Below are 54370 nucleotides of genomic sequence, written 5' to 3' on the forward strand. Positions count from 1 at the left end.
TATTCGTATGTCTTCTTTGGACGAATGTTCTGCTTAGGGCCTTTGCCCATTTTTAACTGGGTTATTTATTTTTTGCTATTGAGTTTTATGAGTTCCTTGTGTCTTTTGGTTATTAACCCCTTATCGGATATGTAGTTTGCAAATATTTCCTTCTATTCTGTAAGTTTCCTTTTCATTTTGTTGATGGTTTCCTTTGCTGTGCAAAAGTTCTTTATTTTGATGCGGTCCCACTTGTTTATTTTTGATTTTGTTGCCAAATCCAAAACTCATTGCCAAAACTGATGTCAAGCGGTAATCCCCGTGTTTTTTTCTGAGAGTTTTATACTTTCGGGTCTTAGGTTCAAGCTTTTAATCCATTTTGGGTTGATTTTTGGTTTTGGTATAAATAAGGGTCCAGTTTCACTCTTTTGCATGTGGTTGTTTAGTTTTCTCATCACTTATTAGGATATATCCTTTTCCTATGGTATGTTCTTAGCTCCTTAGCTGGAAATTAATTGGCCACATATGTGTGAGTTTATGTCTGAGCCTTCAATTCCATCCCATTGATCTATGTGTTTGTTTTATACCAATACTATACCGTTTTGATTACTATGACTTTACAGTGTAGTTTGAAATTATCTCGTGTGATACCTCCTGCTTTGTTCTTCTTTCTTAAGATTGCTTTGGCTATTCAGGGCCTTTTGTGGCTCCATTAAAAATCTTAGGTTTATTTGTTCTAATTCTGTGAAAAATGCCATTGGAATTTTGATAGGGATCTCACTGAATCTGTAGATCACTTTGTGTAGTTTGGACATTTTTTTTAATTTTTAATTTTTTATTTATTTGAGAGAGACAATGAGAGAGAGAGAGCGAGAGAGCACATGAGAGGGGGGAGGGTCAGAGGGAGAAGCAGACTCCCAGCTGAGCAGGGAGCCCGATGCGGGACTCGATCCTGGGACTCCAGGATCATGACCTGAGCCAAAGGCAGTTGCTTAACCAACTGAGCCACCCAGGCGCCCTGTAGTTTGGGCATTTTAACAATATTAATTCTTTTAATCCATGAACACAGAATAGTTGTCCATTTATTTATATCTTCTTTAATTTCTTTAATCAATTTCTTCTGGTTTTCAGTGTACAGATCTTTCTTTTTTGGTTAAATTTATTGCTTTTTAAAAATTATTTATTTATTTTGAGAGAGAGAGTATGAGCGGGCTTGGGGGTGGTCAGAGGGAGAGGAAGAAGCAGCTGTCCACTGAGCAGGGAGCCTGTTGCAGGGCTCGATCCCAGGACCCCAGGATCATGATCTGAGCCAAAGGCAGATACTTAACCAACTGATCCACCCGGGCACCTTGGTTAAATTTATTTCTAAGTATTCAATCTTTTTGATACTGTTGTAAATGGTACTGTTTTCTTGATTTGTCTTTCTGATAGTTCATTGTTGGTGTATGAAAACGCAAATGATTTTTGTATATTGATTTTGTATTCTGCAGCTTTACCGAAACTATTAGCTGTAATGGGATTTTGTTGGAGTCTTTAAAGTTTTCTGTATAGTCCTGTCATTTGCAAATAGTGACAGCTTTATTTCTTCCTTTCCCCTTTGGATGCCCTTCTTTCTTTTTCTTGCTTACTTTGGCTAGGACTTCTGGTATCATGTTGAATAAAAATGGTGAGAGTGGGCATCCTTGTCTTGTGCCTGATCTTGGAGGAAGATCTCTCAGTGTTTCAGTTCTGAGTATGATGTTAGCTGTGGCCTTGCCATATATGGTATTATGTTGAGATATGTTCCTTCTCTACCCAGTTTCTTGAGAGTTGAAATATTCTGTATCTTAATTAATACATCCAGAAAAGATGGACCATGTGAACTCAGATTCTGTTTCTGTAGCAGACATCAGAATGCAAGTGGGCTCAGTTTTATATATTCCAAAGAGGCCATTAATTGGGATCTTTAGGATGTTACTTCTAATTAAGTGAAACTGAGGATTTGAAAGCATTTCTTACTGTTGTAAGATGTCTTACAGTAATGTGATGTAATGTCTAACGATAGCTGGACGTAGAAAGACAGTCATAGTTTTGAACAGCAGGAAAAATTTATGTGATTCATACCAGGGTCCCTCCCTCTCCTTCTGGTATGTGACTGTTTTCATTTACAGAAGATAAATCCATGCCAAGAATTCAACTGGACATGACCTAAAATTACTTTAATCTTAGTGTATACCTTGGAGGTGTGAAGCCCGCTTTCCTTGGCAGCCTTGCATAGCTAATCCACACAGATTTCTCACATTTTTGAACATGGGTCTTTCCCTAGAAGTAGCAATGGGGTTTATTAGAATATGGGGGCAGGTATAGCTTAAGAAACATATTGTAAACTTATTAGTTAATACAAAGTATCAAACTTAAAGTTGGCCAAATTATTTCTAGAATTATGCTGAAGACGGAGTAAAACATAACCACTGTAGGGGGCAAGAAAACTTGTTTCAGGAAATCGGAATCTATCACCAAGATAACCAAGATGAGCATTTGGACTATGTTTGAGGCTGAGTAGAGGATATCATAAATAATACTCTGGAGGAAACCCCCAAATGTGAATATGAAATTGTGCTGTGCATATGATAATATTTGTCATGTACTGAGTGCTTTGCCTGTGGGCCCAGGTGCTAGAGGTTAGATATCACCATTTTACAGGGAAGAAAAGTGAGGCTAGTGTCAACAAATAAGTCTGTAGCCAGAGTTTGGATACATTTTTTTTTTTTTTTTTTAGATTTTATTTATGTATTTGACAGAGAGAGACACAGCGAGAGCAGGAACACAAGCCTGGGGAGTGGGAGAAGGGGAAGCAGGCTTCCCACGGAGCAGGGAGCCCGATGCGGGGCTCGATCCCATGACCCTGGGACCATGACCTGAGCCGAAGGCAGACGCTTAACGACTGAGCCACCCAGGCACCCCCGAGTTTGGATACATTTTAAAAATTCTGATTAAAAAAAAAAAATCTCAGGGTCTCTTTTACATACCTGAGTGCTTCTCTGTATCCTCAGAGAAAGGTAAATAAGTCCTTTTGGGTAGTTATATTTTCTTTTTTTTAATAAAGATTTTTATTTGAGAGAGAGAGCGAGAGAGCGAGCATGAGAGGGAGAAGCAGGCTCCCCCGGCAGGGTTCCTGCTGTGGGACTCGATCCCAGGATCCCAGGATCCTGACCTGAGCCAAAGGCAGACATTTAACTGACTGAGCCACCCAGGTGCCCTGGGTAGTTATATTTTCAAGTGGCCGGGGTTCTATCCACTCAGGAAGCTAAACATCATAAAAAGCTTTCTGAAATTAAATCACTTATTTTCTTGCCTCCTTTAACATGTAATACTGAACATTTTCAACGTTTTCCTGAAAACTCATCCTTAATGTGGGTGACACCATAAATGTGCTCCCAGGGTCTGAGTTGTGGGAGGATCCTGGCCCCACACTGTGGTGCTTTTCCAGTTTGCTAGTCAGAGAATGATATTTTTTTTTAAAGATTTTATCTTTCCATCTGTCAGAGAGAGAGAGAGAGAGAGCACAAACAGGGGGAGCGGCAGGCAAAGGGAGAAGAAGAGCCCGATGTAGGACTTGATCCCAGGCCCTGAGGCAAAGGCAGATGCTCAACTGACTGAGCCACCCGTGAGTCCCCAGAGAATGATTTTTATTCCTCCCTGGGTGTGTGTTCTCGTGATTCAAATGGGAATCTCCCAGGGCCTTAGAAAGGAAATAATTAAACTAGTTAGCATTGTATGTAAAGTAAAAGTAAATAGGCCTGAAAAGCTAGACCACAAGGGAAGCGTTGAGAGCACAGATCTCCTAACTTACATTCTCCTGTTACAGCAGCCTGATTAAATCTTTTGTGTTATGTCCCAGATAGGTGAGTGCATCACTTAACTGAGTTCCAAGTAAGTAAGATAGTGAAACTTTCATCACAAGAGATAGACGTGCGTACACACACACACACACACACACACACACACACAGGTTTTATTTTCTCACTGATACTGACCTACCTTAAAGATTTCCACCCACACTAACAAATAATTTTACTTTTGAAGAAAGTAATTTTTTTATTTTATTTTTTTAAGATTATTTATTTGAGCGAGCGAGAATGAGAGAGCGAGCACATGAGAGGGGGTAGGTCAGAAGGAGAAGCAGACTCCCCGCTGAGCAGGGAGCCCGATGCAGGACTCGATCCCGGGACTCCAGGATCATGACCTGAGCCGAAGGCAGTCGCTTAACCAACTGAGCCACCCAGGTGCCCCTTGGAATTTTTTTATTTTTTTTAAGAAAGGAAATATTTTATATTACCATTTAGCGTTTGCTTACATTTTTCTTTTAAGAGGTTTTTTTTCCCCATAATGGAATGTGGTTTTTGTTCACCCATGGCAAAAGCCTTTGCTACACATTTGCATAGACTTGTCACTAATAAATCTTTCTTTAGTAAGAACATAACAGAACATGAGCATAACTCTGGAGGAGTTTTAATGTTCCTGAGCCTTGGTTTCTTCATGTGTAAGATGCAGATCAGTAAAGATTAAAATGAGGTCCAATGGGGGAACCTGGGTGGCTTAGTTGTTTAAGTGTCAGCCTTCAGCTCAGGTCATGAGCCCAGAGTCCCGAGGAGGGCTCTGTGCTCGGCAGGGAGTCTGCTGGGGAGTCTCTCTCTCCCTCTCCAGCTGCCTCTGCCCACCGCCCTTCCCCTGCTATGCTCTCTCTCTCTCTCTCTCACTCACTCTCTCTCAAATAAATAAAAAATCTTAAAAGATAAAATAAGCTGAGGTCCTATGGTGTGGCAGCCTGTCTTAGTCCGTTTGGGCTGCTATAACAGAATACCATAGACTGGATAGCTTATAAACAGCAAAAATTTATTTCCCACAGTTCTGGGGCTGGGAAGCCCAAGGTCAAGTCCTCAGCACATTCAGGGTCTGGCGATGTTCTGCTTCCTGGTTCACAGACAGCTGTCTTCACTGTGTCCTCACATGGTGGGAGGGGCGAGGAGCTCTCTAGGGCCTCTTTTATAAGGGCACTAATTCCAGTCATGAGGCTCTGTCCTGACCCAACCCAGAGGCCCCACTTCCTAGCTCCATCACACAGGGGTTAGGATTCGCCGTAGGACTTTGGGGGGGACATAGACATTCAGTCCACAGCACAAGCTCAGCACAGTAAAGACGTAAGATGGGTACTATTTGAACATGAATTCGATTGAAATTCAAGTGGAATGATACTAATAACCATGTGTTTATGCTATAGCTTAAGAAAACTGTTCTTGGTCATCCCCTCATCTACCAGAAGGAATTAAAACCAGCCTGTTAAGTTGGCCTGACAGGACCACTGAATGTCTGGACTGGGAATCCACTATAGTTCCTCATTTCTACCCTCTCGGTTAACACGTGGGGAAACAGGTCCAGGGAGTTCGTGAAACTCGCCCAGAGACAGAGAACGGAGATGCTGCCTATGTGCATAGACTTGTCACTAAGAAGTCTTTCTTTGGTAAGAAAAGGTTGCACTGAGCCAAGTGAAGGACCAGGGTTCTTTTCATTAACATGAACATCTTTTCATTTATGTGGTCGTTCACAATTTGCAAAGCACCCCCTCAGCCCTGTGACCTAGTTTATTATACTATATCCGCGAACTTATGAAGATGGCCCTTTTTCCCTTCTCTTCTTTGGGAGAGGTTTTGCATTCTCAGACTTGTGCTACAGCAGCTGAATCTATGCGGACGCTTCACTTAAAAAAAAAAAAATACACACACACACACACAATGAAATGAAATGTGTGCGTATGTCCCTATATACGTCTCTCTGGAAGAAACATCACGTCTCGAGTCTTGTGCAGTTCGCAGCCTGGCAGATGCGAATGCAGAGAATGATCTTTGGTTTGAGAATTCCTGAATGTCACTGACTTTAATAATAAAGGGCTTAGGAATGTTGACATTTTCAAGAGGCGTGGCAACATTTATAGGCAACTCTTTAATGAGTCTTATTTGGGGACAGAAAGGGGAGGTCGGCCAGCCCTCTTCATGTGGTTTTAGGCAGTTAAGTCCTTCAAAGGACGAAGAGTGAAATCAAGTCATTTTTCCTCCTGAATTTTTCCTTCTTATTTTTCTTTGTTGTAAGGTTATATATAAATGTACAAGGATAGGGACATTATAAAACAGAAGGGATATCCTGTGAGGGAGGAAATCAGACAATAAATCCAAAAACACTACGGAAATTACAAATCCGAACTTGGGGGAGGGTGGGAGGCAACACGCTTTTTCACATAGCTCTTCCTTACACACCATGCAACTGTCCTCCAAAGCGGGAATGGAACAGACCAGACACTCAGCTGCAGGACGGAGCTGGGGTCTGGGCTTTAGAGCTGTTCATGTCTTTGGGACTGGGCTGGGCATCAAGCGCCTTTTCCGGAATAGGCCAGAGAAGATAAGTCCAGTTTGGTTTTTAAGGCTTTAGTCAGCTCCGTGGCCAGCAGCTCGTGGAGGGACATGCCGTCATGCGCGTACACCCAGTTCTTCCCTGTCCAGTCATAGCGCTTGGGCCCGCTGCAAGACAAAATAAATAGGCAGGAAGTCCACGAGGACAGCCCTTGAGGACAGATAGTAAATGCTGACTCCACAATGCTGCCACCAAGAAACTGACCGGAAGAAAGGTCCTTTCAAAGTCAATTTAACAAGGCATACATTTGACTTCTTGTCCCGGGGTCTTTCTATGTAAGAATAAGTACCCAGTTTATCCCCTGCAACAATTTGACAGAACAGTTCTCAAGACCTGAAAACATCTGAGCCCTCTCGATGAGTCTCTGTAAAGCACATTCTGAGCTTTCACTTTCCTGAACTCACAGAGGGTACCTGCTATGTCCGAGCAGGGTTGTTAAAATGATGGCCATTAGTGTACCACTCACATATTTGTCCCTTACCTATATTATTATTATTTTAGTACATTCATAACAAGTGCAACTATTACCTCTCCCTACCAAAAGTCTTCATCGCCCCAAAAGGGAACTCTGTGCCCATTGAGCAGTTACTCCCCACCCTCTCCTCTCCCCAGCCCCTGGCAATCACCTATACTTTTTTTTTTTAATATATTTTTTCTTGGGACGTCTGGCTGGCTCAGTTGGTTAAGCGTCTGCCTTTGGCTCAGGTCATGATCTCAGGGTCATGGGATTGAATCCCACATCGGGCTCCTTGCTCAGCAGGAAGCCTGCTTCTCCCTCCACCTGCCACTTCCCCTGCTTGTGCTGTCTGACAGATAAATAAATAAAATCTTTAAAAAGAAAAAGCAATGCAGTCCTATGAAAGATTATTTTGGATGTGAGAAGTTGAGTGGAAAATAAATTTTTTTCTTGAGGAACACAGTATTTGTGATAGTAAATGGCTGCTTAGCAGATTTTCTTTCCAGATTCCCATCATGAATTACACATTAAACAAGCCTGGGGTAGGATCATATTGCTGGTAGGTGTGTCCAAACACAATATGGACTTTTTTGGTCTCCAGATACGACAGGGAATTCCTTCAGTGGAACCATGATAGATGGTTCCGGTGCCCTGCCTGGTATTTATACAGCCACCAATCCCCAAAGGTGATGGCTGGGTTTGAACTGATCCACCCAGTTTCTCATATGGTTCCTCCAGAGGTAAAGGGTAAGAACGTACAGTCCTCCCTCATGCATGGCTCTGGTTAGGGTTGGGACAACTGAGGCCAAAGAGAACAGGCTAATTGGCCCGCATAGGATAAAACACCCAAGATTAAATTAATTGGGTCTAAAAAAGCAATGCAATCTATTAAGGGTCTTGCTAGAAATGGGTGATTTCTGGAGTTTGTTGAATTATAACATACTTCCTAGAAGAAGTTGGGGCAAAGGAGGAATAGCGCTTTACTTATTTTGAACAAATAATTACACACCATGGCATGATAAACAGTATAATATTAACTGCCTAAAAATGATGTGAACATTGGGGCAGAAGAAGAGTTACAATTTATTTTTTTTTAGATTTATTTATTTATTTGAGAGAGAGAGAGAGCGTGCACATCAGGGGTGGGGCAGAGGGAGGAGAGAAAAAAAATCTCAAGCAGACTCCCTGCTGAGTGCAGGGACGACTTGGGGCTCGATCTCACTATGGAGATCATGACCTGAGCCCAAATCAAGAGTTGGATGCTTAACTGACTGAGCCACCCAGGCGCCCCTATAATTTTTTTTTTTTAATGTAAATACCATGGGCTTTCAAAGAACTGCATGCTGATTATATTTGGGCCTTTCCTAATGCGCAGTCAGTATGTTGTCTTTGGAAGTAATGAGTGACCCAGGAAGGCTGGTCTGAGAGCTTTTTTTTTTTTTTTAAAGATTTTATTTATTTATTTGAGAGCGAGAGAATGAGAGATAGAGAGCACGAGAGGGAAGAGGGTCAGAGGGAGAAGCAGACTCCCTGCCGAGCAGGGAGCCCGATGTGGGACTCGATCCCGGGACTCCAGGATCACGACCTGAGCCGAAGGCAGTCGCTTAACCAACTGAGCCACCCAGGCGCCCTGGTCTGAGAGCTTTTTGTGAGTGTCTCTCTATAACTCCCTTATAACGACCCCGACAGATGCAGGCCGATGAGGGGTTCTCTCTTTCTGCACGTTCTCAGGCCTTGAGATGCAGTGCAGGCGGCCTCCAATAAATCATTTATTCCATGAGATTGAAAGCACATCAGTGATAAACACAGGAAGGATTCAATGCCCTGGAGTCCCAGCTTAAGAGGCTCTCCCCCACCCTCCACAGGGCAGGCAACCAATTTCGCAGAGGGAATTCAACCAACCTTTAGCGAGATGCTCAAAACAAACCAGAGGTCAAACTTCAACCTGCTTTGAAGACAAAGTGCAACTCGTTCCGAGGCTGCAGCATCAAAAGTGGCTTTTTAAAAGGCAGGGCAATGCCAGGCCAGGTTCTGAAAAGTTATAAACTTTTTGCTTCAGATCTACATCCCAGTATCTGCTTACAGCAGCCGGATTACTGGTAGACCGAAGTTACTGAAGCCCGGTTAACTGTCCTATGAGGATGGGGTGAGTGTGAAGCATCAGGTGGGCTCACAGACACCCACCCACGAGGTGACCTTCCTTTTAAAGGGTCCACAGCGCCACACCTCCCACAAGCTGAACAAGGACAGATGGGGACTTCTGGACATACCTGGAGGGTGAAGATAACCAGATCTGCTTGTTTGGGGTCTGCTTGTTGATCACGTAGGTTCCTAGATCTCCACCCAGTTTAACTGTTAAAACACCACTCTGGCGGATTAGGTGGCAAAAGCACGAGGAAAAGAGAATAAGACAAAGTTACCACTTGGTCACAATTGCTAAATTGCTTCCTATCTCGACGTTGATACACAAGACACACCGTGAAGGAGCGCCTTTCGTGTTAGACACGGCAGATCACGCAGAAAGCACACTGCTCTGCGTCAGACTATGATTAATTACATAATACTTAGACCTCGTAGCGCTCTCCCTCATTCCCTGGGAGGCTGGCGAGGGGCGAATTCTCATTATTCCCGTCTCGAGGTGAAAAGACAGCAGTGGCTTGTCTGAGGAGTGAAAGCCGGCCAACAGGAGGCTTCGCATCCTGCCCGCTGCCTCCGTTCCCTCAAAACCCAGCCAGAACGCACAAGAGGATGTTAAAAAACGCAGACCCCCAACTCTATGGGAGTCCCACGTCAGCCCAAACATCAGACAGGGCACGTTCATTACCAAAACAACGAAAAAAGGCAAAAGAGAAGGAAGTGGTCAAACCACTGGCTTTGCTGGTCTTAGAAGAGCCATAAAGCCAGCTCTGCTGGTAGAAGGCCAGCACGCCAGACAGTTTTTATCCTCAGACCCTTCCCACGCATCTCACAAGCTGCTCTCAAGGGCTTTATCTTTCCCTAAAGAGCCCTGAATTCTCTAAAAGACCGGTTGGTCCATCTTTGCTCAATAAATGCTCATTTAAATTTGAAAACACTCTTTCAACAAAGGAGCCCTTTACTCCCAAGGTCTGAGGTTTCTTTAGAATGCGCAGAATATTATAGAAGCAGCCACACAGCTCAGTCCCTTTATTGGAGTTGGTGTGCAGGAGGCAGCCCCTCGCTGTTCCCCACCCCTGGCATAAGCCACGGGAGACACACCACTGCCTTTCTCTGGGCTTCTAGAGCCCCTGTACGTTCAGGAGGCCCCGGATGTTTCTTAGAACACTTTGTGTTTGCAAACACAAAGAGCTATTGAAAAGGTAAATGCAGTGATAATAATAATGTATAATAATGGTAATATAACTGACAGGCAAGAGAGGACTCTATTGGGTTATACTTTCTTTTTTTAAATTTTATTTATTTATTTGAGAGACAGAGAAAAAGATCTTATCCATTCTTGAGTGAGTGAGAGCGAGCACAAGCAGGGGGAGGAGCAGAGGGAAAGGAAAGGGAGAAGCAGGCTCCCCTGCTGAGTAAGGAGCCCAATACGGGGTTCAATCCCAGGACCCCGGGATCATGACCTGAGCTGAAGGCAGACGCTTAACTGACTGAGCCACCCAGGAGCCCCAGCAACATTTTTTCTGATTAAAAAGAAAACAAAGAGGGGCGCCTGGGTGGCTCAGTCGTTGGGCGTCTGCCTTCAGCTCAGGTCATGGTCCCGGGGTCCTGGGATCGAGCCCCGCATCGGGCTCCCTGCTCAGTGCAGAGTCTGCTTCTCCTTCTCCCACTCCCTCTGCTTGTGTTCCCTCTCTCGCTGTGTCTCCCTCTGTCAAAGAAATGAACAACAACAACAAAAATCTTTAAAAAGAAACAAAGAGAAATTATATGGACATCAGGAGTACAGAGTGTAAATAAAATGAAAACATCAATAAAAATATTAACGACTACTGCCCAGTACCTACTCTGTGCCAGGCACTGTATTTGGCACTTTGTGTAAAACTGTTTCCACTGTGACCATAACCATCAGAGGTAGGTATCATTATCCCAGTTTTATAGATGAGGGAAACAGGGACAGAGTAATAAAGAATACCTAGTGACTGGCAGAGCTGATCTTAAATCCAGGTCTGTCTGGGTCCAAAAGAAGCTGTTCTTGCTATGACCCAAGTGCTCTCTCAATCCCATTAACCAGCGATACAAGCTGTCCACCCTCAGGTACTGGCTGCCAGTCTTTAAATGCATTTCTGAAAAGGGCTGGGATCACAGTGTACCTAAGTTTGTTTGTTTTTCTTTTTAAAGTTTATTGTTATTTTTTTAGTAATCTCTGCATCCGATGTGGGGCTCAAACTCACAACCCTGAGATCAAGAATCACATGCTCCACTTACTGAGCCAGCCAGGCGCCCCATAAGTTTGTATTTTAAAAAATTTTTCTTGAGGGCGCCTGGGTGGCTCAGTCAGTTAAGCGTCTGCCTTTGGCTCAGGTCATGATCCCAGGGTCCTGGGATCGAGTCCCAAGTTGGGCTCCCTGCTCAACGGGGAGCCAGCTTCTCCCTCTCCCTCTGCCCCTCCCCCTGCTTGTGCTCTCTCTCTCTCCCCTTCTCAAGTAAATAAATAAACAAAATCCTTAAAAGAAATTAATTTTTTTCCTTGAAACCCACCTTTACTATTTTGGTAAGACTACCACCTTTCATTGTCTTGAGGTACCCGGTAGCATAGCAGGTTAAGCGTCCGACTCTTGATTTCAGCTCAGGTCATGATCTCAGGGTCGTGAGATCGAGCCACCGTGTCATCGCGCTCTGTGCTGGGCATAGAGCCTGCTTAGGATTCTCTCTCTGCCTCCTTCCCTCTGCCCCTCCCCTTTCTTTTAATTAAAATTTTTTTTCCCTCCACTCCTTAAAAAAAGATCTTAAAACTGCACAATTCAATAGTTTTAATATTTCACAAAGTGTTTTCATAAAATGTGCAAACATCACTAATTCTCGGCTATTTCCACCACCCCAAAGAGAAACCCCACACCCATCAGCAATCCTTCCCCATTTCTTCCTGCCCCCATACAAACTTCCATGGCTTCTTTTTCCATGAGATAGCAGGCTCAGGGGATCGAGACATAATCATTTCCAGTTTAACCTATTTGTGGTCCTTCAGTGCCCCATTGTGCCTTCCCCTGCTCACGTGGCGAGGTGCAGGCGCAGTGGAGAGGGCAGAGGGCAGGGTCTGAGTCATATCAACCCTGCCACCTTCCTCAGGACAACACGGGTGCTGCCTCCTTCAGAGACAAAGTACAAGGATTAAGGGGCATGGGTGCTCAAGGGTTGTGTACTCTGCTGATCACAGTCACGCCCTAGAACAGGACGCCAAATCAGGGATGGCACATCCAATCACTGAAAGCCAAAATCCACTCTTTCCAACTCAGAATCTTCTGGAATTATTCCAGGAAACCAGCCACTCGTTCACAAAGAGCCTATTAAAAAAGCAACCATGAGATTTCCTCTAGATGTGCAAACCTCAAGCTGTCTCCTCCACCTGGCTCCTTCCCTGCAGCACCCCTCCCCGCACAAGACCGAGACCCCAGCCGAGGCACCCCTGATGAGGTTACTCTGACCCCCCCCCATGGCCCCTGTGCCTTCCTCCCTGCATCTGAGCTGCCCGCTTGTTCGCCGGACACCTGCCCCCTCCCCTCCACTACTCTAAGCGCCTTGAGAGCAGATCTGTCTTTTCATCCAAGCACTTCAGTGTCCAGCACATCCGTTCTTAGTGTGAGATACTGGATGGACACAAATGACATCTGTGGAGGAACGAAGGGAGCTGACAGCGACCAGGGCTGGTGATAACTCGTGCAAATTTAAGGGCAAGGTTACACAAGGCAGTCTCAATACTTAGCCAACCCCCCTCCTGTTCATTGTGTGTCATTATTTTTTCCCATGGAGCCAGAGGCTGTTTCCAGAGGAAACCGGGCCAGAGGAGGAAGGAATGGAAGGAAATGAGCTGCTTACTGGTTCACCAGGAGTTCTCAATGCTCTTAGAACTATCCACGAGTAGCCTAGATGAGGAGGGCTTTTTGTTCATTAGTATTATTCCTTAAGGGCCACCCTGAGGCTATTTTGGGAGTGTGGGCAGACTTAAGTGCAGGGGAGGGGAAGGGAGGGGAGAGAGTCAAAATCATCAACAGCTGCGGGCGGGCACTAACCAGTCAGAACAGCCCCTGTCCACAGCTTGGTGGAGGCTTATTCCCGCCAGTCCGTATCAGCCGTACACACTCGGGAGCAAAAGGAGCAATTTCTGTTGTCACTAGCTCGTTTTGTAGAAATAGACACCTATGGGATGGCATGTTGAGTCAGGCGAGTTCAGGTATATGTGGCTTCCCACACTCCAAAAAGAGATACCCCTCTTAAGGAGTAAGAATAATGAATGTGAAGCCCTTTTCCAATTTAATCCTAATGGAAATTCGGAGAAGTAGAGGGATGTCACCCACTTCCCAGCTGAAGAACCTGGCACTCACAGAAGTTAAGATAATTCACTTACAGACTCTTGGACAGAAAATACAAATCCAGGATGATAGGCTAGATGCTTTGTCTCCATATCCAATAAAATGCTGCCTCTGAGCAAGTGTCGATAACCTGGGACCCAGAGGTGGTCTTCAGGGGTCTGCAGATTGTCCCGGCCTGAAGCTGAAATTGTACACACAGGTGTATGGGGAAGGTTTTCTTGGGAGAAGGTCCAGGAAAGGTTAAGGAACCTCTGCTATATGGCACTGATAGGCCGACAGCTTAGTGAGTAAAGAACATGACAGCAGATTCTCATTAAAACGTCAAAGAGGCCAGGGCTCCACCGGGGAAAAACGAAGGTGGCTTGGAAGTAACCCTCAGACAGCACAGTCCTTCTCACTGTCCTGGTCAGATTTTGCCGGTAAAGTGCAGCTGACTCCATGGATCCTAGTGATGGGACGTGCTTTCTGCTCTGGTGGGCAGTCCTCTCTAATGGCAGGGCCAGTGCCCCCCAAGTTACCCACCCCACACGACAGCCAAGGAGTGCTCACATTTCCCACTCCACAGGGAGCAAACAGAACAAACATGTTCTTGGGTCTATCTGGAATACTGCTGTCAGTTGTCTACTTGGCCAGGACCAAGCTGGTAAAATGCCTGTGATGCTGAGTGGCATCAGTGAGAGTGTGTATGGGCCCCATTTCATTTATGTACTGAATCAACATTTATTAAGTCCCTATCATGTACTTGGCAATGTTTCAGGCACTGGGATACCAAGAGTGGACAGTGTCCTAGCTGCCAAGGAACTCAGTCTCACCATGGGAGCTGATGTGTAAATCGACAGCTAGTACACGGGGTGATCAGTGCTCTACAGACTCATCCTTGGAGTGCTGGGCAAGGAAGTAAGCATGCTATCTGCCTGGGGCATCTAGGACTTCCCAGAGGAGGCAATGCCCAACAGGACCCTGGGGGCAGGGAAAGACTGCACCCCAACAAAGCTCAAGTAACAGTGTTACGGGTATTCTCTTGCCTATAATGTAGTTTCAATAGATTTGTGAAATGTAAGTTAGCTAGCACCTGAGAGACTCTAATCAGGAATTCACACCCCAGGGTAGATAGCATTTCAAAGTTCTTAATCAGAAATCCCAACAACAGAGTCAGCTACTGTATGCCTTTAGTTTCTACATCTATCCTAGAGAATTTCCTAAGTAGTAAATGATTTGTTAGAAATAATTTTTCCCTGGTGAGGAGAATGACACTTAAGGTATATGGACTGGCTAGAAAAACACAGGTGCCTCTTCCCTTTGCAGGAATGGGTTACAGAATCTGGAAACCCCAGCAGCTGGGTCAGAGAGAAACACTCTGCAGGGAGGATTCAGGTAAGATCCTGTGACCCACCACTGAGCAGGAGCATTTTTTCTTTTAAAGATTTATTTATTTATTAGAGAGAAAGAAAGAGAAGGAGAGAGAACGGATGGAAGGGGCATAAGGAGAGAGAATCCTCAAGCTGACTCTTCGCTGAGTGCGGAGCCCGATGCAGGGCTCGATCCCAGGACCCTGAGATCGTGACCTGAGCCGAAACCAAGAGTCAGCTACTCAACCAAGTGAACCACCCAGGCGCCCCTGAGCAGGAGCATTTGCTGCTAGATTCCAGGGGGTAAACAGAATCCAGCTGCTAGAACACTGGCACATTTGCTTCTAATGAAACACTCATGCAAAAATACTTGAGTCACTAAGTATTCTCACTAATGTTACAAGAATGAGTGGTGTGACTGTTTTGTGGCATGTTAATGAATGTTTGTATGCATGGCCGAGTTTAGCCGGAGACTTGGTTTCCCTGTAAGTACAGCTAGCCCCTGGTGGGGAGGCTGGGGGAGAGGAGACCTGTAACTCCCCCGGCTCCACCATTCCACAGACAGTCAAGCTGGGGGAGCCAGTTAGTAAGGGTTCCCCAGCAGCTTGCAACACTTCGAATGCCCTGCCCTGAACGATGATGCTCACAGCAGTCCCCGAATCCACCTGGAAGGCATCCAACCCTTTCTTGCCCCGTTGCCTTAAATTTGACCTCCAAGTCCCTCACTCTCCTTCCAACCAGGCTTGAAATCTTCCAGACTCTGCTACCTGCTCCATCTGATGGAGTCCCTTCTCTGTCCACAGTAATATCCAACAGCATTTCTATCACGTTAGCCTGGCAGCTGGTTGTCCTAATAATTCCACTTCATAACATTTCTGACTATTAATTAATTGCCGTCAAGAGGACTAATTTCCATGGGGGATTTTCTGGCAAAAAAGCAGCAGCTCCCTAAGGCGTAAACAGCATTCTAAAGGCAAAGGTGGAACCCTACTCAAGTCTGCCACTTGGTGGCCAGTCGATGTAGAGCAGCACTCCCTGGGCTTCAGGGCTCCGCGGCTCCCCCCAGGAGCATTTAGGACCATCTGAGGAGTGATTACGAAAACTTAAAAAATTAACTCCCCTGTCCTGCTTGGGACATGCTCCCAGACCAACTAAAGAAAAATCTCTAGCGGTGGGCCTCAGGGTGCACATTAGAATCCCAGGTGAGGTTTTCAAAAATATGCTTCCTGAGAGTACACCCTGACCTGCCGATCAGAATCTCCCAGAAGTGGGGCCCACGTCTGTGTGCTCTGAACACACCCTGCTTAAGGAGGAGTGGTTCAGGCCTCCCCATGCCCCCAGGAGAGTCATCCCGCTAGACAAACACAGGCCTGGGTCCCTCCCTGATTTACCTTCACGAGTACTGAGTGGTGCTTGAGAACCTGTATTTTTAAGCAGAAATGGGGCTCACAAAGGCCGTGACTTGCCCACGGTCACAAGCCTGGTGGGGCAGGGCTGGAACACCAACATGCCAGTCTTTGGGTCCCACCCGTAACCGCATGCTGCTGGATGCTTAACTCCACTGGAGGGGAATTCTTTGCCTTAGTGAGATAGAATTCTTAGGGAGGAAACAGAAAAAAAATGAAAATAAGCAAAAAGGTACCCCGAACGAGACATCATAGTCTTCGAATGTGTAAGGTTTGTCTGCGAGGTCTTCGAAAAACTCTGCTAAGGAGTCCAGTGTCTTCTCCGCCAGTCTTTCATAGGTCGTCTCATCCAGAAAGCTGCAGGGGAAACATAAAAACCCCCAAAACACACGTTTACCAAACTGCTCCATTTCATTAATGTCAAACCCACACATCTATTTATTTACTTACTTAATTTATTTTTAGTAAATACGCCCAATGTGGGGCTTGAACTCACGACCCGGAGATCAAGAGTCGAATGCTCCACAGGCTGAGCCAACCAGGCCCCTGACACATTGGGTTTTTACTTAAAAAATTCATGGGAAATAGCTACCATGTACAGAGAAAATATTTAATCAGCATGAGAGTTTATATAGGGGCACGTAGGTGGCTCAGTCGGTTGAGCCTCTGCCTTCAGCTCAGGTCATGATCCCGAGGTCCTGGGATGGTCTGTTGGGCTCCCTGCTTAGCGGGGAGTCTGCTTCTCCCTCTCCCCCTGCTTATGCGCACTCTCTGTCAAAAATCAATCCCTCTCCCCCTGCTTATGTGCACTCTCTGTCAAAAATCAATCTTAAAAAAAAAGTTTATAAAGAAACCTTTCTTCCCAAATAAGCAGCCCCCATCCGCAGAGTCAACTACAAAGAAGTCTCTTCTGTATCCATCCAGAATTTTATATTATTTTTAATATAGAAATTGAAGTACCTTGCAGGTTTTATTTAACATATCCTGGAAATTGTTCCATATTAGCACATACGGATTTTCCTGGTATTTTATTTTATATTATTTATTCAATTATTGAATAATATTTGAATAAATATTATTCAATAATATTTAAAATTGACAAAAACTGACCCCTTCAGCTGGACATTATGCTTATTAAAATTGCGTGTATTATGATTAAAATTATGTTGGGCAAACCACAAAGTGGGAGAAAATATTTGCATTACATGTATCTGAAAAAGGGCTTATTTCCAGAATATATGAAGAACAACAACAACAAAAAAGAACTACAAGTCAAAAGAAAAAGAAAACCCAATAGAAAAAAATGGGTAAAATACTTGAACAGATATCATTTTAAAAAACATATCCAAATGGCCAATGGACACATAACAAGGGGTATAACTTTATTAATCTTCAGGAAAGTACACATTAAAAAATCACAATGAGATACCACCAGAATGGCTAAAATGAAAGAGACAGATGACATCAAGAGTTGGCCCAGAAGTGAAGCAATCCCTCTCCACTGGGGGAGTGTGTGTGTGTGTGTGTGTGTGTGTGTGTGTGTGTGTGTGTGTGTGCACGCACGCGCATATGTACACGTGTGTATCACGGTCAGAGAAGCCAATCCTAGACCTTGAGAGAGGATGGCGTGTCACCTGGAAATCTTTGCCTTTGGGGTGGATGACAGACTGTATGGGCCTGTGGCGGCAGCCTTGGGGTTAGGGGCTAATGTGCTGTGTGTGCGTGTGGAAGGAAGGTCCATGGAGACATCAGACTAGCAATGCCGGGGAGCTCTGCACCAGAACCCACTGCTTCTTCCCAGGGCGCCCACTAGGCTCTATTTCCCAGCATCCCCTGGGGTCAGCTGGGGTCATGTGACCCAGTCCCTCCCACTAAAATCCGAGTGAGGGACAAGTGCCTCTTCCAAGACGTCCATGCTCTTGCATCTTTCTGTGGAATGGAACCCGGGCGGGGTGACCTGGCTTCTACCGTGTAGAGGACAGTAAGGTACGGACAAGTGACAGGAAGGTGGAAGGACTCTGGGTGCGTGAATCCCTGCCCAGAGGCACACCCACCCTGGACTGTTGGAACACAGGGATGCAAACCACTGCTGGCTTGAGCCATCACAGTTGTGGGCCTCTCTGTCACAGAGGCTTGGCCAACCCGAACTGCTAGGTCATCAGAGTAACAACAGAACTCTGGAAACAACCCAAATGTCCAGCAATAGGGGATGGGTTAAATGAACTATGGTACATCCATCAAGTTTAATATTATTTTATTTAAAATAATGTGGCAGAGGGGCGCCTGGGTGGCTCAGTTGGTGAAGCGTCCGACTCTTGATTTCAGCCCATGGCTTGATCTCAGGGTCGTGAGTTCAAGCCCCGTGTTGGGCTCCACACTGGGGCAGGAGCCTACTTAAAAATAAATAAATAAATAAAATAATGTGGTAGATAGTTATTGATACGGAAAGATGCTTATGAGTGCTGCTGCTGAGGGAGAAGACAGCTTTTGGATGGGATGGGCTTTTTTTTCTTTCTTTTTTTAAACCAGTAAGAGAAAAGGAAAAAAAATTTTGAAAAGCTAATAGAAGTGGCGCCTGGGTAGCTCAGTCGTTACGTGTCTGCCTTCGGCTCAGGACATGATCCCTGGGTCCTGGGATCGAGCCCCGCATCGGGCTCCCTGCTCGGCAGGAGGACTGCTTCTCCCTCTCCCACTCCCCCTGCTTGTGTTCCCTCTCTCACTGTGTCTCTCTCTGTGAAATAAATAAATAAAATCTTTAAAAAATAAAAGCTAATAGAAGTATGAGCAGGTATGCACATGTTGTGTCTTGAGAGAGAGAAGGAGGGAGGAGGGAGAAGGGCTCTCTGACGTGGAAGGGGCTTTATCTTACCCAGGGTCGCCCAAAGTTCCCACTGTCCTCATATTCATCAAACAGACGCTCTGCTTTTTGACATTCACGATCTGATCAAGGCGGTGGAGGCTCAGACTCTAAAAGCCAAAGTGAAGAAGAACATGACCATTTTTCAGTGCATTACGGTCCCTGAACGCACGGTTTAAATAGCACCACTTCTGCATTCGGGAATAAACCATGTTAAATTTTTCCAGGAGTGTTTCTGGGATGTTTTCACCTTATTTTAATGCATTACCTTGCGTTCATTCTCTTGGGCTCTCTCTAAGCCTGTGCTGTCCAATATAATAGCCCCGAGCCACAGGCAGCTCTTTACATTTAAATTTATTGTCACTTCCCATCACTTCCCACTAAAATTTGAGTGAGGGACAAGCACCACTTCCAGGACTGCCATGTTCTGGAAGGCCACGTTTCAAGTGTCCTGTGGCCTCATGTAGCCAGTGGCACATAGAATGGAGTCACCATCATGGGAAGCTCTATGGGCAGCACTGCTCCAGGCTATTCTGGGGTGTTTAGCATAGGCCAGGGGCGCGGAAGCATCAGCAAAGCTCCTGGAATTTGACTTAATGCAAGCAACAATGAACAACAAGAGGCAGATGTAAGCTGATGTCCAGAACAGAGGATCGGACTGCAGACGGACAGGTTTCATTAACATGACCTGTGGGAGATAATGTGACCTGTTGATTTCTTCCAACACATAATTGGAAGAGGGTCCAGGCACTCGTCTCTGGGGCTGCCAGCTCTACTGACCAGCTGGAGAGACAGATGACATAACCAGAGGACAGTGACAAACACCGAGGGGACGCTGGCTGAGGGACCTGCCCCAGTGAGGGAGGGGACGGAGCCTGTAAAAGGAGAGAAAAGTGGTACATCAGAGTGGAGATGTCAGGGGACAGGATGGAGAGGTGGCCACGGGGCCTTGTGAAGGCTCTCAGCTGGACTTCACCCTGGGAAGGCACCCAAGGGCTGGAAGGGGTTGGTAGTAAGATTCACTTCTCCAAAGGTCACTCTGGAGCAGGGCTCAGAGGCCGCTGTTCTCTTGAGCCATCAGTGCCCTTGGCAGGCTCAGAAAGGAGGAGGCAGAGGGCACGGGGCTGAGAAGTGAGCAGAAAAGGGGGAAACGGGTGCAGAGCACAGAGGGTGTGATTTTAAAAGGTTGGCTCCGAAGGAGGAGAGAGCCAGCATGATAACCAGTTATTGCTATTGCACATTCTAGAGTGTTCCCTATCTGCTGGATGTTGCTGCCCTCAATCTTGATAGAAATGGATGTGGTTAGTCCTCATTACAAGCCTGTGAAGCAGGTACTATTATTATAGTGGTTCCTTATGACAGTTTGGTCTATAAAGTCACCATGAACAGGAGGTTAGTGAAATGCTCCTACGGGAAATACAGGTTTAGGTTCCTGCAGGTTTCAGGTCACATGTGACCAGCTGATCCCTACATAACTTCGTTTACATGCGTTTCTGCTTAAAGACATCTTGTTTAATATACATTGTTGATACATGAACACTGGGCTCGGGGTCAACAGCGCCATAACTGAGGCTGGAATGAGGCTGATCTAACACACGTGTTTTGTCCGTAAGGCCCGCCACAGCCTTCTCACACCTAGAACGCTAGACAGCACTCCAGCCCTATGCTCCAAGGCCATTTTAAATAGTAAAATCACCAACCAAAAACACAAAATTGCAAACAACGTGCCACTAACTAGGTGGTAGAAAGGACACTTGACCCCGTGGGAGCCGAGAGAAGACAGAGTGTCACCTTGTTTGACCTTGGTGGGAACACGCAAGCATGGGGTGACTCTAAGTTTTTGCTGCTCTGTGTGTGTCCCAGAGTGACCGCGAAATCCACCCTGGGTATTGATTTTGGGGTTACAGATAAATTTTACTGAGTAGGTGAATTCACAAGTCCAGGATCCATGAAACAGGAGAATGGGCTGTATTTGTATTCTATGGATGAGGAACCGGAGCAAATCACTCGACACGTGGAGGAGTGGAGATCTGAACCCACCCCCTCTGGCCCCAGCGTCTGGGCCACAAAGGAAAAGAATCACACACCTGGGAACTGTACAGGGTTTCAGACATGGAAGCGAAGTTCGAGAATTAGGGGCTCAGAGTTTCCCTCCCCTCCAGGACCCTGGCCTCTCAAATCCTAGTTGTCAGAGTCTGACACCTTCGCAGAGCCTTTTTCCTGTTTCCTTTTTGGTTTTGACTTCTGTATCTTGGATGGCTGTTCTTGGTGGGAGGTTTGTGCTAATGCAAGTTACTCATAGTCAGAAGTAGAAGTCTACATCCGGCTGTTTTTAATCATCAAAGGAACTGCTGCCAAAGTTGCTGGTCTCTTCCCTGTTCTCCCCTAAGCTAACATTCCCTGGGTACCTGCTGACCCTTTCCGAGGCCCCGAAGGCAGGGGTCACGGTACCCACCACGCAGACTGGTGATGAGCATTAGGAGGACACAAATACCCCCAACACAGGGCTGGAGGGTGTGTCCAGTCAATTTCGGTTTTGGAGCATGTCAACAATAGTGTGGAGAGGCAGAGGGTGAGGCCCGGCCTGGGTGGCTAGCAGGGAGGCCAGGCCTCATTTTAGGGGTCCCCTCTACAAAGCACAAAGGGGCAAAGCCTGGAAGAGTGAGTCAGTTCTCACCCACCGTTGGGGGGTGATGGACTGGTACAACCATTCTTGGCATCAAATGAGTTGAATATTTGCTGGCCCCTCGCCTAGCACTGCCATTCTGAGGAATTGGGCCACAAAGAGCCTCTGTCCATGCACAGGAATGCCTACAGCGGCACCATCGTGCCACCAGCACCATGGTGGTCACGTGGATGTCACCAGGAGACTGGATAGAGTGTGATGGGCTCACCCAATGGGATACTACCCAGCAGAGAAAACGAATAAATGACAACTGTGTGCATCAGTGTCGATGAGCCTCAAAAACAACACTGAACACAAGGAACAAGTCATAGCCCAATAAATGCAGCAAAATTTTTTTTCTATCAACAGCACATGCTTTAGGGAGACAAACATAGGGGGTGACACTCTAGGAAAAGGAGGGGATGCCCGACAGAATTCAGGAGAGCAGATTCCCCTCAGGGAGGCCCAGCGGTAATCGGGAGAGCACCAGAGCCCTCCGGGGGACAGGTCATATTCAGTCTCTTACTCTGGTGGTGAGGATGTGGCAGTGTGTCATTAGTCTTTAAACAGTACAGATTTTTTTTTTTTTTTTTAAGATTTATTTGTCAGAGAGAAAGCACAAGCAGGGGGAGCGGCAGGCAGAGGGAGAAGCAGACTTCCTGCTGAGCAGGGAGCCCGATGCGGGACTTGATCCCAGGACCCTGGGATCACGACCTGAGCCGAAGGCAGACGCCTAATGACTGAGCCACCCAGGCGCCCAACAGTACAGATAACTTATGTACACTTTTCTATGTATAAATTCATGCACATTGTCTGCGGAAGACAATAAACTCTAATTTAAAGTGAATTAGAGCAAAACCTGCTTGCCAGGCCTGAGGCCAGAAGACCATGGGGTCCTAAGTGACGATCGTGTCCCCGCACGAAAATTCATGGGTGTCTGCGAGCCTTTCGAGGTGTTCAGATGTGGCTGCAGCAGGGGCTTATGAAGTTAAGTACGAGGTGGCGACACATCTCTCCTTGGAGCTGCCTGTGTGACAGGCCAAGGGTTCGAGGACCAGCCACCTTCAACACTCTCATTGGGGCGAGAGGCTTCCTGATGGAACCAGAGGCCTCCCTGGGCCACGGAGCCACACACTTGGAAGGAAGACATTTCTGTGGATTCTGGGTTCTGGAGAGCAGCCAGACCCCAGAATGGACAATCAGAAGCTAAATATGCTCTACTCCGCAGCTATGTGCAGTACGTGCAACGTGTGGCCCTGAAATGTGGCTCCTGTGAGCGAGGAACTGGACTGTAAACCTTACTTAACTGTAATTTTAAAATGATACTAAATAAAGTTTCTGGAAAACTTAAAATGTTTGGAACAGCTTGAGGGTGTGAATTTTTTTCTTTTTTTTAACTTTTTTTTTTTTTTTAAGATTCTATGTATTTATTTGTTAGAGAGACAGAGCACAAGCAGGGGGAGCAGCAGAGGGAGAAGCGGGCTCCCTGCTGAGCAAGGAGCCCGATGCGGGACTCGATCCCAGGACCCTGAAATCATGACCTGAGCCAAAGGCAGATGCTTAACTGACTGAGACACCCAGGCGTCCCGTGAGTTTGTTTTTTCAATCGTGAATTTTATAAAATAGAAATCAAGCATTTCCACAACAAGTTCAGTTTAATATCTGAGCTGACATGTGCTGACGGGGGAAATACACACTGGATTTGGAAGACTGTTAGATATCTCAATGATTTTTCAGTACTGATTACATGTTGAGATGATAATATTTTGAAAAACTAGATTACTGGGATGCCTGAGTGGTTCAGTTGGTTAAGCGTCTGCCTTCGGCTCAGGTCATGATCCCAGGGTCCTGGGATCGAGTCCCGCATCAGGCTCCCTGCTCAGCGGGGAGCCTGCTTCTCCCTCTCCCACTCCCCTGCCTGTGTTCCCTTTCTCTCTGTGTCTCTCTCTGTCAAATAAATAAATAAAATCTTTAAAAAAAAAGAAAAGAAAAACTAGATTACCTAAATGTACTGTTGAATTTTTTTTTAAACTAAGCTCTAGGCCCAACATGGGGCTTAAACTCATGACCCTGAGATCGCAAGTCACATGCTCTACCAACTGAGCCAGCCAGGCGCCCTCTGTGGTGTTGAAATTAATTTTACCTGTTTTTATTTTTTCAATGTAGCTACTAGAAAATTTAGAATTACACATGTGGCTCCCATTCTATTTCTTACAGTGCTGTAGAAGTAGGAATACAGGGTAGGGAAAATAAGGGTGGGGAAGAAGCCCCCACAATGAACTCAGGTCCTGACTGAGTTCTGGAGTGCAGGGTCTTTGGGGGTCAACCTGAGGACAGGTAAGGCCTTGAAAAAATTAAACACGGTGGTCCCAGTTGCCATTGTCCTCCACCCAGTTCCGCAAATACTGGAGATGTGTGAGGGAACTGTGTTACAAAGTTCAACAAACCTGACTAATTTGCTACGGTAGAGGAGGCCCAATGGGTGACCCAGTTTGTTAACTACCTCCCAACCTCCCAAGACCCCTAATCCCAGTGTGTGTCCAGTGCCCACCTCCTGGGTGGCAGCCCTAAGTTGGGCATGCTTCTGAGTCAACAGTCCTTAACAGCCAGTAGGTACCATCCCAAAGACCATGCCGTACCTTGTCACTATCCTAAATTACAAACTGCGGGCAACCCATGGCCCACACCAGCAGGGGTCAGAGTGCAAGCCAGGGGAGCTCCAGGTGGGAGAAGCACAGGAGAGGGGTACTAAGTGTCTCTGTCTCTGTTCTGCACTGGGACATCATGGCGCCAGGACGGCCATAGCTGCCTATATTTCCCAAGAAGGGGGGGGCAGCGGTCAGTATCAAGGCCCCAACTTTGAGTGTTGGCAATCAATCCTAACTTCTCTTCAAACACAGGCAAATAACAGGGCGGTGGGAAATTCAAGTCTAAAGTCCAACTTCCAGAGCTCCACAGGCAATTTGGGTTGGATTTCATCTGCCTTGTTCATCACACACAGTCTGTCCAGCAGACCAGCCACTCAGAGTCCATATCCATCTGCCTTCCCGGCCCAGGCCTGTCTCTCCTTCGGGAATGCCCTCCCCTGCTCCCTTGCCACCTTCAAGACCCTGGGAGTCTGGGTGGCTCAGTCGGTTAACCCTTTGCCTTCAGTTCAAGTCATGATCCCAGGGTCCTGGGATGGAGCCCCACTACCGGCTCCCTGCTCAGCGGGGAGTCTGCTTCTCCCTCTGCTCCCCCACTTGTGCTCTCTTTTCTCAAATAAATAAATAAAATCGTAAAAAAAAAAAAGACCCCGATTAAACATCGCGTCCACCCCCGCTGTGAGTCTTCCTCAACCCCCACAGCCATTCTTTGGGCTTCCTCCTTTCAGGTCTCGGAGCGAGTGGGTCAGACGCTTCTTTGCAGTCCCCAAGGGAAGAAAAAGGAATTAACTTCCAGGGCTCAAGACTTTGTGTTACGTTAATCCAATGTAATCCTTACAACAGCTCGGCAAAATGGGCGGTACCCTTTCATCTCTTTACCGAAAAGGAAGCCAGGCCTCGGAGAGGTTCCAGATCCCCCGAGGTCACACAGCTCTGCTGAATCGAGCCGGAACTTGGGAGCGCAGGCCGGGTCATTTTCCAAAAGCTTCGCTGCTCTAGCTCTTGTGCTCCACAGCCTGGACATTTCCATCTCGCTCGACGGGAGCGTTTCGTTCATAAAAGCCCATGCTTGGAAACATCGGTCTAGTATTATATATACACACTATGCTAGACTATTACGTTGGTCTGTGTACTGCTTTGTTCTATTTATATATATATATATATATATATATATATATGTACCACACTAATATTATATGTCATGGACATATATATGTACGTTACAGTACCTTGTACAGTACATAGTATCGCTTAGGTTGAAGTTCTGGCAAAGGGAAGTGGCGAGCTCGGCGCCATCCACCGACCCCCGAGAGCGGGTCCCCGGCCACTACCCCTGCGTTGGTGAGTGCCAACCCCCTGCGTTGCGTTCCCCCCGCAGTTGCACTGCATTGCCCTTTTCACCGGAAAGCGGAGGCCGGTGCAAACGTAACCCCGGGAGACAGAAGGCGGACTGCGCGGCCGCGCGCCCGGCAGGGGAGCAGCGCGCACCACCGCCGCACTCCACCGCCGTGCGGCCACCAACAGAGCGCGGCCACCAGGAGAGCGCGGCCCCGCCGGAGCGCAGTGGGCGCGCGTGCCCGGAGCGGAGTGGGCGCGCGTACCCGCAACGTCCCCAGCGTGCGCGGCCTCCCTCCGCTCCGGCCACTAGCAGAGCGCGGCCCCGCCGGAGGGCAGTGGGCGCGCGTGCCCGGAGCGGAGTGGGCGCGCGTACCCGCAACGTCCCCAGCGTGCGCGGCCTCCCTCCGCCGGCGTGCGGCCCGGAAGGCTGAGCGGCGCGGGTACTCACGGCGTGGCTGGGTACGCGGGTCGCTCCGGTCCCGACGCGCAGGCCCCGGCAGCTGTAGAGCGGGGCGTTCCTCGTCTGGCCCTGGGCTCCGGCGCCTGCCGGAGCTGAGCCCGGGGGCACCGAGCGGGGCAGGAGGCCGGCAGCCGCGCGGCGCCCAAGCGTCCACATGCTGCTCCCAGTGTGCGGCCGCTCCGCCCTCCCGCTCCGGGGACGCCGCGGCGACACCTGGTGGCCACGGGTGGCAGGCGTCGCGGTTCGGCTCCGCGCTCAGGTCCCCTCTTTTGTCGACTGTGGGAAATGGCCCGAGGCTAGACCTCAGGGAGAACTTCCCAGCATTCCGCTATGTCTGTTTTTAACACAAATGGAGAGTGCGCTTTGTGCAAAGCACAGGGCTTGCCCCTTGGGCAACTTGTGAATGCGTAACCAAGGTCCCTGACCTCGGGGACTTCGGCCTAGTGACGCACTGCTGCAGAATTCTGTCTAGGAAGGATTTGCGAGCTGCAGGCTTGCAGTGAACTGGATGGGGTGCAGATCTTGAAGCTGCTTGTCTGTAGTAGGTTATAGCAGTTAGGAGCGTGCGGAAGGGACTTGGATTGCCTGGTTTACATCCAAACTCTACTTCCTAGCCGTGTGACCAGTGGGCAAGTTAATTCCCTTCTCTGTGCCGCATCTGTAAAATGGAGTTTATAAAAATTTCTTCTTAGGGTTGTTTTAAGGCAATTTAGTAGGTGTACTTATTTTGTCTTGAATAAGCTGGTTTCATACAAGGCAAAATCAGTCTTTTTTTTTTTTAATTCAATTAGCCAGCATATAATGCATCATTAGTTTTTGATGTAATGTTCAATGATTCATTAGTTGCATATTACACCCAGTGCTTATCACATCACGTGCCCTCCTTAATGCCAATCACCCAGTTACCCCATCCTCCCACCAACCTCCCCAAATCAGTCTTTTTTAAAGATTTTCTTTTTTTAAAGATTTTATTTGACAGAGAGAGACACAGCAAGAGAGGGAACACAAGCAGGGGTAAAGACTTTTTTTAAAAAGTAGTCTGTGTACCCAATGTGGGGCTTGAACCTACACCCCTGAGATCAAGAGTGGCATGCTCCACCAACTGAACTGGCCAGGCACCCCCGAAATCAATCTTTTATTTTTTTTTTTAATTTTATTTATTTGCAAACGCGGAAGTGGGGGGGGTCAGAGGGAGAGGAAGAAGCGGACTTTCCGCTGAACAAGGAGCGCGATGTGGGACTGGATCCCAGGACCCTGAGATCATGACCTGAGGCAAAGGCAGAGGCTTAACTGACTGAGCCACCCACACGCCCCCAAATTGATCTTTCTTATATATGTATTATATTACAGTATGTAGTAGAAATATAAATTATAATTATATAATCAATATAAAAACGATTATTATATAATATATAAACCGTTATAAAATTGGTATATAATTATTAGCATTAACTATATAATCAATATGATATAATTATATATAAACATATGTATTTCTTGGAGAAAGAGATCTGACCTGACTCATCCTGTACCCTCTCCATGTTCCCCGTACTTTTGTCACACTTCCTAGTCCTTCACCTTGCTGTGCCCTGCTGTGTCTTAGGCCTTTGCTCTTGCTGTTCTTCTGAAACACTCTTCCTCCAGCTGATCACAGGGGGGCCCTTTTCATCCGCAGGCCTCAGTCTGCATGTGCCCTCCCTAAAGAGCCCTTCTTTGACCACTGTACCTAAAGGAGACTTTTCCCTCCATCTGGTTTCCCTCCGGCACTTCCGTCCATTGATTTCCTCCACAGTGATGAAGGATCTGGAAGGCAGGCAGGCCAGCAGGCCAAAGGCGCCCCCCACCCCCCAAGTGGAAACCATCCTTAAAAGGATTTTACCCTACAATGGAAGGAGCCCTCCACCCTTTCCCATGTGATAGGTGACAAAAACCTGATTGGATGATAGGCACAGAGAGGGTTAATCAGATTAAAACAGCCCATAAAACCCCCTAGACTTAGAAACTCTGGTGGCAACCGTTGCAGATCCCCTCCCTCCTGGCTACCTTGTACTATCACTTTGCTAGCACTCCGTAAGCCTCGTTTTGCTGCCCACCGCTCTGTCTGGTCTACCTCTTCATTCTTCGACCAAGGAACGGGGTGGGGAAGCACCAACAAAGGAAAAAATCCTGTAACAATAGTATGTTTCCCAAATGGCAAATACATTGTTTGCGTTTTACCTGCTAAACTGAACGTCTGCCTCACTAGACTATAGGCTCCCATAGGCCCCGTGTCTGTTCTCTTCACCACTGTGTCCCCAGTACTGGGCATGGAGCTGGGCATGGTGCAGGGTAAGTAAGGTGCTCAGAAACTGTTGGCCAGATGAATAACCCTGACCTGCCAGATAAGCTTTACCTGTAGAATAGGGATAATAGGGGTACTCACTCCGTAGTGTGGCATGAATTAAATGAAAGTGTACAAACTTTTTGGTAATGGTACCTGGCTCATAGTAAGATCTCAACAGTTACTCCTTTCTCTGTCATTGAGTCTCAGGCTCAACTCTGACCCACTGGAGGCTACCTTGGGCTAGTGATTGAACCTCTTGGGCCGACAGAGTGTATTACATCAAGTTATCTGTTGAGTGCCTGCACACGGTTCTAATGCTGGAGATACGGCTATGAATAAACAAAACTCCTCGCTCTCTTGGAACTTACATCCTAAAATCTCCAATGGCCCAGATATTTTCTCTTAGATTCTGCATCACGCAGCAGCTGGAATGATCTGTCGCTGAGTTTTGAGCAGATGAAGAACGAGAATGGCCTAGCCTAATGACTTAGGAGGGGAGGGGGCTGTCCTCGGCTTAATTTCATCCAGTTCCAGCAGGTTTCTAAAATAATTTGGCGGATCTCCTTGACCTGTGCATGTTGGAGAGTTTGCTTGATAAGGCACAACAAGTGATGGTGTGACTGCAGCTCTTCAGTCTGAGAGCACGTCAGAATCTGAGGAGGTAGAGGACTGCCAAGGGAACCCAGGCCTCCTGCCTTCCCGGGAGGTCCTCTTGATATACAGGCGCCAAAACCGGCCGTTTCCCTTCTTTCGGGAACCTCAGTCCCAGGAAGGGCTCTGATTGGCTCTGCTGGGATCATAGGCCCGCCCCTTGGAGCAATCGGATGGGGTAAGCTGATTGGTCAGGCCAGGGGGCCAGGGCATATTAGCCGACCAAGCGGGTGGGAGAGTTTGCCCGGGAGTTAAGAAACGAGTGTTACCCCGGTAATTCCACAGTAGATGCTAAAAACTTAGGTCTCCAACTTCTCACGCATCCTTGCCTGGCCTTGGGCTTCAGCTCCGTGCTCTGACTCAGAGCCTAACAATTTACCGCCTGGAGGTGACTTCAGCTCTGGGGAAATGCAAGTCCATTGCATGTGCTTGGATTAATTGATAAGAGAGATTTCTCAGGCTGTTCCTCTCTGACAGTTGCCAAGGGCAAATTTTTCTCTGATGAGGCATGAGAAATAGCAGTATGTCCCAGGAGACTGATTATGGAACCAGAATCTGAATCCAAGCTCTGGCATGCCATTTGATACACGACTTTTGAGTTTAATTCATAAGGTAGTTAACAAATGAATTGATCAATTATTCCAAAATGTTTTTGACAATAAATGTGAAACCTGTAAATTATTTAAATAATGTGCTAATTATTGAAACTTTCAGTAGCCAGAAAAAAAGGTTTGGATTTATATGCTAAGAAAGGCTCCCTGCAGGGTCCCTTGGGGCCAAGTGTGATTCTGTTTGATCCCTGAGCTGACAGATGAAGAAAGCCTCTGGCAGGGGCTTCTCACTGTACAAAACTCTTTTTTTTTTTTTTAAGATTTTATTTATTTATTTGAGAGAGAGAGAATGAGAGATAGAGAGCACGAGAGGGAAGAGGGTCAGAGGGAGAAGCAGACTCCCCGCCGAGCAGGGAGCACGATGCAGGACTCGATCCCAGGACTCCGGGATCATGACCTGAGCTGAAAGCAGTCGCTCAACCAACTGAGCCACCCAGGCGCCCTGTACCAAAAAACTCTTAATGGAGACTGAGAGGAGAAGAGGAGAGAAGCATGTGATAAATCTGAAGTATCACTTTAGAGGGTCATTCTTGTTGAATTAGTGTTAATATACCAATAGCCTTAAGAAGCAGCCTGATGCAGTAGGAACCTGTAGATTTTGGGGACTGAGATGTATTGCAAGGCAAAAACATTAACATAATTAAACATAATTCTCCTATAATATGTATACTGAGCATGTGTCAAAAGATTAATTAATTAGAGAGGCGTTGTGGATGGAATTGTGTTCTTGCAAAATTCATATGCTGCCGTTCTAACTTCTAGTACTTCAGAATGTGGCTGTATTTGGAGAAAGAGCTTTTCAAGGCGCCCCTGGTGTGGCATTTTTTAATGGTCACCGTAGAGAATTAGGCAGCCAGCAGGAAGGCACAGCTGGTTTTAAGAGGGTGGAAGACTGATCTGGAGTAAGAGTACTAAGTCAGACACACAATTAGTGTCCTCCTGGTACGTACAACGCCAGCCTCTGGATTACCTTCCTACACAAGAATCATTTGCATCTTATGAGTTTTCTACAAGGTTACATTTTTGAGATCTAATTTAATAGCAGATAACAAGTCAAATGTAGTCGCTGTCCTGGAGCAGGTTTCTCAACAGCGACACTACTGACATTTCGGACGGGACAGTTCTTTGTCCTAGGGGCTGTCCTGCGCATTCGGTGTTCCGCGGCATCCCTTGCCTCTGCCCACTAGATGGCAGTAGCATCTGCTCCCCCATCCAGTTGTGACAAAAACGTTTCCAGACTTTACCAAAGTCCCTAGAGGGAGGCAAAATTATCCCTCATTGAGAACCACTGTTCTAGTATTACTTTGAATTCAAGACCCAAAGCCTTATTTTTGCCTTACTTGCACGTGTTAGATAAATGTTGTTAGCAGTGTTCAGATCCCTGCTCTGGCCCTGGCTGGGTGTCTTTGGTCTAGTTTTTAACCTCTCTGAGTTTGTTTCTTCTATGAAACCTAGTGAATACACCTTTAGCTTGGAGGTTTGTGTGAGGATTAAGTGAAACTGTATGTGCCAAACATAGACATTAGCAAACTCTAGTCACACACTTGGCCTCACAGTTGGCCATGCGGCTTTAAGAAGCATGTTCATGGGGCTCTTGGGTGGCTCATTCAGTTAAGTGTCTGCCTGTGGCTCAGGTTGTGATCTCCTGGGATTGAACCCTGTGTCAGGCTCCGTGCTTAGTGGGCAGTCTGCTTCTCCTTCTCCTTCTGCCCCTCTCCGCCCCTGTTCGTGCTCTCTCTCTCTCAAATAAATAAATAAAATCTTTAAAAAAAAGGAAGCATGTTCCTATACCTGTGGCCCCCGAGAGCAGAAAGCACTCCTAGGACACTTTGGCTGGCATTGTTCTGTGCCTGAGGGGTTGCAGGATCACGGAGAAGCTGGGTCCCTGCGGCTGAACTGGGCGCCTCCCATCACCACTCGGGCAGGACAGAGGACTGGGTGGTCTTGACAAGAGTTAGGGGAAAAAGAAGGGGTTACCCTTTCTTCACCCTTGGCCATCAGGGCGTGCCAACTCCTCTCCCCCAGGCTGATGCAGTTGTCACCCCCTCTGTGGCTTTCTGCAGGACCCGGGGCCCTCCTTGCTCTCTCAGCCTTAGGCAACCAAGAGAGCCTGAGTGTATATATAGGATCAGGACTTCCAGATGAAAGTAACTGGCATCTTTGTTGCTCTCCTTCTACTTCTGTTTCTCAGAAGCGAGCTTGTTGATGAATTGAATTGAATTTTTATGTGTATTGTGAAAATATTTTATGCTGACGTAGAAGTGGAGGGGAAAGGAGCTTTTATGGTCCCAGCCCGCCTCCCTGAAGGAGACAACGGGATTACTTAGGAAACTAGCCCAGATCCCTCCATGGGACACCATTGTCCAGCAGGCGGCACCCCTGCCTAGGGCCCTGGGACTCCCGGAAGGGGTTATACTGGGGTTTCTTCTTCTTTTTTTTTCCAGCTGCTAAATTTGTGGTAATATTTATTTATTTATTTATCTATTTATTTATGTATTATTTATTTATGAGAGAGAGAGAGAGAGAGTGCATGAGTGGGGAGGAGGGGCAGAGGGAGAGGGAGAGAGCATCTTAAGCAGACCCCACACTCACTGCAGAGCTGGACCCGGGCTCGATCTCACAACCCTGACATCATGACCTGAGCGGAAACCAACAGTTGGTCCCTCAACGGACTGAGCCATCCAAGCACCCCTGTGGTAATTCACTTTTAACGGGCAGGTGGTGGGGGCGGGGGGAGATGGTTCAGCTCAGAGCTGGTTCAGCCTAAGGTGGGGACAACTGCTCCTCATTCCCTGCTTGTTAAATACCAACTGAGACACAGCCTGGCCTTGAGGCTCTGGCCAGGACCTTGCCAGGGAAAGAGTGAAAGGAAACTGCCTGCAGACAATGAAGAATTGCATCAGAGCTTTCGCTGCTACTTTCCCTGCAGCCTCCTCAGCTCCACATTCATTCCAGCAATGCTTGGCTTGCCTTCGTGAAAGCCATGTGAACTACTATGAACTATTACTTACATGAAGCTCCATGAAGTGTTAGTGAGCTAATCTGTGTGGACTGTGACTTGCCAGTAATGCTCAGGGCTGCACCGTGCAGCAGGGAGGCCCTGGGTTGGGGGAGGTAATTGCAGGGGCAGGGCCACTGCTCCAGCCCCACCTGGCCTATCTGAGCAACAAGACCCTTCATCTCCCTGGATTTCAGTTTCCTCATAAACAAAATGGGGGATAAACATGCTGCCCTGTTTCCTCAGAGACTGTGAGAGTCAGGTGCAAGAATTTTTAAAGAGTAGCAGCTGTACTTATGAGCTATGCTCTTCTGGGTGGGAACTCTGGAGTGTTTCTTATAGACATGGTGCAACTGAGTGGTTCATTATTCTCCATTTAACAAATATTTCATGAAGCCCTACTGGGTGCCAGGTACAGCTCTATGTGCTGATGATACAACAGTGAACACAACAGGCAAAAATCCCCCCCTTCTTACATTCTATGGTGGGGAGACTGAGGGTCAGCAAAAAAGGCAAGGGAAACAATATGTTAGCTGGTGATAGGTGGTATGAGAAAAACTAGAGTGAGAAAGAGGGAGGGGAAATGTAGTAGCCAGCCCCAGATGGCCCCCACCCCTGGCATTTCCACCCTCGTCTAGTCTCCTCCCACCCTGTCCCAGGCTTGGTCTGTGTGACCAGTAGAAGGTGGCAGAAGTGATGGTATGTCACATCTGACATTAGGTCTTAGGAGACCAGCTTCCTTCTTGGGCTCTCAGAGCACTCTGGGGGGATGCTGGTTACCAAGCTGTGAGGACCCTTGGGCAGCCTGTGGAGAGGCCCACATGTATAGGATCTGAGGCATCCATCCAAAGCCAGTGAGGAAATGAAGCTTGCCAACAGACTACAACCTCACAAGAGACTCCGAGCCAGAACCTTGGAGAAAGCATTCTCTTCATGCTGTAGAGAATGTGGGCGTAATTTGCAACGACGTGGATGGAACTGGAGGCTGTTATGCTGAGCGAAATAAGTCCATCAGAGAAAGACATGTATCCTATGACCTCACTGATATGAGGAATTCTTAATCTCAGGAAACACACTGAGGGTTGCTGGAGTGGTGGGGGTGGGAGGGATGGGGTGGCTGGGTGATAGACATTGGGGAGGGTATGTGCTACGGTGAGCGCTGTGAATTGTGCAAGACTGTTGAATCACAGATCAGTACTTCTGAAACAAATAATGCAATATATGTTAAGAAAAAAAAAGAATGTGGGCGGAATGTGCTCTCTGCTGTGACTGCCATTGCTAGGCAGTGGGCTAAGTGCTTTGTGTATGCTATCTCACTTAGTCCTCCTCTTTTTTTTTTCTTAATCTTTGAATTTTTTATTGTTATGTTAACCACCATACATTACATCATTAGTTTTGGATGTAGTGTTCCACGATTCATTGTTTGTGCATAACACCCAGTGCTCCACGCAGAACGTGCCCTCTTAATACCCATCCCCAGGCTAACCCATCCCCCCACCCCCTCCCCTCTAGAACCCTCAGTTTGTTTTTCAGAGTCCATCGTCTCTCATGGTTCATCTCCCCCTCTGACTTACTCCCCTTCATTCTTCCCCTCCTGCTATCTTCTTCTTTCTTTTTTTTCCTAACATATCTTGCATTATTTGTTTCAGAGGTACAGATCCGTGATTCAGCGGTCTTGCACAATTCACAGCGCTCACCATGGCACATCCCCTCCCCAATGTCCATCACCCAGCTACATCAGCCCTCCAAATCCTCCTCTTAACAGCCATACTGAGGGTACCATTTTGTCTCCACTAGTAAGTGCCTGAGCTGGGACTCACACTTGAGTCTTCAAACTGTTCTGCTATTCTACCTTTCCTTTGCTCTTTCCAAACCAGGCTTTGGACTTAACACTAATATCCTTTTCCCGTCCTCAAGTTATCTCTTGCCCCCTAGTCATTCCTAAGTGCTGACATTCATTGAGCTCTTTGGCCCCAGGCCACGGTCCTCCCCTCTATTTCAGTGTCAAATGGTGGCTCCAGGGTTCATGGGGAGGGTTTGTCTATCACATGCCCCAGCTTCATAGTTCCTGGAATCTTATGTCTTCTGATCTTCTCACACAACTGCCGCAAGCCATTCCCGTGTTGGGTTGTTTATTTGGCGATTTGCTGTTAGAACCATTCTCCGTTCCTGCCTCTTTTTCTCTGGAGCTGATGCCTGCAAAGCACATTTCCCAAACTCCCTTGTCAGTTAGCTTTGTAGTAAGTTCAGCCAATGAGAGGCACTTGGTGGTAGATTAGAAGGTGGACGGGAGAGAGAAGCCAGAAGTCCCTACCCTCCTTCGCTGCTTCCTCACCTCATCCCTGCAGGCAGCCCCTCTAGTAGTGATTGTGTTCCCTCTGTGGTCCCACCTCTTGCTGTGCAGACCACCGTGGCTTCAGCCTCTGCTCCTGGGCTCCTGTAACACACCTTTTCCGTTGGTTCCTCTGCTGGTACTTGTGGCCACACAGCTTCCTGTATTTCCTTATCTTGAGCTTGTCTCATTTCTCCCTAGCTCTTCTAGCTCACCTTTGATGTGAGCCCCCTGGATTAAACTTTCTCTATGAATTGTTTGAGCTAGGATTTAGTTTTCAGGTGGGATCCTAACTGATATCTAAGTTTATACCCTGGACTTCACTGTCCAATGGTTCTTCCTCAAATCTCTTTAACTACAGGATCCCACTTTCTGATGAGAATCTCCAATTCTTCTATGACACTCACCTTCTCTCTTCCAGTTCCATGTTTGCCTCATGTATCCCTGCAACCATCCATCCATCCATCCATCCATCCATCCATCCATCCATCCATCCCTTTATCCATCCATCCATTCCATCCATCCATCCATCCATCCATCCATCCATCCATCCATCCATCCCTTTATCCATCCATCCATCCATCCATCCCTTTATCCATCCATCCATCCATCCATCCATCATTATTTATTGCACTGTGGTTGCTGATGATATAGTGATGACCAAGATTGATAACGAGCACATTCTCATGCAGCTCATGCAGAAGAGAGAATGTTTTTTATGGTGAGAACATTTAACATGAGATCGATCCTCCTGACAAATTTTAAGTGCATAGTAGTGCAGTATTGTTAACTATAGGCACCATCTTGTACAGCAGGTTGCTAGAACTTATTAATCTTGCATATTTGAAACCGTATCCCCATTGAACAGCGTTCCCTTTTCTCCCTCTCCCAGCTCCTGGCAGCCACCATTCTATTCTCTATGTCCACGAATTTGAGTATTTTAGATACCTCACATAAGTGGGATCTTGCACTGTGACTGATTTGCTTCACTTAGAATAATGCCCATCCGTGTTGTCACATATAGTGGGATTTCCTTCTTTCTAAAGGCTTAATAGTATTCCACTGTTTGCATATACTATGACCTTATCTTTGCCCACTTATCTGTCAATGGATATTTAGGTTGTTTCCATATCTTGGCTATCGTGAAATACAGATATCTCTTCAAGATCCCGATTTCAATGTTTTTTTAAAGATTTTTTTTTTTTTAAGTAATCTTTACACCCAACGTGGGGCTCAAATCCACAACCCCAAGAACAAGAGTTACATGCTCTACCGACTGAGCCAGCCAGGCACCTCTCAATTTTTTTTGATATGTATCCAGGAGTGGAATTGCTGGATCATGTGGAAATTCTATTTTTAATTTTTTGAGGAATTTCTGTACTGTTTTCCATAGAGACTGAATCAGTTTTATATTCTCACCAACAGTGCACCAAGGGCTCCCTTTTCTCTATATTTTCACCAACACTTACCTTTCAATTTTTGATAATAGCCCTCCTAACAGGTGTGAGGTGATATTTCATAGTGGTTTTGATTTGCATTTTTCTTTTTTTCTTTTTTTTTTTTTTAGATTTTTTATTTATTTATTTATTTATTTGAGAGAGCGACAATGAGAAATGGAAAGAGAGCACATGAGAGCAGGGAGGGTCAGAGGGAGAAGCAGACTCCCTGCCGAGCAGGGAGCCTGATGCGGGACTCGATCCCGGGACTCCAGGATCATGACCTGAGCCGAAGGCAGTCGCTTAACCGACTGAGCCACCCAGGCGCCCTTGATTTGCATTTTTCTGATTAGTGATGTTGAGCATCTTTTCTTTCATCTGTTAGCCATTTGTATATCTTCTTTGGAGAAATTCCTATTCACATCCTTTGTCTATTTCTTAATTGGGTTACTTGTGTTTTCTTTCTTTTTTTTTTTTAAAGATTTAATTTTTAAGTAATCTCTACACCCAACGTGGGGCTCAAAATCACAACCCAGAGATCAAGAGTCACACGTTCTTCCAACTGAGCCAGCCAGGCACCCTGTTTGTTTTTGTTTTTCCTTTTTTGCTATTGAGTTGTAGGAGTTTCTTAAATAGTTTAGGTATTAACCCCTTGGCAAGACATACGGTTTGCAAATATCTTCCCCCATTCCATGGGTTGCCTTTTCACTCTGTCGAGGGTTTCCTTCGCTGTGCAGAAGCTTTTTAGTCAGATGTAGTCCCACGTAACTATTTTTGCTTTTGTTGCTAATTCTTTTTGGTGTCATATTCAAGAAACCATTGTCCAGACAATGTCATAAAGCTTTCCTCCTATGTTTCTTAGAGTTTTAGTTTTGGTCTCAACATTTGTCTTTAATCCATTTTGAGTCGATTTTTGGGAGGAGAGAGGTAATACAAAAGTATCTACAAAAGCCACATAAGTGCTCTAATAGGGTGATTAAAGGGTGTTGTAGGAGCACATGGGAGTGTCCCAGGCCCCCCAGAGGGTTTGATGAGGGCATGACCCATGAGGAGTTGGCCAGACAGAGGAGGGCAGAGAGAGAAGAACATAGCAGGCTGAGAGGAGAGTATGCACAGACCCGGGGGCCAAATGAGTAAAGTACCAATGCTGGGCCGGCTTGAAAAGGGGGATTCTCAAAACGAATCAAACTTGGCTCCGTTGGACCCCACCTTCCTGTGGGGCAAGGCTTGCAGTCCACCTCTTCAGCCACAACCTTTCCTTTCCCGTCCTCCTCTCCCAGTTTCCAATTAGGTAGTCACAGGACAGGTTTAATTCCAGCTCCCGAATAATTTGTACCCCCTTAGAATGGATACAGATCTCCTCAAATGCCCCGTGCTTCCTTACTTCCGGAGTTCCTTCTCTGCAGCCATGGTGAGCCCTATTTTTCTTACTTTTTTAATGTAGCTTCCTTTTGTTTTGGAGAGCTATCTAATTATTCAGATAATTAGAGTTGGGATCTCTCACTTAGCTCTTTGCTCCACAGGCTCTGAAGTGTCTTGGTGCTCCTGTTGGGAAAACATAGACGCTGGAGGGGCCAGGAAGGTGCCAGAATGCATGGCCCTCCTGGACTGCCTTTCCCCCCTGCTTTTGCCGGAGACACAGGATAAGCATTGTTTGGCCTCTGTTGACACTGATATAGGAAGACCCAGAGCACAAGCAGGACGACAAGCAGCACCAGTCATTGGGCCTGTGCTGTGGTCACAGCGCGGAGGGCGGGGAGGACTGCAGAATGCCGAGAAAATGCTTATAATAAGGTGTGGCCGCAACTCAGCACCGTTGAGTAGAGTCCTGTGGGAATGCAGGCCTACTGTGGATGGATATTCCAACAGAAGCCTGAAATCTGGATGGTTTGGGGTACATGCAATCGACTAATTTTCAATTATGAGAAAAAAATTTGAATTTAAATATACGGTACAGGCATAGTAATACAGATCAAACGAGATATTGATGGGCTTATTCAGGGGGTTCTTCACCTCGGCTGCTCATTACAATCACCTGGGGAGCTTTTTTTTTTTAAGATTTTATTTATTTGTTTGAGAGAGCAAGTGCGAGAGAGAGCATGAGGGGGGCGGGAAGGACAGAGGGAGAGGGAGAAGCTGAGCATGATCTCCATTTCAGGACCCCAGGATCATTGTCTGAGCCAAGGGCAGCCGCTTAACTGACTGAGCCACCCAGCTGCCTCCCCCCCCGCCGCCCTCTGCCAATTAAATCAGAATCTTGGGGACACAGGATGAGTCATCAAGTTTGTCTATTGTCCCAGGTGATTCCAATGTACAATTAAGGCTGAGAGCCACTGGGTTTGATGTGTTTATGGGGCTTCATCACACGGGCCCTCTGATTTATATGGCATAGTTTGGCAGAGGATAGGGTGAATGCTCTGTACCACCTGGGGCCTTTTCTAGCGTTCATTGGCAGGTGCGCTACATCACTGGATATGAAGTGCCCGGGATGGGACCTCTGTAGGAAAACACGAACTGCTCCTCTGTTCTTTTTCTCTTGAGGGCCCAACCCTTTGCCAAGAAATATGTACTGTTCATGGTGATGGCAGAAGAGGTCACTGAGAAACTCATATGTTGTTTTACCTTAAATCGTTGCAAAGCTTCTTTCATCGCTCACACGTCTGGATCTAGCATCTTGTCCTGGGTACAGTTTCTTACTTGGTACCTCGCTCCACTGTCTATATGTTATAATGACCAGGCATCATACGCATGCAGTCACTTTGCAGCCATGCAAACAATGCCCAGTCAGTAGGCACGCGTGAGGAATTCCCTTCCAGGTCTCTTAAGGACTGGGTATGGCATGCCTCATCAGACTCAAACACGCTGAGCAAATGGCAGTGTCTCATATGCCTTCCCCCTTCCTCCCCGAATGGTGGTGTCTCCCACAGTCCCATCCTTGACTCGGTTGTCTCTCTTGGATCACATGCTTGGGTTATACTCATACCTCTGAAACCTGTGCCACCAATTCTTATTCTCTGCTGAGTTCCAATACATATTTCCAACAGTCTATTAGACATTTCCTCCTGAATGTCCTATAGGAAACATGGACTTAATGTGATCAATCCTGAATTCATTATTTCAATAAATTTGTTACTCTCTACCTCCATGTGCTTTTTTTTTTTAAGGGATTTATTGGAACGACACATAAAGGAAGATTGAAAAACCCGTGTAAAGGAGGACAGGTGCCGAAGAAGCTTGGTTAACAGCCCCAGAGGCACGTGGGCAGTCTTTTAAGATGCTGTCTTTGGCTGACTCATTTGCAAATGCCTCTAGCCCCCATGTGTTTCTGCTCTAAATTCAAACTTCTGAGACAGATAAACTGATTGCTTGTCTTGGGTCATGGGCCCACCCATGACTTGACTCAGGGGGGGTGGATCCTGTGTTTGGAGAGCCCATCAGAATCAGATAATGAGATAGGATCGGTCTTACCAAGGGTTCTTACCAGGAGAAAGCAGAGAGCTTCTAAAATAGGGGGAAAAGTTTTATAAAAATTGTCCCCATTTTGTTATTTTAAACATTATACAAGTTACACATAAGTAAATGCACTTGTAAAAGCCAAATAAGGAAGAATACAGAATAACTTGTTCTTCATACTGCTCTCATTCTCAGAGGTAAGTTCTACCAAGTTATGGTCTATTTTTACAGGTCTTTTTTTCTGCTTTTAGATATGTATGTAAATATGTTTGCAAAATATGTATATATACATTAATATAACTGTTCCTTTTCATATTAATATGACTTACTGCCTTCATGTAAATTACAGGTTTTCCCATTTTATTTATTTAAAGATTTTATTTATTTGACAGAGAGAGACACAGCGAGAGAGGGAACAGAAGCAGGGGGAGCAGGAGAGGGAGAAGCGGGCTTCCCACTGAGCAGGGAGCCCGATGTGGGGCTCGATCCCAGGACCCTGGGATCATGACCTGAACTAAAGGCAGACGCTTAATGACTGAGCCACCCAGGTGCCCAGGTTTTCCCATTTTAAAACTCCTAGCTGCACCTCGTTTTTATTTTAGTAAAGTAATTCATGGTCAACACTAAGGAGTCAGAAGTTTGTAAAATGAAAAGTAAAAATTTCCCTTCCTCCAATCCACATTTCCCTACATTTCTAGTGCTGTTCCCTAGAGGTAACTACTGTTAACATTTTCTTATTTATCAGAAGGTATACTTTGAGGTTAACAAGGAAGTGGGGCTCTTTCCAGGACTGTTTACTTTCCGTATCCTGACAACATTACAATGCTGATTATCATGTGTGTCAACCCATTTTTATAAATGTAACAAAACCATTGGTACCAATGGAGGGATGATCACCAAGATTTTTAAGAATTGTAGTACTTTATTTTTAATTTTTTTTTTAGAGAGCGAGCACATGGCTGTGGGGGTTGGGGGTGGTAGTGCAGGGAGGGCAAGGAGAGGGGGAGAGAATCCCAAGCAGACTCCCCCCTCAGCACAGAGATTGACGTGGGGCTCAATTTCACGACCCTGAGATCATGACCTGAGCCGAAATCTAGAGTCGGATGCTTAACTGACTGAGCCACCCAGGCGCCCCGAGAAATGTAGTACTTTATAAGTGTCTGTCCATAAACTCTCCACCTTCTAAACCTCCTGACTCCCCTAATAGAATTTTTTTGTCTTTCATTTAAGAGGCCATGCCAGGAGGGCGGAGCAAGATGGCGGAGGAGTAGGAGACCTGGATTTCGTCTGGTCTCAGGAATTCAGCTGAATAGGGATCAAACCATTCTGAACACCTATGAACTCAACAGGAGATCGAAGAGAAGAATAGCAACAACTCTGAACAGAGAAGCAACCACTTACTGGAAGGTAGGACGTGCGGAGAAGTGAATCCGAGGCGATATTCGGGAGGATAGACGGAGGGGGAAGGGGGCCTCCGTCGGCCGCTTCTGGCAAGTGCTAGAGCCGCGGAGCACAAAATCGGACCTTTTAGAAGTGGCTCCGCGGAGGGACGTCGCTCCAGTGGCTAAGCGGGGGGTGGAACCCTCGCGGGACAGTGTGGTCTCAGGACCCTCGGGGTCACAGAAAGACCGGGGGTGCCTGAGTGCAGCAGAGCTCCCAGGGATCGGAGCGGGGAAGCCGGCTGCAGAGACGGAGCCGAGGCGCGGGCTCTCAGCTCGGGGTGGCCATAAACTGTGATCCGTGGCCCAGTCGGGCCACGGCTCCTCCAGCAGGGACCCAACAAGCGGCAGAGCCGGGGAGACTCCCCTTCCTCCCCCGGGAGGAGCGGCGCGGGAGCGCACCGCAGGGATCTGCTGGGTTTGGAGACTCCACACGGGGTCGGGTGTCAGAGATAGAAACGCTCGGTCACAGGCCGGGTGAGCACGGAGTGTGGCCGGAGACCGGGGACACGGGAGTGACTGCTTTTCTCTGGGGGCGCACTGAGGAGCGGGGCCCCGAGTTCTCGGCTCCTCCAGGTGGAGATTGGGAGGCCACCATTTTCACCCTGGTCCTCCAAAGCTGTAGGGAAAGCTTGCAGGGAACAAAAGCTCCTGAGAGCAAACCCGAGCAGCTTGCTTAGCCCGGACCAACAAGGGCGGGGCAATTCCGCCTCCAGCAAAGACATTTGGGAACCACGGCAGCAGGCCCCTCCCCCAGAAGATCAGCACGAACAGCCAGCAAGCCAAGACCAAGTTTACCGATCAAGGAGAACGGGAGAACTCCAGCGCTAGGGGAATACTGCACACAGAATTCATGGCTTCTTTTACCATGATTCATTAATTTTTCAAAGTTAATTTTTTTAACTGTTTGTTTTTTTAATTTCTCTTTTTCCCCTTTTTCAACCAACATCTTATCAACCCTTTTAAAAAAAAAAACATTATTTTTCATTTTTAGAGTCATATTTTATCCCTTCATAGTAGTTACCCTTATTTTTGGCATATATATATATATATATATATATATATATAAGTTCTCTCTTTAAAATTTTGAGATACAGTTTCTTCTAACAGATCAAAATATACCCTAAATCACTAGTGTATGGCTTTGTTCTAGTCTCCTGTCTGATCACATTCTCTCCCTTTTTTTTTTTAAATCTTCTTTCTTTTTTCAAACTTCTTATCGTATCAATTCCTTTTATAAAATCTTTTATAGTGTTCATCTTTACAGTCATCTTCCATCCCTTCATTGTATCAACCCTTATTTTGTACATATATAAGTCTTTCTTCTTTTAAAATTTTAGGAGGCACTTTTTTCTAACAGACCAAAATATGCCCAAAATCTAGTGTGTGGCACTGATCTATGCACTAGCCTGATCATATTTGATCATATTCGTTTTTTTTGTATTGTTCTGTTTTTGTTTTTAATCTTTTTCTTTTTGTTTTTTTTTTTCTTTCTTTCTTTTCTCTTTCTTTTTTCTTTCTTTCCCTTTCTTTTCCCCTGGTTTCAGGTCTTTTCTGATTTGTATAGAGTCTATTTGCTGGGGACGTTCTTAACCTGTTGGCATTTTGTTCTCTCATTCATCTCTTCTCCTCTGGACAAAATGACAAGACGAAAAAAATCACCTTAGCAAAAAGAACAAGAGATAGTACCGTCAGCCAGGGACCTACTCAATACGGACATTAGTACGATGTCGGACCTAGAGTGCAGAATCATGACTTTAAAGATACTAGCTGGGCTTGAAAAAAGCGTGGAAGTTATTAGAGAAACCTTTCTGGAGAAATAAAAGAACTAAAATCTAACCAAGTCTAAATCAAAAAGGCTATTAATGAGGTGCAATAAAAAATGGGGGCACTAACTGCTAGGATAAATGAGGCAGAAGAGAGAATCAGCGATATAGAAGACCAAATGATGGAAAATAGAGGCTGAGAAAGAGAGAGAGAAACAACTACAGGATCACGAGGGCAGAATTCGAGAGATAAGTGATGCGATAAGACGAAACAACATTAGAATAATTGGGATCCCAGAAGAAGAAGAAAGAGAGAGAGGGGCAGAAGGTATATTGGAGCAAATAATAGCAGAGAACTTCCCTAATGTGAGGAAGGAAACAGGCATCAAAATCCAGGAGGCACAGAGAACCCCTCTTAAAATCAATAAAAATAGGTCAACACCCCGACATCTAATAGTAAAACTTACGAGTCTCAGAGACAAAGAGAAAAATCCTGAAAGCAGCTCGGGAGAAGAGATACGTAACCTACAATGGTAGAAACATTAGATTGGCAACACACCTATCCACAGAGACCTGGCAGGCCAGAAAGGACTGGCATGATATCTTCAGAGCACTAACGAGAAAAATATGCAGCCAAGAATACTATATCCAGCTAGGCTCTCACTGAAAATTGAAGGAGAGATAAAAAACTTCCAGGACAAACAAAAACTAAAGGAATTTGCAAACACGAAACCAGCCCTACAAGAAATATTGAACGGGGTCCTCCAAGCAAAGAGAGAGCCTAAAAGCAGCACAGATCAGAAAGGAACAGAGACAATATACAGTAACAGTCACCTTACAGGCAATACAATGGCACTAAATTCATACCTTTCAATAGTTACCCTGAAAGTAAATGGGCTAAATGCCCCAATCAAAGACACAGGCTATCAGATTGGATTAAAAAACAAGACCCATCCATATGCTGTCTGCAAGAGACTCATTTTAGACCCAAAGACACACCCACATTGAAAGTGAGGGGGTGGAAAACAATTTACCATGCTAATGGACACCAAAAGAAAGCTGGGGTGGCAATCCTTATATCAGACAAATTAGATTTTAAACCAAAGACTGTAATAAGAGATGAGGAAGGACACTATATCCTACTTAAAGGTTCTATCCACCAAGAAGATCTAACAATTGTAAATATCTATGCCCCGAACATGGGAGTAGCCAATTATATAAGGCAATTAATAACAAAAGCGAAGAAACACATTGACAGCAATACAATAATAGTGGGGGACTTTAACACCCCCCTGACTGAAATGGACAGATCATCTAAGCAAAAGATCAACAAGGAAATAAAGACTTTAAATGACACACTGGACCAAATGGACTTCGCAGACATATTCAGAACATTCCATCCCAAAGCAACGGAATACACATTCTTCTCTAGTGCCCATGGAACATTCTCCAGAATTGATCACATCCTAGGTCACAAATCAGGTCTCAACTGGTACCAAAAGACTGGGATTATTCCCTGCATATTTTCAGACCACAATGCTTTGAAACTAGAACTCAATCACAAGAGGAAAGTTGGAAAGAACTCAAATGCATGGAGGCTAAAGAGCATCCTACTAAGGAATGAATGGGTCAACCAGGAAATTAAAGAAGAGTTAAAAAAATTCATGGAAACCAATGAAAATGAAAACACAACTGTTCAAAATCTTTGGGATACAGCAAAGGCAGTCCTGAGAGGAAAGTATATAGCAATACAAGCCTTTCTCGAGAAACAAGAAAGGTCTCAAATACACAACCTAACCCTACACCTAAAGGAGCTGGAGAAAGAACAGCAAAGAAAGCCTAAACCCAGCAGAAGAAGAGAAATAATAAAGATCAGAGCAGAAATCAATGAAGTAGAAACCAAAAGAACAGTAGAACAGATCAACGAAACTAGGAGCTGGTTCTTTGAAAGAATTAACAAGATTGATAAACCCCTGGCCAGACTGATCAAAAAGAAAAGAGAAATGACCCAAATCAACAAAATCATGAATGAAACAGGAGAGATCACAACCAACACCAAAGAAATACAAACAATTATAAGAACATATTATGAGCAACTCTATGCCAGCAAATTAGATAACCTGGAAGAGATGGGTGCATTCCTAGAGATGTATCAACTACCAAAATTGAACCAGGAAGAAATAGAAAACCTGAATAGACCTATAACCACTAAGGAAATTGAAGCAGTCATCAAAAATCTCCCAACAAACAAAAGCCTGGGGCCAGATGGCTTCCCAGGGGAATTCTATCAGACATTTAAAGAAGAATTAATACCTATTCTCCTGAAACTGTTCAAAAAAATAGAAATAGAAGGAAAACTTCCAAACTCATTTTATGAGGCCACCATTACCTTGATCCCAAAACCAGACAAAGACCCCATCAAAAAGGAGAATTACAGACCAATATCCTTGATGAACATGGATGCAAAAATTCTCACCAAAATACTAGCCAATAGGATCCAACAGTACATTAAAAGGATTATTCACCACGACCAAGTGGGATTTATCCCTGGGCTGCAAGGCTGGTTCAACATCCACAAATCAATCAACGTGATACAATACATTAACAAAAGAAAGAACAAGAATCATGTGATCCTCTCAATAGATGCAGAAAAAGCATTTGACAAAGTACAGCATCCTTTCTTGATCAAAACTCTTCAGAATATAGGGATAGAGGGTACATACCTCAATATCATAAAAGCCATCTACGAAAAACCTACAGCGAATATCATTTTCAATGGGGAAAAGCTGAGAGCTTTTCCCCTAAGGTCAGGGACGCGGCAGGGATGTCCACTCTCACCACTGCTATTCAACATAGTATTAGAAGTCCTAGCCACAGCAATCAGACAACAAAAAGAAATCAAAGGCATCCAAATCGGCAAAGAGGAAGTCAAACTCTCACTCTTTGCAGATGATATGATACTGTATGTGGAAAACCCAAAAGACTCCACCCCAAAACTGCTAGAACTCATACAGGAATTCAGTAAAGTAGCAGGATATAAAATCAATGCACAGAAATCAGTGGCATTCCTATACACCAACAAGACAGAAGAGAGACAAATCAAGGAGTCGATCCCATTTATAATTGCACCCAAAACCATAAGATACCTAGGAATAAATTTAACCAAAGAGGCAAAGGATCTGTACTCAGAAAACTATAAAATACTCATGAAAGAAATTGAAGAAGACACAAAGAAATGGAAAAACGTTCCATGTTTATGGATTGGAAGAAGAAACATTGTGAAGATGTCAATGCTACCTAGAGCAATCTACACATTCAATGCAATCCCCATCAAAATACCATCCGCTTCTTTCAAGGCAGCAACCTCTTCGACCTCAGCCGCAGCAACTTCTTCCTAGAATACATCGCCAAAGGCAAGGGAAGCAAGGGCAAAAAGGAACTATTGGGATTTCATCAAGATAAAAAGCTTTTGCACAGCAAAAGAAACAGTCCACAAAACCAAAAGACAACCGACAGAATGGGAGAAAATATTTGCAAAAGACATATCAGATAAAGGGCTAGTATCCAAAATCTATAAAGAACTTATCAAACTCAATACCCAAAGAACAAATAATCCAATCAAGAAATGGGCAGAAGACATGAACAGACATTTTTCCAAAGAAGACATCCAAATGGCCAACAGACACATGAAAAAGTGCTCAACATTGCTCGGCATCAGGGAAATCCAAATCAAAACCTCCATGAGATACCACCTCACACCAGTCAGAATGGCTAAAATTAACAAGTCAGGAAACGACAGATGCTGGCCGGGATGCGGACAAAGGGGAACCCTCCTACACTGTTGGTGGGAATGCAAGCTGTGCAACCACTCTGGAAAACGGTATGGAGGTTCCTCAAACAGGTGAAAATAGAGCTACCATCCGATCCAGCAATTGCACTACTGGGTATTTACCAGAAAGATACAAATGTAGGGATCCGAAGGGGTACGTGCACCCCAATGTTTATAGCAGCAATGTCCACAATAGCCAAACTGTGGAAAGAGCCAAGATGTCCATCGACAGATGAATGGATAAAGAAGAAGTGGTATATATACACAATGGAATATTACGCAGCCATCAAAAGGAATAAGATCTTGCCATTTGCAGCGACGTCGATGGAACTGGAGGGTGTTATGCTGAGTGAAATAAGTCAATCAGAGAAAGACATGTATCATATGAGCTCACTGATATGAGGAATTCTTAATCTCTGGAAACAAACTGAGTGTTGCTGAGCGATGGGGGGTGGGAGGGATGGGGTGGCTGGTTGATAGACATTGGGTAGGGTATGTGCTATGGTGAGCGCTGTGAATTGTGCAAGACTGTTGAATCACAGATCTGTACTTCTGAAACAAATAATGCAAGATATGTTAGGAAAAAAGAAAAAGAAGAAGATAGCAGGAGGGGAAGAATGAAGGGGAGTAAGTCGGAGGGGGAGACGAACCATGAGAAACGATGGACTCTGAAAAACTGAGGGTTCTAGAGGGAGGGGGGTGGGGGGATGGGTTAGCCTGGTGATGGGTATTAAGGAGGGCACGTTCTGCATGGAACACTGGGTGTTACGCACAAACAACGAATCATGGAACACTACATCAAGAACTAATGATGTAATGTATGGTGATTAACATAACAATAAAAAATTTAAAAAAAAAGAGGCCATGCCAGTCTTTAGGTCAACATTTTATAGATAGCCTTATTGCTTACACATCTGACATAGAAATCCAGTGTTCAAAGCTGTTCTACACTATCCTGCTACTAGGAGGAAAATAAACTGGAAGCTGGCTTGTCAAAATTCAGTTATGATAAGCAACTCTTTCTGGACCAGAACGTGCAGTATTACATCAATAATTCCTATGGAGATAGACATTTGCAGTTCTTGTTTGAATTCTGGCGAAGTTCTTTCCATTGTTCTCACAAAATATTTTACAGATAGAGATGAAGTTAGAATTGAATGGTACGAGCCTTCTTGTACTGTTAGCCATTTGGAAACAGCTATGTAAATGGTCAAAAGGGGAATGAGCTGGTGTGACTGCCAGTGAATTTTCAGGCAGAGGGATTATCTTGGTGGCCTTCTAATGGGCACAGAGGAAGCGGGGCTGGCTGCTTGTTGGGTTCCATAGCCGAGCTCCCAGCAGGATGTGGTGGACACACTGTGTCCTGCTGCACTCATTTTTTCCAGTCAGAAGCAAGGGCTTATGCAGATGCAAAGGGATCTTCATGCCCTTGGTCATGCTAAGGATGCCCCTGCTTCCCCAGAAGAAGAAGCAAAGCACAATAAAATGTAGAGAGAAGTAGAGTGTAATTATTCTGTGCTAGTTCTGGGACAGCTAAATACTGATGTTCTGACCCCTTCTTCTGGAGATGTTTCTGGTATACAGCCTGTGTTCTGTCTAGACCCTGTGTTTTTCCAACTGAACTTCAGTGACTAATGTCACATGAACTCATGGAATAACACATGACTGCTTCTAATCAACTGTCCTACTTTGGAGGCATGGGACTTATATTTTAAGGGTAATTGAGCAGTTATTACTCTTTGTATATCTGTTCTATTGAATAATCTGGAGCTAAGTAAAAAATGGGTAGAATTTCAGCTGATTTACCGTGACAAAGGTGACAATAATCTAAGATCATTCTATGGAGAAGCCTTAGAATTCCCATATGCCAGGGAACTGCCTTGAACCAAAACACAGAGGGGCAGTTGCTCCCACCCCCCCCCCCCCACCATGCTATGTGCTTCTTGAGGGAATGTGGGTTTCCCTTTTCTAAATGTTGGGCTTGTTATCTGTCCCTAGGTCTTTCCTCCTTCCTCTCTCCCCTCCAATCTGACCCTCTCTGAATATATAGTCAATCCCCTCTTAATCACTTAACATTAAACCATAAACTCAGAATTAGGTCTTGCCCATAGTAGATAATTGCTTAATAAATTTTTGCTGAATTATGAATTTACACTTACAAGAGGAACCTACTTGGAGTCAAGCAATCCTGCGTTCCTCGCCATTTTGTTTGGCTCCAGTCTGTATGGCAAGTGTTGGGTTCACTTGCAATAGCTAAAAGTGATGGAGCCAGGGTGGGTGAACAAAACCGTGGGCCTGCAGAACTGTCACACTCAAAGGACAAGATGAAGAGAAAGTGGGAGGAAAAATGTGTGTGGCTGTAGCTAGGCGTTTGTGATATCGGACAATTTGTTGTGCAGAACCCACTGGTAAGGGTAGTTTGGAACTCTGTTCCGATGTGGTGGCCTGAGGGAATGAGGAAGGACTCATCACTTACACCCTCTGCCTTCCCATACATCCCTATGGTATGTTTTTTAAATAATTGATAGAATAAATAGAAAATCATTACAAATATAGAAGACCTGAACAAGGCTATAAACAACCAGACTGGTTGACATTTATTGAACACTCCACCCAACAGAATACACATTCTTCCTGAGAGCACATGGAACGTCAACCGAGGTAGATCATGTTAGACGCCATAAAAGAAGTGCCAATAAATTTAAAAGGATTTAAGTCCTAAAACGTGTATTCTCTGATCACAATGGAATTAAAAGAGAGCTCAAGAACAGGAAAATTCTTTATTTTTCTTTTAAGTGTTCCATTTAATGAAATTTGAAAAGTGTATACAGTTGCATAACCAAAGTCACAGTTAAAGAACATTTGTATCCACTGCAGGAAGTTTTTTTGTAGTGAATCCCTTTGCTTCAGTCCCTGTCAGCCACTGATCTAATTTTGTCCAAGAACAGGAAAATTCTTAGTTACCAAATATTTGGAAACTGCATAAAACACTTTTAAATGGCCCATGGATCAAAGAAGACCTCCTAAGGGAACTTAGAAAATATTTTGAACAGAAAGAAAATGAAAGCCTGATCTACCAAAATTTGTGGGATGCCACAAAAATAATACTTGGGAGGACACTTATTGAATTAAATGCCTGTAATTTGAAAAGAAAAAAATTTAGAATCAGTGGCCTTAGTTTCCACCTTAAGAAACCAAAAGAAGAGCACATTAAACCCAAAGTAAGCAGAAGAAGGGAAATACGTATTTTTTATGTTTTTAAAAATTGAGTTATCATTGACATAGAATGTGTTTGAGGCATATGGGATAATCATTTGATACAGGTAGATACTGAGAAATGATCACCACTATTAGTTTAGTTAACATCCATCACCTCAAATAGTTAGCATTTTTCCCCTTTTGATTAGAAACTTTGGGCGCCTGGGTGGCTCAGTTGGTTAAGCGACTGCCTTCGGCTCGGGTCGTGATCCTGGAATCCTAGGGTCGAGTCCCACATCGGGCTCCCTGCTCAGCAGGGAGTCTGCTTCTCCCTCTGACCCTCTTCCCTCTCTTGCTCTCTATCTCTCATTCTCTCTCTCTCAAATAAATAAATAAAATCTTAAAAAAAAAAACTTTTAAGATCTATTCTCTTAGCAGCTTCCAAATATATGATACGGTCTTGTTCACTGTAGTCACTATAGTATTTATCTTATAACTGGAAGTTTTTACCTTTTGACAACCTTCACCCATTTTGCCCAAGTCCCATCCCCAGCCTGTGGGCAACCACCAATCTGTTCTCTGTATCTGTTAGATTTTTTTTTTTTTTTTAGATCATGTAGAGGTGATCTCACACAGTGTTTGTCTATGTCTGACTTACTTGACTTAACATAATGCTTTCGAGTTTCATCCATGTTGTTGAAAATGGCAGGATTTCCTTTCTATGGCTGAATAATAATTGTGTATGTGGGTGTATAAATATGTCACATTTGCTTTATTCATCATCCATTGATGGACAGTTAGGTTGTTTCCATGTCTTATCTATTATAAATAATGCTGCAATGAACATGGGGGTGCAGCTAACTTTTTGAAATAGTGGTTTTATTTCCTTTGGGCAAATACTCCAAAATAGACTTGCTGGATCATAGTTTGGATCATTTTTAACTTTTTTAAGAACCTCCATTCTCTTTTTCACTGTGGCTGTACCAGTTTACATTTCCACCATCACTGCACAAATGTTCCCTTTTTTCCTCACCTTCACTCGTGATTAGAATATTTTACTCCTGTCACATTTTTATGTAAAATTAATGTATTTCAAATTATCTTTTAAAATTACATATAACGCATTTTGTTAAGGTGCAAAATAATGATTATTGGTCTAAACAGTTTTATGAAATGTCCTGAGTCTTTACTACACTATTGTACTAGTATTTTTCTTTCTTCTTTTCAGTCGATAAATTTGACATTTAACATTGAATAAATTGAAGGTGTACTTTTGTCCTCTTACTTTGATACATCTATATGGTTATCGTTGTGATGATATTTATCACATTACATATTTACTGTACAATATTGTTTAATAAACCATATAATAAATATAGCTATTTTAGTACCTATTATAAATTTGTAACCTTAAACACCATTAGTCTTATCCCCCTATTCCCTGGTAAATACCATTTTACACTTTTTTTATTTTTTTAAGATTTTATTTATTTGTCAGAGAGTGCACAAACAGGAGGAGGGGCAGGCAGAGGGAGAAGCATGCTCCCTGCTGAGCAGAGACCCTGGGATCGTGACCTGAGCTGAAAGCAGACGCTTAACTGACTGAGCCACCCAGGCGTCCCTCCTATCTGATTTTATTTCATTTTTTTTAAAAGATTTATTTATTTATTTGACAGAGAGAGAGACACAGCGAGAGAGGGAACACAAGCAGGGGGAGTGGGGGAGGAGAAGCAGGCTCCCCGTCAAGCAGGGAGCCTGATGCGGGGCTTGATCCCAGGACCCTGGGATCATGACCTGAGCCGAAGGCAGACGCTTAATGACTGAGCCACACAGGCGCCCCTCCTGTCTGATTTTATATGAGTCCTTTTCTTTTTCTTTTCTTTTTTTCTCTTTTCTTTCTTTTTGAGGAGTCTGGCTAAGGTCTATCAATTTTCTTTTAAAAGAACAAGTCTTGGTTTCATTGATTTTTTTTTCTATTGTTTTTTAGTCTCGATTTGCTTCTGCTCTGATCTTTATTTTTCCTTCCTTCTACTAACCAGATCTTCTGGCTGGAATAAAATCAAATTTACACAAGATGGGTTAACAGGAGAAAAAAACCAAAATTTATTATGTGCACATCGAGGCCCAATAATGAAATTTGACCTAAAGAAATGACCAAGGCAGGCAGTTTATATATATTTTAAACAAAGAGACAGTAAATTTGTGAGGAATTTATGGGATATGGAAAATAGGTGTTGGGGAGCTTTAATTACTAAGAAATTCTAAGAATTTGGTATGAGGTAGTAGATGAGTAAAAAGGTAACAGGTTTGTTTTTAGTTTTCTCAGCTTTATTTTTTTTTTAAGATTTTATTTTTTTAAGTAGTCTCTATCCCCAGTGTGGGCTTCGAACTCACAACCCCGAGACCAAAAGTCTCATGCTTTACCAACTGAGCCAGTTTTCTCAGCTTTAAAGTCCCCATCTCTGGTAATAAGGATGTCTTTTTACTTCTTAGTATGTAGGGAGGATACTTTTCAATGGGTGATTAGTTTCCTGCCTTGGGTGGGCAGAGGAGTGTCTGAGTGTGTTCGTATGGGTTGTTTCTTAAGTAAATTTATTTAAAACGATCAGTATGCCAAAGTGGCACATTTTGGTGCCAACTGCTCTTGACCCCTACACTTTCCTCTTAGAACTGTTTTTGTTGTGTCCCAAAGATTTTGGAATATTGTTTCCATTTTCATTCATATCAAAATATTTTTTTATTTCCTCTCTGATTTCTTGGTTGACGCTCGTATATTGTTCAGTGACATACTGCTTAACCTCCATGTGTTTGTGTTTTATAGTTTTGTTTTTTGTAAGTGATTTCTAGTTTTACACTGTCCGGCTGAAAAGATGCTTGACAGGATTTCAATCTTAAATTTATTGAGACTTACTTTAAGGCCTAAGGTGATTCATTCTGGAGATTGTTCCCTGTGTACTTGAATGTGTATTGTGCTTCTTTTAGATGACATGTTCTGTGTGTATCTGTTAAGTCCATCTGGTCTCATGTGTTATTCAAAGCTGCTGTTTCCTAATTGGTTTTCTGTCAGGATGATCTATCCATTCATGTAAGTGGGGTGTTAAAGTTCCCTACTGTTCTTGTATTGCTGCCATTTTTATGTCTATTAATCTTTGCTTTATATATTTCAGTGCCCCTATGTTGGGTACATAGATATTTAAAATCGTTACATTTTCTTGTTGGATTGATCCCTTTATTGTTATGTAATGCCCCTTTTTAATGGAAGTAGAGTTGATACAGTATCCCATTAGTGTCAAGCATATGACGTAGTGATTCAACATCTGTTGAATTCCGTATATTATGCCGTACTCACCACAAGTGTGGCTACCGTCTGTCACCGCACAAGGCTGTTACCACACTGTTGATTTATTCCCTATGCTGTACCTTTTATCCCTTCAACTTTATCATCTCATAATGGGAAGCCTGTATCTCCCACTCTTCTGCACCCATTTTGCTCATCCCCCCATACCTCCTCCCCTCTGGCAACCATCAATGTGTTCTCTCTATTTATGGGTCTGCTTCTGCTTTTTGTTTTTGTTTTAGATTTTTTATTTTTTTATTAGAGAGAGAGCACAAGCAGGGGGAGTGGCAGGAAGAGGCAGAGAGAGAAGCAGGCTTCCCGCTGACCAGGGAGCCCGATGTGGGACTCGATCCCAGGACCCTGGGATCATGACCTGAGCCGAAGGCAACTGCTTAACCGTCTGAGCCACCCAGGCGCCCTGCTTCTGCTTTTTGTTTACTCATTTGTTTTGTGTTTGAAATTCCACCTGATAGGTGAAATCATACAGTATTTGTCTTTCTCTAACTTCACTTAGCATAAACTTTGACATTTTAATTACTATGTGCTGTGGTGTGGACCTCCTTAGGTTCCTCTTGTTTGGAATTCTTTGTGCTTCCTGAAATTGGATGTCTATTTCCTTCTGAGGGTTAGGGAGTTTTCATCGATTATTTCTTCAGATAAGTTTTCTGCTCCTTTTGCTCTCTCTTGTCCTTCTGGGACTTCTATAATGCGATGCTTGTTGGTGTCCAGCAGATCACTTAGCCTGTTCTCATTTTTTAAAATTCTTTTTTCTTCTTGCTGTTCACCTTGGGTGCTTTCCATACCCTGTCTTCGAGAATGTTGATCTGTTGTTCTGCATTTGCTAATCTAGTGGTTTCCTTTAGCCTATTTTTCATTTTAGTTACTGTATTCTTC

At 45.0% G+C, this 54370-nt stretch overlaps 1 protein-coding gene and 1 non-coding gene across 4 annotated transcripts; both read right to left on the reverse strand.

The window, feature by feature from the left end:
* Window positions 1-4833: 4833 nt before the first annotated feature.
* FXN (frataxin) lies at window positions 4834-26452 on the reverse strand. Of its 3 annotated transcripts, none has more exons than XM_027616705.2 (5): window positions 26092-26452; window positions 19008-19105; window positions 16375-16495; window positions 9151-9248; window positions 4834-6530 (listed from the first exon to the last, which is right to left on the reverse strand). In XM_027616705.2, exons 1-5 carry the CDS (start codon window positions 26257-26259, stop codon window positions 6380-6382), a joined length of 636 nt encoding a protein of 211 aa, XP_027472506.1. In that variant the 5' UTR covers window positions 26260-26452; the 3' UTR covers window positions 4834-6379. The 3 variants fall into 3 exon arrangements, with proteins under 3 accessions (XP_027472506.1, XP_027472509.1, XP_027472507.1); XM_027616708.2 differs by lacking the exon at window positions 26092-26452 and adding an exon at window positions 25185-25324; XM_027616706.1 differs by lacking the exon at window positions 4834-6530 and adding an exon at window positions 8501-8911.
* TRNAA-UGC lies at window positions 23702-23774 on the reverse strand. The gene has a single exon. It is a non-coding gene; the product is annotated as a tRNA-Ala (tRNA).
* Window positions 26453-54370: the final 27918 nt, after the last annotated feature.

The sequence above is a fragment of the Zalophus californianus genome, chromosome 13, assembly GCF_009762305.2.
Source record: "Zalophus californianus isolate mZalCal1 chromosome 13, mZalCal1.pri.v2, whole genome shotgun sequence".
Taxonomy (NCBI): domain Eukaryota; kingdom Metazoa; phylum Chordata; class Mammalia; order Carnivora; family Otariidae; genus Zalophus; species Zalophus californianus.

Excerpts from the sequence above, each read along its gene's own strand:
- FXN (XM_027616705.2), bottom strand. The coding sequence starts at position 26,259 with ATGTGGACGCTTGGGCGCCGCGCGGCTGCCGGCCTCCTGCCCCGCTCG. Across the intron at positions 19,106-26,091 it reads CCCGCGTACCCAGCCACGCC|AGTCTGAGCCTCCACCGCCT; the intron begins GTGAGTACCCGC and ends TTTGGCTTTTAG. Across the intron at positions 16,496-19,007 it reads GGAACTTTGGGCGACCCTGG|CTTTCTGGATGAGACGACCT; the intron begins GTAAGATAAAGC and ends TTTCCCCTGCAG.